At 36.2% G+C, this 70,918-nt stretch overlaps 4 protein-coding genes across 7 annotated transcripts in view; all 4 read right to left on the reverse strand.

Moving 5' to 3' along the window:
* The window catches only part of LOC110467451 (dimethylaniline monooxygenase [N-oxide-forming] 5-like), a 25,890-nt gene extending 24,309 nt beyond the window's left edge, over positions 1 to 1,581 (reverse strand). For 2 of the 3 annotated variants that reach the window (XM_021524629.1, XM_021524627.1), the window contains exon 1: positions 358 to 611. In XM_021524629.1, coding sequence (XP_021380304.1) covers positions 358 to 466 — 109 coding nt within the window. In that variant the 5' untranslated portion in view covers positions 467 to 611. Of the gene's footprint in view, positions 1 to 357; positions 612 to 1,560 lie in introns of those variants that run through there. The other variant, XM_021524628.1, reaches the window with a different exon arrangement.
* Positions 1,582 to 5,280: 3,699 nt separating this feature from the next.
* On the reverse strand, positions 5,281 to 8,951 carry LOC110467440 (glutaredoxin-C8-like). The gene is made up of 2 exons (XM_021524611.1): positions 8,603 to 8,951; positions 5,281 to 6,293 (listed from the first exon to the last, which is right to left on the reverse strand). Exons 1-2 carry the CDS (start codon positions 8,819 to 8,821, stop codon positions 6,186 to 6,188), a joined length of 327 nt encoding a protein of 108 aa, XP_021380286.1. The 5' UTR covers positions 8,822 to 8,951; the 3' UTR covers positions 5,281 to 6,185.
* Positions 8,952 to 13,411: 4,460 nt separating this feature from the next.
* LOC110467437 (epidermal growth factor-like protein 8) lies at positions 13,412 to 57,476 on the reverse strand. Its single transcript, XM_021524604.1, has 8 exons — positions 57,053 to 57,476; positions 23,762 to 23,881; positions 22,670 to 22,791; positions 22,472 to 22,567; positions 18,633 to 18,752; positions 17,717 to 17,805; positions 17,172 to 17,481; positions 13,412 to 15,957 (listed from the first exon to the last, which is right to left on the reverse strand). The coding sequence occupies exons 1-8, from the start codon at positions 57,130 to 57,132 to the stop codon at positions 15,860 to 15,862; spliced, it is 1,035 nt and encodes a 344-aa protein (XP_021380279.1). The 5' UTR covers positions 57,133 to 57,476; the 3' UTR covers positions 13,412 to 15,859.
* A 9,742-nt stretch (positions 57,477 to 67,218) lies between these two features.
* The window catches only part of LOC110467473 (plasminogen-like), a 6,964-nt gene continuing 3,264 nt past the window's right edge, over positions 67,219 to 70,918 (reverse strand). For both annotated transcript variants that reach the window (XM_021524665.1, XM_021524664.1), the window contains 2 exons: positions 69,217 to 69,447; positions 67,219 to 68,978 (listed from right to left, as the gene is read on the reverse strand). In XM_021524665.1, the coding sequence (XP_021380340.1) occupies positions 68,731 to 68,978; positions 69,217 to 69,447 (479 nt within the window). In that variant the 3' untranslated portion in view covers positions 67,219 to 68,730. The remainder of the gene's footprint in view (positions 68,979 to 69,216; positions 69,448 to 70,918) is intronic.

Raw genomic sequence — 70,918 nt, forward strand, 5'->3', positions numbered from 1 at the left:
TTTCCCTTTGGGGCCCCGCCCTGGCCCCAGGGGTTGGGGTAGGAATCCCAATTTTACAATTTTGAAGCCTCATCTACCAAGGATGATTCTGACCAAGTTTGAAAAAAATCCATCCACTGGTTCTTGAGAAGAAGTTGAAAATGTAAAAGTTTACGCACGACGCACGACGGACGACGGACGACGACGGACGAAAAGCGATTGGAATAGGTCACATGAGCAAAGCTCAGGTGACCTAAAAATAGTGAAACCGATCTGTTCCCCCACCCCCGAAATAATTATTTGAAGATTGGACAACCGGATGAAAGTTGTTGTTATTTAAGAGATTAATTTCTGCGATCTCGTAGTTTATAAACTTACCTATGTCATCGGTTCGTTCAAAACATGTCGGTTCGAGCCCTTCGTCCAGGCAACATTTGATGGCGGGGAGACCACTGGCCCCAGCCCCTATTACGGCTACTGTCTTCATAGCCCCTAAATGAAGGATTTCTAGCAGCAGTCAATCAGTTCAGCTTGTCCAATGTTACTTATTTCAATGAGGGATGACCTAGAAAGTGACCTCGATTTTAAATCACTAGCAACCTACGTGATAACAGGGTTCGCACATGTGTATCGTCATGTGTAGGTCTACGTGCTGTCTGCTATCACAAAATTTATTGTTTGTACTGAAGGACCGTGCTTTCTCTTACAGGAAGTCGACTACGAAAAGGACCATATTTGCACGTTTGTTTTTTATAGTATACAAATAACCGGATTTTGACACATAAGACCATCATTAGATGTATGACACTAGATAACTTTATTATAAAACGAAATGTCTAACATGTATTGAAAGCAAATGTGTTCATGCGTCACAGCGTAAATACAGTAACCCACAAGACTTATTACTACATTTACACAGTCGCCAAAGCTCACGTGCACCACTTTGAAGGTCACAGATGCTATGTTTTTTTTTTACAAACAGTATTGAATAACGGGTGATTGATACAGGCTCCATGGGCCTCTTGTCCTTTTTTAAGTGGGGACATTGGTTTCAGTTCGTCCGTCCGTCTGTCATATTGACATCTCATAATAACCTCCCCTTAATATTAATGGAAATCGGTAAAATATTTGATTTACTTGCGGTACTTGAAATATTCATGTTGACAACCGGTACTTCCACGATTCTGATTGGCCGACGCATTCTTTCCTGATATTTTTGTGTTGATTTAAGCCAGACTTGCGTACTTGGAATTCTCAAGTCATGTTCAAATTTTATCCGATTCTGTACATATTTATCAGGTTATTGGTTTTTCAGCGCTTAATGTCAGAAATTCTTATTTGGAGACTATAATCAGGAACTTGCAGACATACAAAAATATCCCATTTCCTCTTCATCACTTTAAGATTTTGTAGCTGTAACCTTGACCTTAAACGTATGAACTTAACTTCAACTTATCTCCAGAGAGATGTCAGAAATACTTGTGTGAAGTTTCATAAAGAACATGCAATTTGGATTTCCAACTTTTTGAACCTAAATTGAATTATTACGGTTACACAGTTTTATCCAAACTGAAAACTTACATTGTACTTAGCGACGTCAACATTTGTTCCTCCTTTAGTAAAGATGTTGTTAACCTTCCTTAAACACCCATAATCACAAACAATTTAGTGTTACAACAACATAATCAACAAAAACTGACAGAGCTTAATAAAACCAAAATATACGTCATCTCCAGTCAATTATACCAGAATGTACATGTATGACTAGTCCTACAAGGCATATTACTTATTAGTGTGAGGTAAGACAATTGCAAGACAGTTTACAATAATTTCGTTATCATGCATAAAATTCACTAATTAAATCAGGGGCTCAGAACCTGCTTGGGATATATCGACGTGTAGATACAAGTGTATAGAGGCCGATCTGCTCCCAGACACGTTTTTATTCATCAATGTACAAGTGTACGCATATTTCGTGTCATTATATAACTCGGCCTTTGTTTCAACTGTTAAACGTAACGTCACAGTACCCAAATCGGGACACTTTTTAGTGAAATAATGATGTATTTCATACCATAGTACCGATCCCAGTATTTTTTGTTCACTTTTCCTAAATAGATATCATTATCTTTTCATTTTGATAACAAGTCGATATATCCGGCGCGCGGTTCTACAAATAAAACCGGCAATATAGTCATGGTTACGTAATCGCGAAAAAGGTGTAGCAGTACCCAAATCGGGATACCCCTACCAGTTTTGGCTTATATTTGGAGATGAAAAAGGTATTTAGCCGAACATTGCATATCTTTGGAACATTTGAGAGTCAAGGTCGTTCTGAATGCGTTTCTTTTCCAGACATAGTAGGATTGTGAGAAGTCACATATAAAAATTGAAAATCATTAACGTCGCATGGCGCATAAATTTCGAACGTTACATTTTCGTCACTATTTACAAACTTAAACTGTGATTCATTGTAACCATATATAAGTGGCAGTAAATACAGTTCATGTAATGTCTCATTGGTATATTAGCATCATAAATCAATATTTTCAATTTAAAAATACTTCTTTGCACAGGATGCACATTTCTTGTGAGTTTTTCCTTCAGCTGTCCCGATTTGGGTACTGTTACGATATGGGTACTGTGACGCTACCTATGGTACTGGTAAAGCTGCTCCCTCGGGTCATCACCGTGCTGACATCGCCACTGACAACATTACCTGCAGGCTCGGTCACAACTTACTCGAACAGGATCTAAAAACGGATTTAGGCCGAATATTGTCCAACTTCCTTCTAAGCAGCCTGCTTAGACATTAAGTTTAATAAGTCAATGTCACTTATAAGGATAAATTATATGGCAGTCTATCCCATGTAAATCAATTGTACCTACCGGACAACTAACACAGTTCTTCGCATTTTGGTTTGCCAAAAATGGATTACAAATAATAATTAAAAAAAAACTGAGGATTGATTCCTTTGATTTCTTAAACATTATTTGAAAAGAAATGCAAAGTAGCGAAAGAAAGTTAATGATGATTTGGTCAAATAGGTATACACACTTATGATGACTTGATCAAGTAGATGTACACTTATGATGACTTGATCAGATATATGTACTTATGATGACTTGATCAAATATATGTCCTTATGATGACTTGATCAAATAGATGTACACTGATGATGAATTGATCTAATAGATGTACACTTGTGATGACTTGATCAAGTAGATGTACACTTATGATGACTTGATCAAATATATGTACTTATGATGACTTGATCAAATAGATGTACACTTGTGATGAATTGATCTAATTGATGTACACTGATGATGAATTGATCAAATAGATGTACACTTGTGATGACTTGATCAAATAGATGTACATTGATGATGAATTGATCTAATAGATGTATACTTGTGATGATTTGATCAAATAGATGTACACTTGTGATGACTTGATCAAGTAGATGTACACTGATGATGAATTGATCTAATAGATGTATACTTGTGATGACTTGATCAAGTAGATGTACACTGATGATGAATTGATCTAATAGATTTACATTGATGATGAATTGATCTAATAGATGTCCATTGATGATGAATTGATCTAATAGATGTACATTGATGATGAATTGATCTAATAGATGTATACTTGTGATGACTTGATCAAATAGATGTACTCTTGTGATGACTTGATCAAGTAGATGTACACTGATGATGAATTGATCTAATAGATTTACATTGATGATGAATTGATCTAATAGATGTCCATTGATGATGAATTGATCTAATAGATGTACACTTGGGATGACTTGATCAAGTAGATGTACACTTATGATGACTTGATCAAATAGATGTACACTTATGATGACTTGATCAAATAGATGTACACTTATGATGACTTGATCAAATAGATGTACACTTATGATGACTTGATCAAATAGATGTACACTTGTGATGCCTTGATCAAATAGATGTACACTGATGATGAATTGATCTAATAGATGTACACTGATGCTGAATTGATCTAATAGATGTACACTGATGATGAATTGATCAAAAAGATGTACATTGATGATGAATTGATCTAATAGATGTACATTGACGATGAATTGATCTAATAGATGTACATTGATGATGAATTGATCTAATAGATGTCCACTGATGATGAATTGATCTAATAGATGTACACTGATGCTGAATTGATCTAATAGATGTACACTGATGATGAATCGATCTAATAGATGTACACTGATGATGAATTGATCTAATAGATGTACACTGATGATGAATCGATCTAATAGATGTACACTGATGATGAATTGATCAAAAAGATGTACATTGATGATGAATTGATCTAATAGATGTATACTTGTGACGACTTGATCAAATAGATGTACACTTGTGATGCCTTGATCAAATAGATGTACACTGATGATGAATTGATCTAATAGATGTACATCGATGATGAATTGATCTAATAGATGTACACTTGTGATGACTTGATCAAGTAGATGTACACTTATGATGACTTGATCTAGTAGATGTACACTTATGATGACTTGATGAAATAGATGTTCACTTATGAAGACTTGATCAAATAGATATACACTTGTGATGACTTGATCAAATAGATGTACACTTATGATGACTTGATCAAATAGATGTACACTTATGATGACTTGATCAAATAGATGTACACTTGTGAGGATATGATCAAGTAGATGTACAAAAAGTCTAGATGCTTAATGTTACATTTCAGTATTTAAAATTATTTCGTAAACCAGTCTTTTTCTTTCAATAATGCATTAATTTAGTCTGTTTTTTATCAGGAAACAAGCCCTCTTTAAATCGTATATACTTTTGCCCAAAAAATCTAGCTTTTGAAGAGGTGTATATTCACATGGAGAGTATATATACTTCATTAAAAAGCTGCTTGAATTGTACAGAAAAGACAGCGTTTCTGTTAATGTCACACTTGTATCACCTGTTCCTTTGACACATGACATTAACAGGAACACACTGAACACAGAGATCACAATCATGAGCAGTGCCTTGTTGACGGAAGTTTTACCAGATTATAATTATGACCATTTACTAAAATGTTCAAAGTCAAAATTTGTAAACAATGCAGTCTGATGATTTTGTATCTCTGTAGAGATACAGATTTCCATTGGAATTTAAAGGTATTTGTCAACATATTCCACATTAAAGTCTAGCTTGGAGTTTCTGTAAAGCTAATAATGCTTTGAAGAACTGGTGGTAATTCTATGGAAAGAAATTTGAATAACACCTGTAAAGTACAGTAATCCATATATTTATTCAATATTGCTTTATAAAATGTCCACAAACAAGTTCAATTATTATGCAAGTAAAATACCGAAATTTAGTTTAACAAACAACTTTCCTTATTTCAAGCCATGGTGTTAAAATTTGTCAAAGTCGTATTCAAAATATTTGCCCACCAATGTGTGATGATAAAATATTGCCATTCTAGTTTCGGTCAAAGGGAAATAACTCAGGAGAAAACCATTGCAAAATTAAAATAAAATCCATTTAAGAGAAAAAACATAGCTTTAAAATGCTTTGATTGTTTAAAACACAGTTAATCAATTTTCTGTTATTCCCTTTTTTGAAGAATTAGACCAAGATGTAAATTCAAGTATTTTCACAATATTTACAATGAAAGTACATTATTGATAAATTCATCTGTATAGCCATTATCAAAATTACACAAAGATAATCAATATATTGATCTATATTTCATTAAAAACAGATGTAAGGTAATGTAAAAATCAAAAATTAAATGAAAATAATATCAAAATTATTATCACAGTTTTTTGTCAATAGATTATGCACAATCAGATATCACAGAATGTAAAAACAAAATAATTAGGAAATATAAGAGTATAAAAAAACATGGAAGTAAATAAGTTTCTCAATTAGGCCAAGTCAGTTTTAGTGTTTAACATGGTCCTCCATCTCGTGGTTGCTCTGCTGCATGATGTGGTAAACGAATCAGATTAACATTTTATGTTATTAGATCTGCAGAAGGCACTTCTGTGATACATTTTGCCTTGTCTTGTTGATAGCAAGGCTGGCGTTAGTGTTGGTTCAGTGTTTAATTCCAGAGGAAAGGAAACGCATTGCAAAAGAGTTTTGATCGACTATTCCATTGTTATTGTTCTATAATGATGAATAACATTCTACCGTTTTAATGAGATAAGAATTTTGCCGAGGTTTCCGGATTCATGAAGTCGTCTAATCTCCTGCTCGCCACCAATATACTTTCCCCTGACAAACAGTTGGGGTACCTGGAAAAAGATGTAGAGCAGTCAAGAACAATTGAAATAGTTTGAAAAATAAGTTCTGCCAATAAAAATATATTTTTATTCCATTTTGCTAAAAAGGTTGGTGCTGAATAATTACAGATGTATGCTCAGGAAGTTCAAGTGTTAAAACACATTGCCAGAAAATATTTCATACTTGATTTGAAAAATGAATTTTTGCATTTATTTCTTAAGGTAGAAGGTGAGAACATTAGCTATCTTATATTATTTTCACTGTCACTGTTGAGAAATATTAGTTTAAGTTCTTTTAAAAGAGGTATTCCATAAAAAAACACATGTTGGGATGCATTTCATAGAATCATAGAGGTTTGAAATTTGAATGTTTGAAAACAGAAATAAAACAAAACATCTACAGGGGTTGAAAGCAGGATGCTAACATTGCAAATCCTACACATAACCAGTGTTGCCATCCAGAAATTATAAAGGCATAGCACTGGGAGACCAACATATGGACAGCAAAGTCTATGAAAATGAAAATGAACGTTGAAAAGTACATAACTTGACAAGGGAAGTAACTATAAACTTTGTTCGGTTGTTTCATCTTCTATATATATATATATTAAGGGAGAATATTTAAGGATTTTTTTTAGTAAAACTCTTCTTCGCAGTTATCATAAACTGAATCAGTTGTACCATTAACCTTAAGGTAAAAGAATTTAGATGTCTTTCAATACTTCCACCAAAAAGACAAGATTTGTTTATTCAGTGGTTTTTTTTTATAATGAATTCCAATGAGGCATGTTGGGACCTTATAGGGGTATTTAAAGGCATGTTAAATTTATATAACCGTATAATGAATACGTTTTTATATATGACAACTGTACTTCAGTATGGAAAACATAAAAAATGATAAAAAAAAGATAAATAAGATAAAGCCTACAATTCATTCAACCTTTACTTTGAAAATGTCTGGCTTTTTTTACTCAAAATTCATTAAGCCACAGGAAACCAGAACATGCTTGTATAAAAATAATTGAAGCCAAAAAGCACCCGGATTTGTAAAAATAGCTGAAACTTTTCAGGTTTTTTTGTGTTTTGTTTTTGATGACTCAACCTCTGATAGACTGATTTTAATTACAACTTAATGTTCATAAAATTTGCTTTTTGACCAAAACCAAATGTGAAATGAAATTCCTGTCCAGGTAAAAGAGCTGCAAGTCATAGTTTGATAAATGAAAGTTTATGTATTGATAATGATATGGTAACACTGAAGAGTTCCATGTATATCATGTGTGCATTGCTACTTTAAGGTACAAGGTATAAAATGTAGCACTCAAAGCTTTTGTAAAAATGTGCATTGATTAGTTTGCCAAGTACAAGTGTCAGCTGTAGGGAATTTCCTTTAGCTCAGCGGTAGAGCATCGGACTGGAGAGCGAAGGGTCGCAGGTTCGAGCCCCAGCAACGGCACTATCTTTATCACTATTCCTCGTCCTACTACACTTTCACCATCCTCAATATCCAGGGGTTATGCTCACTTTCACTCTCTGCACCCCTGGAATATGTCATGACAAAATTGAGGGCTCAGTGTGCACCACCTTGTTGATATGACAAGAAGACTAGTTTGATCCTTTGATGTACATCAAAAGAATCTTGCGGTCGCGTAACAGTACTAACTGGCTTTAAAGTCAGGCATTGCTCGTCTGTTATCTTAAAATAACCCAGGTATCAGCCTAATGATTGGTCAGGTTTTTTTACTGGTCAGGTTTTTTTACCTGAGACCAATCGAATAGCCTAAAAACATGCCTTTGATTTGGCTATGGCCTATTCCAGGGGTGCAGAGAGCGAAAGTGTACATTACACTAATTCATACCTATATTACGTACATGATCTGTTGAGTTCTTAACTTAAGAGTTTGACCCGATACATTTCCTATCACCATTTGAAGACTGCATATATCAGGGATGACAATTAAATTTTTCATGTGTCTGAAAGTTGATATACGTCCTTTTCTAGCCTATTAACAACATACAATGTATGCACACATAAGAAATGGTCTTAATATAGTATATTTCTTAATGATCAGGTCCCTGTGTTAAGGCATAAATATCTAGCTGTGTAGAAGGTTGATATTATGTTTTATCAGGTTCTAGGACGAATATTTATACCCTCACTACTCTCCACTTGGGCAGGGTTCTGACGACGCAATATATCAAAAATGTCTCGTCGTCAGAAAGCTACATTATCGCAGCTAATCAGGTTCATGTGCAAAATACATTAAGTCTTAATTATCAGCCACATGTGATATATATTTGGAACAATAAACAACGCTCACCTCTCGCCTATCTGTGAGACAAATAATCTGGAAGTAGTCCTCGATTTGGTTACAATCTTGTCGGTTTTCAATTTCCACTACTTCGTAGGTTTTGTTTGTCAATTTGTATCCGTCCATGATCTCCTTTACCATTTTAGATTCCGGGGAATACTTCTTAGAAAACAATAAAACAGGTCGCTGCTTTATCTTACTGTCAACAAATGGTTTTGCACCTGCCATTTTCAATAAATCGAAATCAGTAAAAGATCCTCCCGCGAAATAAAGCGTCCTTGGCTACGTACATTCAACGTAGTTTCTCTTTTTGCATAGCTTTCCGTTTGCCACCCTGTCAAACAAACATTTCACTAACCGTGCTTGACAATGCAAAGAACCATAACTCAAGTTGTATTTAGGTATCATACGACTATTAATTTAATATATCAAGAAATATGGCCTACCCTCGAAAAAATGTATCTAGTTATGAAGTGAGCAGGAATTCAGTATCAAGTGTATCATATTGCCAATAATTCATGAAATCATGGCGTCACAAATTATTTCGTCATCTCTAAGTCTAGTTACGTCATGTTAATGACTGTCCTTATGATTTACATGATCGGGCATGCATAATCGGGGCAGGATCGGACTATTTGATGATCGATGAAACAATTAATTTGATGTAAAAATTGCATTAGTGAAATTGTGTAATGTTTAAAGCTCAACAGAGCAATAGTTTATGTATCAAACTAAAGGATCTGACCATTTTATGGTCGAATATACCGTTATTTTTTTTTATGTGAAAATGCATAATTAAAATTTTGTAATGTTTTATCTCAACAAAGCAGTAGTTCGTGTGTTAATTTACGGGATAAGACAATGTTATGGTCGATTATAGCGTGTGCCCGTGATTACTGTTTCTGTTCAATTCTAGCCAAGTCCTGTATTTCCTCAAACAAGAAGATTGCATTAACAGCATATATAGCTACATTCAAGTATCCATTAATATTAAAAATAAGCATTGGAAAAGTTGTACAAATATTTATCGTTATAATATCGTTATTCTTCAATTTAAATAGAATGTGTACGTTGTAATTGACATCGATACTCAAATATATAATCAAGTGATTTTCAGAACTTTTTTAACATTTGATACAACGTGTTATTACTTAAAGTCTGAAATATTAAATATTTTAAAAAGAAAGTTCATAATTTATTTCACTACTCAATTAAGTATTACTCAAATCTGATAAAGTATACATGTATAAATATACAAAAAATGCTAATGTCGCAAATCATTGGCTATCCTTTTCTCGGTGCATGTCCGGTAATATAATGTGAATGGTAAGATACAAGAAACGTGATTTGTTTTCATATATCTAACATCCTTATTAGATAGAACCATAATTTGTCTCTTACTTCAGTATTTTTGGTCACAATGTGAAATTCTTTCAGTTACAGTATCGTAATATAACTTTAAACAGTAATGACATAATGCCATGATGGTGTCACCGTGACAAATTATTCCTGCTAACTTTTGATGTACATGCATTCGAACCAATGAAAAGGTAAATAACTACAGGGATGCAAATTTGAACAAAAATTAGCCATCTTTGAAAAATAGCTCGACCAATCAGATGCCGTCTTTTAAAGTATGTTTGGCCGGCCAAGATGGCCTCCAATTTATCGTTTAATCTACCTCCAAATACAAGACCAACCTCTGTATAAGGCACACAACATCTGGGCCAGTACCGGAACGTCACCAAGAGACGTCAAGGCAGCTGAAATTAAAGCTCGACTTGCCACCAGCACATACAACCTCCAATGCAGAGCGGCAAAATTCAACAAAAACAGTGTTGATACGACTTGCTTGTTGTGTATGCAAGAGGAAGAGGACAATAGCAATTTCCTACTCCGATGTCAAATGCTGGAGTCTACAAGAATCGGACACATGCAAAAAATTGAGGACCTACTAGAGAGAATTGGTTGAAGGGGCACTACTGAAACCATCAAGGCAAACAACCTACTTTTACAGCTTCTTCTGGACCCAACATCAAAAACACTGCAAGGGCACGTAACCCTCAACCGTAGGAACACAACAGAGTTGGAGAGACTTTCGCGCAACCTCTGCTACTCCATCCACCTCAAACGGGCTGAAATACTATCAGCTCGCGGCTGTGTGTAGGCACCACGAACTGTGAGTCCCTATAAAGTGGAAAGTTAAATCATCCGGTCTGTAATCCAAATTACAGGGGGAGGGGAAGGAACAACAAGCTATGAGTTATATTTGTTTTTAAAGTGTACAGTGTTACGTCAAACTGTCTTTTTAACTTATAACATTCTTAACCGCACGCTTCTAGTGGACTTGCTTCAGGGCTTTTACCATACCGCTTGCTGTGTTTTAATACCCGCTTGTAGTGCTCTTTAGTGCTCTCTAAATGCTTTTAGTGACTATATCTAGCTTTTAGCTTTTAACTGTCTAAGCATTTTTAAGACATTATGCCACTGCAAGTAGTGTAGCAATTCAAGCAGCCCACGATCCAGTTTTAAGAAATCTTATACTAATGTAAATAACTTTTAAAATCTCCAGACTCCGGAGTACCGTGTACCTGTGCATGTGGTGAGGGACATTGTTCCTGTTTTATTGGATACATATCGTGAATTTTAATGGACCAACCCAAATAGTGATTTTTATGACTTTTTAATCCATATATGATATACCAATCACTCTCCAGGATCCCTGGACAGCTCCTATACGAAAGGAGGACAAGACACAACAACAAGATGGCTAATTTTTGTTCAAATGTGAGCCCGCTTAATTTTTCTGGCGTGATTATACGGAAACAATGGGATGTACATTCATATCGATGTCGTAGATAATCTCAGGTAAGTTCCTTCGCTGTATGTCATTTTTATGTGCACAGGAGATCGACGGAAGGCGATAGACAAATGATTTTTTGTGGTGTTTACCGGTATCAGGGAAGTGTCCTACCTACAAATATCCGGTGAAATTCGGAGTGTGGAAGCACGCCGTGATCTTAATAATTGGACTATATCCTTCAACTATATATCAATGGAAAGCTGGGAATGTTTCCTGTAAGTTGGACGTTCGTTATCGAAAATTGCTTGCGTATTTTTTTAGATATGCTGATTTTAACGGACTTGGTCAATTTCTGTCAAAATTTGCATCCCTGTAGTTATTTACCTTTTCATTGGTTCGAATGCATGTACATTACAAAAAAAATAAAAAAAAATTGTCATTTCTTTTTTTTATTCAAATAATTCTCAGATAATAATTTTGAAAAAAAAAAGTACACTTTATATAAAAAAAATATATTCTGACATAACAAAGCGCCAAGTGCCTATGAGCGGACGTTGCTATTCAGTCTTTGCGTATTGCAGAGTTATCTGCTCTTGGGAGCAGGTATTGATTGTTACGTCATTTGTTTGTGATTGTAATATCATCGATTTTTGAGCAAACGACGTAATTTTCTCACACAAACCAATGACGTAACAAGCAATACCTGCTCACAAGAGAAGATAACTCTGCAATACGTAAAGACGGAATAGCAAATTATTATGTGACGTCATAGTTTATGACGTCATAATATCTACTTCAAATAAACAGACTTGACGAGGTGAAAGTATTAAAGACTCGTTGTTGAGAATTTTGCTTTATGTATATATATATAACCTCAATCTAACTTGCGATAGAGTGAGCGAGACTACAAAAGATTGAAATGGATTTTTTTTAAGTGATCTTTATCTTAATTATCTCCTGTTCATCTCAAATATTCACGCCGATGCTATATCACCATTTATACATGATAACCTATATGTCATGGGTACATAGTGCGAATGAGATGTGTGAGTTTGTACACGGGCCATACACTATACCTAGTACTGTATAGGTTAGCCTTCTCACTGATTGTTTAGGTGATCAGACATTGAAGAAATAAGGCACACATATTTCTTAAAATATTGAAAAATACATTTATTCTCCAAACAAATAACATGTAATCGTCTCCCATATAATGTGACATTTACATACACAAAACACACTTGTTCTTTTAAAGCCTTTGTTGGCGGTATGCTATACATTAATACCTCAGGACTTTGACGAGTCGGACGTCATTACCTTACTGGTACGTTAAAGAAAACAAAAGTTTTTTTTTGTGTAGATTATTTGCAGAAGTATTAATGAAAATTTCAGGGATGCCCCCTTTTACTTGAGCCTACGTATATCAGTTAGCTTTAATTACAAAATTGAGATTTACGACAATGCGAAGCGAAAGCAGAAGAGGTCTCTCCCTCTCTTAACTGCAAAATCTTAGGTTAAAAAGTCAAAATTTAAAAGATATATATTCATTATAGAAGATATCTCACAAACCAAATGACAATCGTCCAATTCATTTGCATCTACAATATATCTACAATACAATACGTTTTAGTTGAGATAGTTGGCACGCCCTCTAGGAGAGCTAAACGCCTTCGGCACTCGCACATGGTCTTCGGATTGTTTATCAGGTGTATACACAGGCATAACTTCACAAGAATGAGGACCTCCTCTATTCTGAACTCTCAGATCTGCCATTGTGGAGTGTAGACTTTCTCAATGGACAATGGTTTATGTACATGTATACGCTTATTGGTCAATACACTTCTAAGCTTATTTCAACCGACGTAAATATTTCATTTGTTTGAGAATAACTGAAATATCCGTTTTCAGCTTTGTATTCTATGATGAAATCCCAGCAGCTGTCTCCTATTCTGAGATGGGTGCAAAGTAATGGTTTTTGAAAGGAGGAAGCTCAATGAATAATGGCAGAAGGTAAAAAAAGGTCTTACAGTTGTCCTTTTAAATAAAAAAATAAAAAATAGGGACTAGATACACTGGTCCCTATCTAAATCCACCACTGGTGCCGATAAATCACGCGGAATACTCAGATATTGTAGGAACATTAATTGGTACATGTACATTATGTAGATCTAGACTTAAGCAAAATATTGTCACACTTATAGAAAGACTAACACGAAAATCAATATAGAGGATAAGATACATGCAATCTTTTGCGTGTACGAGTAGCCTCCCCTTCTCCATATGCTAAAGACACCAAACTATTTAATTTTTGTTCTTAATATTAAAAGTCAGATGATGTAGGACACCATTCTAACTTTTTGTTTATTGCCTTGTCGTGACAACATAGTGCCCCCATCAAATGGTAAGTGATTCTAATATACAAAAGTGGTTATCTACCCTCACACTCCCAGTCTACACTCTCATAATAAAATTAATTTCGTTCGAACGACAATTCTCATTCACCACTTATAAAAACAAGACGTGAAATGATGAGACTCATCATATACATGAATTATACGTATCATGTGAGAGTCATAATACTATATTTGGTAGCATGAGAAACAAGTGTATTCACAGGCAAATTATACGCATAATAACTATCGTAAAGTTATAGACATACTGTAGACGGTAGTATTTGTCGCTCCCTAATATTTTCCTCAAACATTTCTAAACCAACAAATTCAAAACGTTGAAGGTTGAACATTATAGCATAATCTTCGAAACAACTTTTAAAATGTTTGACTCCGTTTTGAAGACACTTTCTTGTTTTGGCTACAAATGGCGAAATAGAAAGGGAGCAACATTTTACCGTTTTGCAGTATACACACACTGTTTTTAGGAGAATCTCTATATAAAGCCATTTGTTTAATCCATAACTTCGTTAAACTTCGACATATTCAATTTCTGTGAGAGCATTTATAAATATTTCCTTTACACATCTCCCTCACTTTAAAAACAAACAGTGGCAATATATCGGGGTTTCACTGTATAACACTTAAAAAAATTCACAGTAATATAATAAATAAGATATCTGTATATAGAAGACATTCGAATATGAAGCAATCTTATTATAAAAATGGCATAAAGAGATCGAACAATAACATATCATTACTATTGTTGCTTATCGCAGTCTGGTGTCAAATTTACTTACGTCACTGACCCACTGTAAATATTACAGACTGAAGGCCACGTTTTTAAAAAAGTGGATTAGTGAGGAATAATTAATTGATTGCATAGAGTACTCTCGAAAAGCAGGATTATATATATTTTCTGTCATAATGGAGTCTCTGTAAAATTCTTACTTACTAACTAGTATAGTTATGACTGTGCTTTGAAAATGAACGAATGACATTGAGGTGCAATTGTTTTAGCATAAATGATGCTTCAGAACAAAAATCATATCGTTTGCTGATTTGTACAAAAGACATAAAATGTTAACACAATAATCCAGGGCCGCTCTCGTTTATCGCGGTCCAAACGGTTGAATCGGTTCGACCAGAGTTGTTTGTTTATGAAATAAGATCGGTCATAGTAATCTGAAGCTACATGTACTTTCAGGCGGACCAAGCCTACATAAACATTTGCAGCTTCGCCATGATATATACCCGAAAATGTCACATTTAAAGACAGACAAACCGGTTGTTCCGCATAAACGAACAGGCCCCTGTTGAGACGATGTCGAACAGTACTGCCACAAGACTAGCCGAAGATCACACACGGGTCGATTCGAGAGACTCAAATTAGTATCGACCTAACAGTTTGTGTGGGGCAGCTTATTTCTTTTTACAGAAGATAAAGTTCCGCTTTCTTTAAAATCTAAGGGTTCCGCTTCCGTTATCACATATCTTTTTGTACCTTTGGGATTTTTGACAAAGAATGTCGTAAAAATAGCGCTACAGAGCTAATGTTTCCATTACAACATATACGACTCTAAATATAAATTCTTAAAGAAAAAGAAAAGAATAAAAATCTCTGTACGCGTCACCTTGTGGATGATACGATGTGACTATCTTGAAACTGTTACAGAATCATCTTGCATACCCGTGGTTTTCAAGAGCAATACTTTAAGTAAGGATTATATCAGGGTAAGTATAAGTTACCGGTTTTGATCGCGGAGTATACGTAGCTCTTCTGGTTATCTTCAAAGTACAAGCACTGTTGTTTCCAGAATACCTAGAGCATGACCAATGGATTCCACGTAGTAATAAGGATGCAAGTAGTTAACGTAATATTGCGTCATTAAACTGGTGGAGATTTTACATCAGGAGTTTAATATGTGACATAGGAATGGAATCACGTGACGGTTCTCAACGCAAATAAGTCCCTTCTTCATTTGAAAATTCGAATCATCCCCTCTTCGAAGTTTTACTTCTTGACATTTCTTTGTTTTGAGTTCCCAGCAGGTCTTGATAGTGAAGGTATAACTACTTTTCAATGGTCCCTCTGTGTCTGCCCCCGCGAGGTCTGTTGTAACCGTATCTACTGTCATAACCTCGTCCTCGTCCACCTTGTGTACATTCACCTGTCAACAGAAAATAACCACGTTAAGCATAGGGGACTGTCTGTTCTGATAGAGAATGTAACGCAAAAGGAAGTAAGTTCATCCCTAATGTTACCTGAGGTAGGCTGACAGTGAAAGTAGTTCGCGGAGGGATATATCACACGCACTCTGTACTGTGGCTATCTCAGGTTATATTTCCCCTCTATTACTATGATTTATTACATGTTTGTCAGTGAAATAACGGATTCTATCAACTTGATAAAACTAACATCTTTCACACTGTGAAAATATCACTTCTTGGTATTGACCAATCATAACGGTAGCTTCTATTCGCTGCATTCAAAGGCAACTTTTTTTTGTTCAGATTCAAAGGAAGCGACGGTAGAATACGTGGTTGTTATGGTAAAAGTTTGGTGCACACACTTAAGTATTTACATAAATATATTAGCCACACTCGTGAAATATATTTGGTAATAATTTAATTTCCTATCTCCCCAATAATATTTTTTTTGGTATATATCGTATATACCTAAAAGAAAAACAACCGATGACGGAACTACTTTTTACACTTCAGAATGCAAAATTACAACGCAGCTTTTTTTTAGCGCAATTGTTTAGTTTACGCTTCGCGTATTTATGCAAAGTGCACAAATTCTTTTCGGTATATACCGTATATACCAAAACAAAATCTTGGTCATTCCTTAATTACCACGGAATTAGATTGAGTCCGTGGTATTACTGAAGACACCATTAAATATCCTCTATTCCCACGACCCCCAAAGTACTTTGACTACCTACATTCAAATATACTTTTAAGACAGTTTACGGACTTTCTGAATGCTTTCGTTTTTTGTTGGTGATATATTTGAAATACAAAGTTTACCAAAATAATATTTTTGCGGGAATAAGGTTGTGTCTTTTTATGGTTAACAATAAACGTCAACTGGAAACCGTTCGGGAATTTCCGCCAGTGTCTGTTGGACGAAAAAACCCGAACAGATTATAAATGGAAAAATCTGCGTGTTATAGTTCTTAAGTGTTATGCTTTGATTACAGCATTTAGAGTGGGTAGGTATATTCAGAAGCTGTAAACCGGAAAGCTAATTAACTGTTTGTTTATGGGGCAGTATTGTTTGAGAAAGAATAAGCTGTCGCCCTATTCATTTGCATATTTCTGCAACACATTTTAATTTCTCAAATTTCACCGCATGACAAAACTATGTAAAATTTCTTACAGTCCGCCATTCGCTCTTCTAGTAGAGATATCTGTTCGCTGAGAGAATTTATTAGATAGCCGACGTCATTATATGGCTGGTCAAATGGGTCAATTGTGGTAGTGGGCGTGGTTGTGGGAGCGGTGGTGGTCGTGGTTGTGGGAGCGGTAGTGGTTGTGGAGGTGGGCGTGGTTGTTGGTGCGGGAGTGGTTGTGGTGGATGTAGGTGGCGCTGTGCGCGTTCCTATGGTTGCCTGCTTCACTTCCGCCACGATGTTGATAGTCTGCTCGTATCGACCTTCCAGCAGAGTTAAATTACCCCGCAAGTCATCCTGTTGACAGAAGATTGTAAATTAATGAACCGGATTTTGATATGTTAGTAAATACCAAACTCAACTTAACATGCGATTGAGGTAGCAAAAAGCGAATGAGACAAAAAAACAACAAAAACTGGATCGTTTTAAATATTTGAAACGTAAACAAAACTTTACATCAAATGTTCACAATCTATTTGAAATGAACGAAAGACATTATTTATCAATAAACTCAGTAGATGAAGTTTATTACCTTCTCCTTTTCCACGAATATGACCCTAGTCTGGAGGTCATTGACTTTGTTCATCATTTCCTCAAAGGCTGGATTACAAAGCGGACAAACTAGAACGACAACACCATGAGTTGTAGTCATCGAAATGCTAATAAACATGCTACAAGGCCAATTTAAACCCCACAGAGTCTAAGATAAAGGCTATGCAACAACACAAGTCAACAAACATCGACGGGAAAGCTACTGCCACTTCTTGGACCCGATATACTTTTGCTTTCGTTGTACATTCACTTTGCATAAATTTTGCGTTCACACATATATGGCACTCGAGAACAGGAACACCAGGTCACGAATGCTCTCTATTCAAAATCTAAAAAATGGAAAATCTATAAAAGAACATTTGATCAAGGATCTATAAGTCTTATAGTTTATAGTATATTTGGGTTTTGGGGAGGGTTTCGGCCACGTTGTGGAATAGTGTACCATCTGGTATCAGAAAGTCAAAACCCCTGACTAAATTCAAGAAGGATATAAAGACCCAACACGATACGTCTGCATTTAGACTCTTCACACAGATGTCATTTACACATCGCCCTTTATATATTCATTTATATGCATATTGAGACAATTGTCTTGTAACTTAATCTATGTATACTACTGATTTATATGCCCCTTTTTTTATCTATTACATAACTACATTATGTAGAAATATTTGTATTCATTTGTTGTAAAGCGCCTTAGAGTAAGTTTACAAACTATATAGGGCGCTATATAAATGTTGTATATTATTATTATTATAAGTAAGTTTTTGAACCGACACGGTAAGGTTTACAATTATTCATTTGAAAACATATTTTAAAAAAAATCTTCATTATTTCAGACTTCTAATATATCTGATGATAATTGAGAAGTTATGCAACGACATCCAATCACTCACACACGCAGTTCCTTCCCTCTGTCAGCCGGAAGCCGTCGTAGCAGGCACACTCGTAGTTCCCGTAGGTATTATTACACAGGTGTTGGCAGGTGTGTGTTTTCATCAAACACTCGTCCACATCTACAACAGGAAACACCGACAAGTTTACTACATGTAACGACTGGAAGTGATATCAAAATTGTACTAAAACCAATAGTCTTCTGAGAGATTATATATAGGAAACGTTGTTAAATTTTCTTTGAAATGATATGATAATTGGAATATTTCTTTTATTTCTTTACTTCAAATAATGTGTATTCACATTTCATTTAGTCATCTCATACAGTTCTTAAAAACGATGTCGTGACATTTTTATCATCGAGTTAAGGGAGAAAAACTATTGAGGAAGGAAGCACTATAAACAATCCGTCCTGTGTAATTTTACTAATTTCCTCGTGACGTATCATACAATGTTAGGCAGGATGTGCACTTAAATATTACCCTTATTTCCGTGTAATGATACCGCCTGCGGTGGGAAGAAGACCAGACATTTAATCTGTACAACGTACATTATATCTGTCGAGAAACTAGTTTGAGATTTGTGTAATTGATAGCTAGGCCCAATACAAAATCAGTGACCAATGTACTCTGATGTAACGTACTGAGTTGTAGGTGTTGTAATACTGACCTCAATTTCATCGATTGTTTGAGTCTGATAACTTTATAATCCCATCGCCATCAACTATCCTTGCATCAATAATAATAACCGAGCTCACCTGAGCCGACATGATTTGCTATCACGAGACTTCAGTGTGTCCTGTTATTGTACTATGTTAATAACAATGTATCCGTGTGTAACTTGTTTAGGATTTGAAGACATAATCTCGGGTACCCCACGTGGCCGTGGGAGTAATTATACCTCTATATACATGTAACTTGGCTAAGTTTTTGTTTTAGGAGTCCATGATGTTCCTGAGGTCTTTTTGTAGATGAATATTTTTATGAAACCTCTGTGTGTAACATCAGTGTAGTCTGTTAGTTCTGGTGTCGTACTCATTACACATTCAGCAGTGAAATATAGGAAAAAGAGAAACAGATTTGCTATTTTTCACAACAACTTGGGATATTATACATTTTCGCTGATACATATAACACTTTTATGATTGAGCCAAGAAAGGCACAAATAAAAAAGAAGACAGAACAGAATGCAAAAAGGATACGGTCGTTGTTTGTTAAGATTCAGCTGAGATGAGTTAAGGAATCAGGCTATTACTTGCCATGTACAACTCAACACGAAATATGAGCTCAACTCGATACGAAAAACCCCTCAAGAAGTAAGAAGGGAGAAAGGGAAACAAAATGAAAGACATCATGGATCACCGTAAATATAAATGCTAGAGAAAGGTGTACGTTTCCTGACCGTATGTGGTACTCCATACGTCTAATCAACGGACTGTGTGGCCTTACATCCAGAAAATGCAAGTTAGAGGAATGACATTGTCTAGATCAACAAATAAGGCGCTGCCATTAACGTGTGACATAGCGAAATCTATTATGACATCAGACCTTGTGTATATTTAAATGAATAGATTATTTTTAAGTCACAAAAATACGAAAACAATTGATATTTAGTATTTTCCATTGCAAGCAATATCAGGTTCAATAGCATCAAGGAATTCCTCAATATGTTTTTACAAGTAATTCGCATATTGATATTCTGTAGAAATTATGAATTAACAATATCGATTATTGTCAATTGGCATCCGTTCCATATCCTCTGTGTATTGCATAACGAATAAAGACATTGGGGACATCAAACGACGTAATACATTTTGGCAAACGAGCTCTAGGACTGAGGAGAGATTCAATAACAATAATCAACTTAGAAGTACTTCCCTCTGAGAATAAACACGGACGACGCAGATTAGAACAACGAGTGCCAGCTGGTATATAATGAATACGTACTTAGCAAAGTAAAGTAGCCTAATGTTTACCGGAACTGCTTGTTACAAGTTGCTTGTTTACAAGTCCAATTGTGTAATACCCGACCGCGACACAGACGGCGTCAAGCATATCCTTGGATGAATTGCCACTTCGAGGCTGACAAAGACAGTGTTTGTGATACAATTACACAAACAAATGGCGCTAGAGTACATGAGCAAAGTTATAAGAATGACGTCCATATGTAGCCATGTTTTTATTTTATCTCATTCTAAGCCTCCGGAAGAATGTTTTTCAAATCATTCTGGTTTATGTTATCGGAGGACTTGCTTGAAAGGCTGATGACATTTCTTCACTATTTCAGCAGCTTGGCTGTTCTTAAATAATCAGTTACATTATCAGACATAGTACTGTATACTTTTTGGTCGTTAAACCTTATTATAAACGGCGTTGTTTGCTTTTCAAAATTAGAAATATGACATCATTTCCGCAATCTAGGCTTATCTCCTTTTCTGAATTTAGAAAACCTCATTATAGAAAGCCGAAAACCCCACTTTACATCTGCATTTCAGAACCAAAAAAAGATTAATACATTAAGAGAACTGGAACAGATTTTTTTGTGTTGGAATTGTAAAGAATGATTCTACCCACTGGGACCTCGCTATAAGGATCAACTTCTCGGATATAAAACCTCTTAGCACGACTCTTACCGGCTTAAGTGGTCATTGTACCAGGAGTGCTTCAACTCTTCACCAACTTAATGTATTCGAATTAATTTCTTTCATCAGCCCACGCTTCACTTGTGAAGCTGTAATCGGCAGTTTTATTATCAATTATTCATCGGAAAATATTTATAGACGCCATTATATAAGCACCATGTTGATATGTTGTCCTCAAAGGAAAAGGCGTTTTTTCAATAACAAGAACCCACACTTTCCTTTATAAGTTAAGCGTTAATTGAGCCGGAAATATATTCTGGTTAAATGAAAGGGATCGAATTCTATTTATATATATATATATGTGTGTATACATATGTTTATAAAATATGTATTTGGTGCATTTTGTTACATGTTCCTGAATTACGTAACATTTACATTTCAGTTATATACAAGAATTACAACCGTTTAATCGTATTCATATTTCATTATTATTTTGTTATATAATTTTTTAACCGCTTTAGTAAGAGATGAACGTATTATAAAATATTAAACAAGAAAGTGGTCAATGATATACACATCACCACAATCGACCCATGTAACCCGTGTACCGCTAAATTAGTTGTCTCGATAACTAGCCAGTGTTTTAGGGAATATATTGATAGTTTCTTCCCCCCCCCCCCCCCCCCCCACGAATATTGAAGTGAAAATGTTTCTGATTTTTTTGAGAATCATTTTATAGGAGCATCAACCACTGTAGTTGGTGAAGATTCCTGCTCTGCCTCCATTGTGTTGGCAAACAGTTAACAAAATTGCCGTTAACACTTTTAATTTAATGAGGATTTCAGTAAGAATTACATATTACCGACTTCTATATTACAATTAACAATTTGGAAAATAAGTGAAGGATTAAAAATGAACAAATAAATTTATTTATTAATAAAAAGAGGCCCATCATCAATCCATTGTTTAAGGATCATATTTCTCTTGTGATTTATACAAATGCAAGACCACACACTTGTGTTTTTCTAACGAATCAGAAAGCACGAGTTTATTGCGCGGACGAATTTATTCACGAGTGCAACAGAACGTTGTATTTCATGGTCTGAAAATTGCTTGTATTACTATAACAAGAGTCAACAGGTAGGTGATAAAAAAATGTATCTCACAATTCAGCTACGTGATCACTATATTATTACTTCACATGCTAACTCTACGTTGTTGCTAGTAAATAACAAGCCCAAGTTTTGGGCGATGTGTTACCTCGTTCACAAGAGGATCCTGTAAATTGCTTCAGACATGCGCACTGCTCCGGGCCAACACACGTTCCGCCATTTTGACAACCCCCTGAGCAAATTGCTACAATTAAAAAAAGCAAAACAGTTGTCAGAAATGTAATAAGCATTAGTTTTATTGTCTTAAATAACAAACATTCAATAAAATGTCACAAATTGTACTTACGTTCCATACAGCCAAGATGGCGACGGCTGTTTTGCCGCTTCCACCCAGGACAGCATATCCGGACGGTGTCGTGAATCATCCGACGATAAAACACAGTCCTCGTGGCCGTCTTATAGAGTAACCTGGACAGGAACATGTTTTGGTCACGTAATCAAGGATATACTCAAATAAGTAGAGGGTAACTACATAAGTTCATAGTTTGTTTTATTGAACGCTAGTTTACACTGCCGTAGAGTTTGAAAAGTTTATCATTTAGGGCTGACAAGAGAAATCTTCTTACACATACTAGAAGATAATTAACAATAATATAGCACGCCAATTTAAACATTCCGAATTGGCAAAACCACACCGCATATAATACCTACGACCTTGACCTAATTCCTTGTAAACGCTAGTACAGTATGTATGAGATATAGGTCTCGTGTTTGACCAGTTCGATTAGAAGAATAAGGTACTTAGATTTGACAAGAAATGCGCAAGCTCGCAAAATAAATGGACCATTTACATGTTAGGTCTAGTGCTATAGCGCAGAACAACCATGACGTAATCATGTAAGCGTCAATGGAAATATCCAATTTAGCATCACAAGTAGGTATCATTGTATATATGATAGCTCTCTTGACCTAGTAACAAACTTATCATGCTCGGTGAGGAGTGAAAAGGTCTTCCTGTATCCTTCCGGTGTCACTTATAAAACTTAAAAGGCACTGTTCACTTTGACACAGTGACACGCCGGGGTAAACCAGAAACTACACCAGACACGTGATCAGGGCTGATAACAGTCGGCGTGCATCGGATGAAACGTGCGACATTGTCTGTGTTCGAATCTATCCTATGCAGGGAATGCTTTGTTGAGGAATGATTTTAAATGAAACTGATATATTCGCAAAATTGCACTACACATGGACTAGTTTATTTAAGACAATTTACACAAAATTATACAAAATGAAAGGTAAAGTACAAGTAGAATAAGCTTTAAAAGATATTTTTCGTCCATTTATATTTATTACAGTTTGGGGATCTTTTAAGTGATTGATTGGTTGGTCAATATAAATAGTTTCTGGCTAATACTAGTAGCTGGAATTTACTTACTTTTTGCCCTTACACGGTATGCCGAGACTTCGACAGTTGGAATGATATACTGGTTTCTTGTATGTCTGCTTCATAGGAACGATTTGATTGAACAGCTTCGTCACAGGACATACACGGCGTCTGAAAGATCCAGATTAATAACAAACGTCATCGTCATTTACAATCGGATTAACATGTTTTGATCGTTTTATGATACCAGGACCCAGTTGTTCAAAAGGGGATTAGCTTAATCAGTGATGAGCACAATTTGTTTTTCGTGTAACTTTAAAACACTACAACCGAATTGGTTACAACTTTCCAGATATCAAATATTTAGTAGAGTGAATTTACATGCAGAATTGTGACATTTTATCTTGTTTATTGACGGAAATATTTAAGTTTGAAAAATGTCGTTAAACAGTGATTAAGCTAACCACCCTTTGAACAACTGGGCCCGGATGAACATGCGAACAGTGAACCGTAGGGGGTCAAACGTGTATGACCTCTGGAGAAAATTAGTGCATGCAATAGCGGTTTATACCAAAAGCATGAAGTGAAAATTGATCTTGCAATATCTTGTATAGAGTTTTACATGAAGTATATTATCTATTTGCCACTACGCTAAAAGAAACCTTTGGATAGCCCTATTAGCTTACTGTCGACCATTACTGGTACATCATACATTTTTATATTGATCAAACGAAGGATGAGAACAACAATTATTATACTTTTACTGACTGAGGACGGTGATTGTGTGTTTTAAAATATAATTTTGCAACCTTTTTGAAAGATTTCAATTTATACCTTTATACAGTGTAGAAGATATCGAACCTATTTTCACGATTTCTCAAGTTATTTAGCTCATAGATTCAGCCTAGGTAAACATGCACGAATCTGACACATATCCCAACGAAAAAGAACATTCTTCACGACAAGTGAATTCAATGAAAACCATCCATTATGTATTTTCCTGAAACAAGGTTGTGTTCATAATTGTAAATAGATGATCAACTTCTAAGAATCGGCGAGTTCAGATCATTGTTAATTAAGGAATAACATGTGAATACTCGGTGAGTTGATTTCATTGTAAAGTAGGGGATCACATTTGGAGACTCGGCGAGTTTAGTGAAGTGAAAATAGAGAATCACATCTGAAGCAACGTCGAGTTGAGTAAATTGAAGTAAGAATTGTAGATATTTATTTCTTAGTGAGTTCGGTCCTGTAGGTTGTGGTAACCAGGCGAACGTCACTATGAGATTTCCTATTACTGAAATGATATGTAAATACACTGTTAGTGAGTTGGGTCCTGTAGGTTGTGGTAACCTGGCGAACGTCATTATATGATTCTTTAATACTGAAATGATATATAGGACACACTGTTGGTGAGTTGGGTCCTGTAGGTTGTGGTTACCTGGCGAACGTCACTATGTGATTCTCTAATACTGAAATGAAATATAGGATACACTGTTGGTGAGTTGGGTCCTGTAGGTTGTGGTAACCTGGCGAGCGTCACTATGTGATTCCCTATTACTGAAATGATATATAGGACACACTGTTGGTGAGTTGGGTCCTGTAGGTTGTGGTAACCTGGCGAGCGTCACTATGTGATTCCCTATTACTGAAATGATATATAGGATCCACTGTTGGTGAGTTGGGTGCTGTAGGATGTGGTAACCTGGCGAACGTCACTATGCGATTTTCTATTACTGAAATGATATATAGGATAAACTGTTGGTGAGTTGGGTCCTGTAGCTTGTGGTAACCTGGCGAACGTCACTGTGTGATTCCCTATTACTGAAATGATATATAGGACACGCTGTTGGTGAGTTGGGTCCTGTAGGTTGTAGTCAACAGGCGAACGTCACTATGTGATTCTCTAATACTGACATAATATGTAAATACACTGTTGGTGAGTTGGGTCCTGTAGGTTGTGGTTACCTGGCGAACGTCACTATGCGATTCTCTAATACTGAAATGATATATAGGATACACTGTTGGTGAGTTGGGTCCTGTAGGTTGTGGTAACCAGGCGAACTTCACTATGAGATTCCCTATTACTGAAATGATATATAGGATACACTGTTGGTGAGTTGGGTCCTGGAGGTTGTGGTAACCAGGCGAACGTCACTTTGAGATTCCCTATTACTGAAATGATATATAGGACACGCTGTTGGTGAGTTGGGTCCTGTAGGTTGTGGTAGCCAGGCGAACGTCACTATGTGATTCTCTAATACTGAAATGATATATAGGATACACTGTTGGTGAGTTGTGTGCTGTAGGTTGTGGTAACCTGGCGAACGTCACTATGGGATTCCCTATTACTGAAATGATATATAGGACACGCTGTTGGTGAGTTGGGTCCTGTAGGTTGTGGTAGCCAGGCGAACGTCACTATGTGATTCTCTAATACTGACATAATATGTAAATACACTGTTGGTGAGTTCGGTCCTGTAGGTTGTGGTTACCTGGTGAACGTCACTATGTGATTCTCTACTACTGACATAATATGTAAATACACTGTTGGTGAGTTGGGTCCTGTAGATTGTGGTCAACAGGCGAACGTCACTATGGGATTCTCTACTACTGACATGTAATACGTTATCATCAGAATGCATTTAAAACAAGACGATATGTCGACTTGATAACAACGTCTTATCAATTTGAAACATAACATGCACAGGTTTTTACATTTTCCATAATGTCTGAGAGAAGATGCTATGCAAGGAGATGATATAAGTGTACGGTATCGGATGATAGCAGGCTAAACAGACCTGTTCTGTGTCTATTTTATAATTTAAACAACAACAAACACTTGTATACAAATCAAAACCCACATCGGATGTAAAATAAAGGATTTTTTTCTTATATATGTCTCAACAAAATATGCATAAAATGTCAGTTTTAGACGATACCGGGACGTTATTTGTATGTGGAAAATGTGTTTTCCACGCGTCCTTATTTTGGGGAAAGGGATTACATGTTTTACTTATATCTCGCGATAAAAAATGTGTAAAATCAAATCTTGTGATCAAAGAAGGATCCAATGTAAGAGATATGTAAAATGTTTATGGTTGGGAGTTTTTATCTGGTGAAACTTTAAACTCGAGATAACCAATACCCGCGGGAATGATAGCTGGATAGTTGCAGCCAACACGAGACGTATTCCTTGGTGTGTAACGGAGAGTTTTAGACATTACAACCTGTCAAGATAAGATGAGATAAGACAGTATCGAGACAATGAACACAAACAATAAGTAAATAAAAAAAACATGTCAACAACTTTCTACAATTATATCTTTCTTGATACACCAAGGACCCTATAGTCCGAATACTGCTATTACCTACGTCCAGACAATCATTCAGCTCTACGAGTTCATTTAACTAAGCAAAAGATTATTTGTACAACAGTATAACGTTAGTCAGCGGCACAGTTCTAGCCCCATTACTCTGACCGATGATTGAGATGTCACGGTTTCAAAAGTTAAGTTTGTTGTTATTACGTGTTGTACATGTATCTCCGTTTGGAATCGAACACGGGACTACATATTTCTAGACCAGTTCTCTACCAAACATTCCCTATTGACGAGTTAGTAACAAGCGACTTGATGGTTCATCACGTACATGTACATATTGCAAATAAGACGCTTTCAATTTTGCTTTGTCTGGATGCTATTTTTGCTGAAAGCAGTGAATCTTTGACACAACATTTCTGATTGATGGTTCATATTTCTGTCGCAACAAATCAGAATGTTGCCTTTCAATCCATGTTTTTTTTTTATCAAACCTATAAGAGGCTGTTCTGGTTTAGCAATTAGACTTTGCAAATTGAATACTCAGAATCTTCGAAACTCGATTCTTCAGCATGCAGTTTACGGGGGGAAATCAAACTGCATGTATATATTGAGAATGCACTTATATTGATACATCTATGAGAGGATACAAGAAATTCGGTTTTGGATTTTCATTTAACTGTGCTTTTTCAATTCAACAATTCATCCACCATGAAATGTCGTCTATTTGCATTTATATAATGTACAGCGAAATAGTGAGGACGTTTCGAAATAGATGTCTGGTATTGAGTAACATGCGTATCTATAAACCTGTAAACATGTTCACTTTGTATTAAAGTACTGGTCCGATTTCATATTTTTTGGACATGAAAAAAGATTGCAGGAGATCAGTTTTTGCAAATGATCTCTAAAATTAGACATCTCCCGCATAGCAAACTGAAGTATTCATGTATTAGATATCACGAGAATGTATGTAATGTATGTTTTTAATGATGGCTACAGTTGCTGACATGTAGTGTCCATAGATAACACAAAATATCACTTTCTCCATGACCCATTAAACTCATGTTCTACCGTGTCGTTACGTCATCAGACACTGAAGGTTTCATAGGAGTACCGTCATTTTATATATATCTCTAATTAAGAGTATTTTAAAGATCTTTTGTGTTGCTGAAAGCAGCTTGATTTTCACCATTAATGTGTTTTGAAGAACCTAATTATTTGGATTTTGGTTATCCAAAACGTAAGTTTATTAAATGAATGTGCTGAAATATGTTTCAAATGAAATCTGATATGTAAGGATAGGCTGACCGATGTCGTTGGTTATTTAGGGATGCACACAAATATGTCACGCCTTCATTCCGTACAATCTGTTCTCTCCATATCTGTTCTGCTAACATTACAACTGCTCACAGAACAGGTCCACATCAACTTTATTACACGTCCATATCACTAAACGCTGTCAAAAATTATAAAAGCTTAGCTAAAATTTAAAATTATGTAAACGAAAATGACAGTGCAATTCCACACACCTACCAATGGAATGTGTTAAGCTAAATACAGAATAAAAGTAAGCAGAATGGAATTGCCTAAACCAGTGAATGGGACCTTTGGTAGCAAAAAGGAGGCATGCACTCATCACGGAAACCTACACGTTGTTGGAATAACAGATTGGTTATAAACGTCACGTCAGGTTTGTAGGGAAGTGTGCTGTTTTGAAATAGTCACCTACCAGTATCAGACAGCCTCTATACCATTGCTAGTCTAACAGAATAAAGGCGAGCTGAATAATTCTTAAAATCACAATGAGAACAACCCTGTTTACATATTAAACAATCAAGAGACGATGAATATGACGTTGCGAAGAGGAAAAGGAAATAATATTAGTAGAAAAAACTCATTTTTCTATATGTGTTTTAGAAATATTTGTTTTTAGAATATTGAACATAAATACCACTGGTGGTAAAAGACTAGTTAAACTGTCTCCGCCTGGGTCTTAAAAAACCCAGTAACGTAACGAGATTATACAGGCTTAAACGGCACGAGAATGAAAAAATGGTAGGCGTACCAAGAGTGGAGGTAATGGAAGTGAAAAAGATGTAGAATAAACCTCCCAAGTATTGTAAAGGCGTCATTTTCATTTCGTCAATGTTCTCATACGTATAAGGCCATACTTCTTGTCTCTGTCTGCTGTGGTCCTAGCTCTCCAAACATACATATCTATTTAATCGTTAAAATCAGCCATTAGGTAAGAAGACCATTATCAAGTAGTCGAAACTACTTTGTTGGATGTTCTGTTGATTGAATACTTTACACATTTATTCCGTCAAGTATAGTCAAGTGTCGAAGGGTTTATTTCAATAATGAATTCATACGTTTATGTCTGATTTTATAGACACACTCGGCCCAGTGTTTCTGTGACTGGCTTCACGCTAGAGGTCAACCAAGTAATCAAATTCACCGTGGGCGCTTGTCTTATCGGGATAGCTTTGACATTAATTCCGTGAAATTTATATCTTAAACGCTTTCTTATAATGGAATACACACCCTGTTTAACTTATTTAAAATGCCACACATACCGTGAAGGCGAACTGTTACGGTTACACCAGAGTAGTGGGTATACCGTTAACTTTGTTACAAGTGAAACAATGTTATACCAGACTCCATGCAATCATCCGGATTCATTTTCTTAAGATCCCGTAGAAGTTCATTATTGAGTAATTTTCTTTCGAACACCCACAACTCTCGCTAAAGCCTTCAACCTTGCTATAAGCTGACCCTTTTTGCAAGTCTTCAAATTCCAGGAGGAATCAATTGTGTCTTTCTTTATATATGTCCGAAGCTAGTGGAAGCCTACTAATGCCCTTAAGTCTAGTCCACGTTTTACTATAATAATCAACTGTGATCACTAATAATTGGGTAGGGGAACACTGTTTTCCCCCTAACTTGAGGGTGTGAGGGTTGAGTTTAACGGTTATCTAACCCAAGGCTATGTTTAATCACCCCGAGGGTTGGCGATTTCTCTATTCACCCTCAAGGTAAGGGATGAAATTTTTTCTCTCAACAGACATATAGCAGTGAATCGATACAAACTGTTCTTGATTTCTTTGTATTCATATTGTAAAACGTTCACTAACCCCAGGTTAACCATAACCAACCTTTGTGTAACCGGGACCAGAACATTAATGTTAGGACATTTGAAGGTTAATGTTAGAACATTTGAAGGTCAATGTAGGATGTCTGAAGGTTAATAATAATGGAAGAGCTCGTACGCTGCTCAGTTTTATTATTATATTTTCCCTTTACAACGGTCAAATTATTTTTTTGTGCTCGATATGGCGTATAAATAGTGATAAAACCAGTTCTGCCTGGTACAGCATAATGGATTAGTTTTTTAACTGGCCGAAATAATTATCCCTGAAAACACTTGGATGTATAACGTTACCACCAACAGAGAAATAGCACATAGGCGTTCCATGACCTGATGATAAAAAATAATATATGTGATAAAAATAAATGATTTACTTTCATAAATCTGACATATATCAAAACATGCCATGTCAAGGTTATGTTGCATTAAAGTCTGTACAGGGGAATTAATTTTCTTCGATAAATCAGTTGTATATCGCAAAATTTATAGGAGTTGCATCACCCCCTTAGAAGGCGTGACGGCGCATTCAACTATAAAGGCGCATTTAAACAATGGGATCATTATAAGATGTACCCATTGTTGTTTATGTTATTAAATCCTGCCCATTTGGTCTTTAAATGACAGTTTACCAGTATACCAAATTACCAGTATACAAATTTACCAAAGTACCAGTAAACAGTGATCTTAAGCTACAATGATATCAACGATACATTCCATGAAGGTTGAATTTTCAAATCACATGTTTTGAAAATAAAGGCGAAAACATAGACAGTTATCATTTTGAGTGCTAGGACCCGCATATTTTACTTTTAAATTTTATAATCATGTAATATGAGTGAATAAAGTTTGCAGTAAGTGTCATTACGCTTATGAACCCTGAAGTCGAATCTTGGAGTATAGGCCATGTAGACTATAAACAAAGAAAGCTGTAAACAAGTATTACCGAGTAGGCTTATGTCCTATTAGAGACACGTGTTACGGAACGCGCCAGAAATAAAAACAAATTCAACGTGATATTCGAGGGCTATACTTCTTATTTTCCTGTTTTTGTTTTTATATATATAATTGATCATTTCCACCACGTCCAGAGGTCGTTAAGGCACTTTCCTAATACCAAAGGAGCGTATGACTACATTAACTTGTACTTGAGGAGTGCGATTCTAACGAGGCGATAACACTGGCATTACAGAAAATACACACGTTCATATAATAAGGATACATTAGATATCACACTTCTTGTGGGTTTTTTTATGTCCGTAAAGTTAAACTTAATCACAGCTGAACAGTTATTTCATCCTTCAAATTAACTTAAAATTACCCTGTGCATGCTTTTGACACAACGAGCCATGATACGACCTCATGTATACTGCAATGATATATTATCAATTTTGATCTTCCTCCAGAATAATTCTACCAATAGCACCCCTCATCTTGAACTGGCAATGTTGCCTGAATCAACTCAACCTATCAATATAACGTCCCTCGTGTCCGTTCGTCCTTCTGTCCAACTTCGGCGTCACCGCTCTAAGGCATTCAAATGTCATTTTAATTATTTATGAAACTTTCTACGAATGTGGAATTCAGTACACAAATACCTCGATCAGGGAGACATTACGTGGTCTTAGTTTCAACGTCAAAGTCGATGTTCATTGGAAGTGATTTTCATAACTTTACTGACGTCGTTTTCTTTTGTCATGAATGAACCGTAATACAAGATTACAGTACCCAGGCACCAGTTTGCGTTTCTGGATTCTGGAACTTATGATGACAAGTAGATAGAGCGTGGGCAACTATTTTAGCTATTTCTTAAAGAAATTGTCTAGTTTATTTATAACTACGACTGACAATTTGTACATATATAGGTATACTAATGAATATTGTCTTCATGTGTTGTAGATAGACGTACTACTGGACAATAAAGGAGCAAGTATACGTTAATTAGCACTTTAACAAAAACCATGGAAATGTAATGGAAAAACATAGACGTGAGAAAAACATGTTTAAATTTCTCATTTCAAAACTTGTAAAATGATACTTTGCTCAATGTCAGTAAGTTTGTGTAAGTTAACATGGCGTTAACAATGCGATAATAATTTATGAGATAACATCAGCATTACTGAATATGTTAGAGATATTTTTCAATTAGTGTTAAAACAGCTTCTTTATCTTTCAAATAGGTTGACGATTTCGACATGAGATTTTAAGTGAGACCTCAACATAAACATTACGACGGAAGACCGGAGAGATTGTTTATCAGATGGGCGCTAAATCGGGAAATCTCTTCCAATCATTATATCTGCACCTTACTATTACGGTACGTTTAGACAACATGCATCTGGTCTAAGTTTCTAAAAGTTGCTTCCATCAAGACACTTAAGTTGCAAGATTCACAAATTCTGGTACGTGTCACTTCCAGACTTTATCTTGGGTATTCTGTATATAAAAACTGACATGTGTCACCTCTAGACTTTACATTGGGCATCTTTATATAAATACCGGTACGTGTCACCTCTGGACTTTCCATTTGGTGTTCTGTACATAAATACTGGTACGTGTCACCTCTAGACTTTTCATTGGGTATTCTGTATATAAATACTGGTACATGTCACCTCTAGACTTTACATTGGGTATTCTGTACATAAATACTCGTACGTGTCACTTCTAGACTTTACATTAGGTATTCTGTATATAAATACCGGTACGTGTCACCTCTCGACTTTACATTGGGTATTCTGTATATAAATACCGGTACGTGTCACCTCTAGACTTTACATGGGGCATCTATATATAAATACCGGTACGTGTCACCTCTGGACTTTACATTGAGTATTCTGTATATAAATACCGGTACGTGTCACCTCTAGACTTTACATTTGGTGTTCTGTATATAAATACTGGTACGTGTCACCTCTAGACTTTTCATTGGATATTCTGTATATAAATACTGGTACGTGTCACCTCTAGACTTTACATTGGACATCTATATATAAATACCGGTACGTGTCACCTCTGGACTTTACATTGGGTATTCTGTATATAAATACCGGTACGTGTCACATCTAGATTTTACATTTGGTGTTCTGTATATAAATACTGGTACGTGTCACCTCTCGACTTTACATTGGGTATTCCGTATATAAATACCGGTACGTGTCACCTCTAGACTTTACGTTGGGTATTCTGTATATAAATACCGGTACGTGTCACTTCCAGACTTTACATTTGGTATTCTGTATCTAAATACTGGTACGTGTCACCTCTAGACTGTATATTAGGTATTCTGTATATAAATACTGGTACGTGTCACCTCTAGACTTTACGTTGGGTATTCTGTATACACCTTTAAACCTCACGTTTGGTATTATATAAATACAAACTGGTACGTGTCACCTCTCGACTTTACATTGGGTATTCTGTATATAAATACCGGTACGTGTCACCTCTAGACTTTACGTTCGGTATTATGTATATAAATACCGGTACGTGTCACCTCTCGACTTTACATTGGGTATTCTGTATGTAAATACTGGTAGGTGTCACCTCTAGACTTTACACTGGGTATTCTGTATATAAATACCGGTACGTGTCACCTCTAGACTTTACATTGTGTATTCTGTATATAAATACCGGTACGTGTCACCTCTCGACTTTACATTTGGTGTTCTGTATATTAATACTGGTACGTGTCACCTCTCGACTTTACATTGGGTATTCTGTATATAAATTCCGGTACGTGTCACCTCCAGACTTTACATTGTGTCTTCTGTATATAAATTCCGGTACGTGTCACCTCTCGACTTTCCATTTGGTGTTCTGTATATGAATACTGGTACGTGTCGCCTCTCGACTTTACATTGCGTATTCTGTATATAAATACTGGTACGTGTCACCTCTAGACTTTACATTAGGTATTCTGTATATAAATACTGGTATGTGTCACTTCCAGACCTTACATTGGGTAGTCTGTAATAAAAACTTGTATGTGTCACTTCCAGACTTTACATTGGGGTTCCTGTAGATACATATTGGTACGTGACCGCTCCTGACTTTACATTGATTATTCAGTAAATAATAACTGATATGTGTCACTTCCAGACCTTACATTGGGTATTCTGTAATAAAAACTGGTATGTGTCACTTCCAGACCTAACATTGGGTAGTCTGTAATAATAACTGGCATGTGTCACTTCCCGACCTTACATTGGGTAGTCTGTAATAATAACCGGTATGTGTCACTTCCATACTTTACATTGGGTAGTCTGTTATAAAAACTGGTATGTGTCACTTCCATACTTTACATTGGGTAGTCTGTTATAAAAACTGGTATGTGTTACTTCCAGACCTTACATTGGGTAGTCTGTAATAAAAACTGGTATGTGTCCCTTCCAGACCTTACATTGGGTATTCTGTAATAAAAACTGGTATGTTTCACTTCCATACTTTACATTGGGTAGTCTGTTATAAAAACTGGTATGTGTCACTTCCATACTTTACAATGGGTAGTCTGTAATAAAAACTGGTATGTGTCACTTCCAGACCTTACATTGGGTAGTCTGTAATAATAACTGGTATGTGTCACTTCCCGACCTTACATTGGGTAGTCTGTAATAAAAACTGGTATGTGTCACTTCCAGACCTTACATTAGGTATTCTGTAATAATAACCGGTATGTGTCACTTCCCGACCTTACATTAGATATTCTGTAATACTAACTGGTATGTGTCACTTCCAGACCTTACATTAGGTATTCTGTTATAAAAACTGGTATGTGTCACGTCTGGACCTTACATTGGGTATATGATATAAATACTTGTACGTAACACCTCCATACTTTACATTGGGTAGTCTGTAATAAAAACTGGTATGTGCCACTTCCAGACCTTACATTGGGTAGTCTGTAAATATCTACTGGTACGTAACACCTCAATACTTTACATTGGGTAGTCTGTAATAAAAAAAGTTACCAATGTTAGAGATCCTCACGAAACACCAATCCCATTTTTAGAATTCACTTGCCCTACACACTTAAATTTATGTTTAAAGCACGCATTGAGTTCACATCTGGTCTCGCGATAAGAAATGTATAACTAGATGTTGCATCATGTTTATTGGAAGACATTAAATATAACCAAAAGGTCTTAAACCTAACATGTTTTGGTTTTTTTTATAAATTGACAACACAATTTGACGACATCGTTATACATGTTGGTAAGATTGAGACAGGTTATTGCCTTGGTACAGACTTAACTATTGTCGCTATGTATGAAAAGTCTTTTAAAAAAACCACCCATACATTAAGGGGAGGACGAAGCAGTTGGATTTTGCATTGCAATTCATTTTTGGCATAATGTATCTATTACCAAAAGGCTCAATCACTTATGTGTGTCTGACGTTCATTTGTTACTTGAATATTTGTCATCATCAGCTAAAGATTCAGGGTGACCATACCAGCTTAATGAGAGGTGTTGAACTTTAAAAGTAAACATTTGCGAGATATTGCATTACTCTGCAATGCATGTTGTGTCTTGACTTTATATAACATAGAATCTCCTGATCATTGGCATGTCCTCGACTTAATTTAAGCTGAAAATATATCCTTCATATACGTTTACATCACAACTCTTATATACAAAATTGTTCCCCTTTAAACAAGCAACAAACTTACTCATTGGGACAATGTTGAATAGAAAAGGGGAAACTTTTCCCTTTTAGCTGTGGCTCAATTATATGGTAACTGGATTAATGGTGGCTGGATAGTGTGACAACTTGATTTGTGGTAGCTAGATAGTGGGGCAACTAGATAAGTGGCGGCTAGAGAGTGGGGCAACCAGATTAGTGGTGGCTGGATAGTAGGACAACTGAATTAGTGGTGGCTGGATAGTGGGACAACTGGATAAGTGGTGGCTGGATAGTGGGGAAACCAGATAAGTGGTGGCTGGATAAAGGTGCAACCAGATTAGTGAAGGTTGGAAAGAGGTGCAACCAGATTAGTGGTGGCTGGATAGTGGGACAACTGGATTAGTGGTGGCTGGATAGTGGGGAAACCAGATAAGTGGTGTCTAGAGAGTTGGGCAACCAGATAAGTGGTGTTTAGAGAGTTGGGCAACCAGATTAGTGGTGGCTGGATAGTGGGACAACTGGATAAGTGGTGGCTGGATAGTGGGGCAACCAGATAAGTGGTGGCTGGATAAAGGTGCAACCAGATTAGTGAAGGTTGGAAAGAGGTGCAACCAGATTAGTGGTGGCTGGATAGTGGGACAACTGGATTAGTGGTGGCTAGATAGTGGGGAAACCAGATAAGTGGTGTCTAGAGAGTTGGGCAACCAGATAAGTGGTGTTTAGAGAGTTGGGAAACCAGATTAGTGGTGGCTGGATAGCGGGGCAACCATTTAAGTGGTGGCTAGATAAAGGTGCAACCAGATTAGTGAAGGTTCGAAAGAGGTGCAACCAGATTAGTGGTGGCTGGATAGTGGGACAACTGGATTAGTGGTGGCTGGATAGTGGGGAAACCAGATAAGTGGTGTCTAGAGAGTTGGGCAACCAGATAAGTGGTGTTTAGAGAGTTGGGAAACCAGATTAGTGGTGGCTGGATAGCGGGGCAACCATTTAAGTGGTGGCTAGATAAAGGTGCAACCAGATTAGTGAAGGTTCGAAAGAGGTGCAACCAGATTAGTGGTGGCTGGATAGTGGGACAACTGGATTAGTGGTGGCTGGATAGTGGGGAAACCAGATAAGTGGTGTCTAGAGAGTTGGGCAACCAGATAAGTGGTGTTTAGAGAGTTGGGCAACCAGATTAGTGGTGGCTGGATAGCGGGGCAACCATTTAAGTGGTGGCTAGATAAAGGTGCAACCAGATTAGTGAAGGTTCGAAAGAAGTGCAACCAGATTAGTGGTGGCTGGATAGTGGGACAACTGGATTAGTGGTGGCTGGATAGTGGGGAAACCAGATAAATTGTGTCTAGAGAGTTGGGCAACCAGATTAGTGTTTTTTTTAGAGAGTTGGGCAACCAGATTAATGGTGGCTGGATAGTGTGACAACTTAATTTGTGGTAGCTAGATAGTGGGGCAACCAGATAAGTGGCGGCTAGAGAGTGGGGCAACCAGATTAGTGGTGGCTGGATAGTAGGACAACTGAATTAGTGGTGGCTGGATAGTGGGACAACTGGATTAGTGGTGGCTGGATAAAGGTACAACCAGATTAGTGAAGGTTGGAAAGAGGTGCAACCAGATTAGTGGTGGCTGGATAGTGGGGAAACCAGATAAGTGGTGTCTAGAGAGTTGGGCAACCAGATAAGTGGTGTTTAGAGTGTTGGGCAACCAGATTAGTGGTGGCTGAATAGCGGGGGCAACCATTTAAGTGGTGGCTAGATAAAGGTGCAACCAGATTAGTGAAGGTTCGAAAGAGGTGCAACCAGATTAGTGGTGGCTGGATAGTGGGGAAACCAGATAAGTGGTGTCTAGAGAGTTGGGCAACCAGATTAGTGGTTTTTAGAGAGTTGGGCAACCAGATTAGTGGTGGCTGGATAGTGGGACAACTGGATTAGTGGTGGCTGGATAGTGGGGAAACCAGATAAATGGTATCTAGAGAGTAGGACAAACAGATTAGTGGTGGCTGAACAATTGGACAAACAGAGTAGTGTTGGCAGGATAGTGTAGCAACTAGATAAGTGGAGGCTAGATAAAGGGACAACTAAATTAATGTTGGCGGGATAGTGGGATACCCAAATTGGTGGTGCTTGGATTTTACCTGTGAAATGTAAACGGAAATAAAAGAAAATATAGAAACAGAACTTTTGCAAAAATAATAACCGATTTACATGTTCACACAAAAATGACGAAAACAAACAATTTTGGTCACTCAATGTTAAGTTGCCGGAAAACAGGATTGGTAGTAGTGCTGACGGAATTGTAGGAAAACCGAACTGATGGTGGTGTCGTTATAGAGGCTTGGATACATACATGTAAGGATACATACATTGTAAGGATACATACATGTAAGGATCTGAAGCCTTATTTGCTAAACGATTGACTTATCACTGTCGGTGTAAAACACCTTTGTTTGAGATACACGTCTTGTTACAACTGCACAATTATTCATTAATCATCATTACAATGTATGTTACTACAACGATTTTTAGATCTTAAACAGGTGAACACTTGTACCGCCAGAATCAACTCTTTTAGCAGCAAACCCACCATGTCTACATTCGGTTTTTGCAGTGGCATGTTTTCAGCTACCAAAATTGATGAAGCCAATTTGCAATCAATGAATCTTCGATTGTGCTTTATTTATTTTTATTGTTTTTCATTTATTACCTTAATTTTGTTTTTCATTTCTTTTCTCGATTATTGTTTATTCAAGGGGATTTACATTTGATATATACACTATGATACAGAGTGCCTTCTGGAGCTGTGCCTGTATCAAGATATACAGCATGTTATTTATTCTGTACATCTATCTTTCCATGAACATTGCAATTAAACTAATGTACATTGATAATCAGCTGTCAGCAAAAAGTTCCCACATTGCAAAGATAGAAAGACATTGATAGTTGTTAACGGTGTTGTATATCATTTGATCTGATAACAACAGAAATGAACGTCTAGCTTAATGACCTCGATAGTAAAGTGCAATGTGGTAAAAAAAGTCTCAAATAATTATAAAAATACATTTTTCAATTCACCAAATTTTAAACTACAACAAAAAGCTGAACTTGTTAATAAAAGCATGTATATATGGTGCACCCAATTAGGGAAAAAATGTTTAATCACTTTCTATTTGCATTCTCCACTGTAATAAATGGGATTTTCCTTAAACGATATGATGTGCATTTATATACTGGTGATTTGTCACGTGTAGAACCAATAAAAAACATTTATCCTGCGTCTTTGAATTTCACGTATTTTTTGTGACAAAAGTATTTCCACGAGAAAAAATTGACTAAGGAGTTCTTCAAAGTCATTAGATACAGTTTAAGTTCGGCGTAAGTATGTCGCTCACAGTATGTACTTCAGACCTAATTATACGTGTAAATTAACTTGGAGAACACCCGTAATGATTCGACTATTAATATGTCAAATTCATGAGAAATGCGTGGCGTGGATGTCCATATGTTGTGGTTTAGGATTTGATGCCCAATTAGTTAACTGCATTTCAATTTCGGTCCTAATATGTGGTAAAATATCAAATAGGTCTTCACGCCTGGAATTTGTATGTGGTAATCTCTGAAAGGTCGTTACTGCGAACTTGTCGTGGGTTCACCACGTACATATGCTTTTGAAGGGTTTAGAAATGGCACTCTTGATTGTGGATTTGGGTTATAAAAAAAAAACAATTATATTTTGCTTACATATTTAAAAAAAAAAATATACCCTGTTTATGTATATTGTGTTTCAATGAATCCGATAAGAGCTGTACCGAGACTAAAACAGGACTGAATAAGTCGGTGAGGGGGTGTTAGGGTTGGGCAGGTTATTGGTTGGGAGGTGCATGATAAGAAGAATAAATGTTCATTGACGAAACTAAATTTATTCTTATCATGGTCTGTGTGAGGTGCTGCGATTTAAAAACAAATACATCTATTCGATGCGACATGATGCATGCTCATTGGAAATGGAGACCACGTATTTTTAACGCTTCTATGAGAAGAAAATATTAATAGGAGTGCATTTATAAAATATAAGGCTTTTTAAGACTGTAATAGATTATATTTTGTTATCTCAGGTCACATTGAAAGGCTTTTCAAACAAGTGTCGAATGACTATTTTAACATCTTACTTTAGATAAAAGACATAAATTGTAAAAATAAATCCTGTTTTTTCTCTCTCAAAAGAACATATTTTTCTTTCCATCTGTGAAATAGATTCATAATTTTTGTTTTCGTAATGTGTACTATCATTTGCATCTACGTAAAAATTTAAAATTTCAAGATGATAATAATAAAATATATAAATAAACAGCATGAATAATGCATTGGTGATATTTGAGTGTTTGAGCGTGTGGCACTCAGCACAGCATGGCCGTTTAAATGCACGTGTAGCACATGACATTCACTTTACCGCCATTTCCCCGTTTCTTAGCAGAGAAAATGTGTATTGCACCGCCATACCACCTTGTGATAGCAGAGGACGTGCACGATACTGCCACAACAGCGCCTACTAGTAGAAGTCGTGCACGGTACCACTGTACCAACGTCTAATAGCAGGGGTCGTTTATAGTGCCAACATACGTGCAAGGTACAAACCTACCATCATCAATCAGAAGAGGAAGATTACGGTACCGCTCTGTCACTGTGTATGTGAAAGGGTCGTACACGGTACCACCATACTACCGTCTATTTGCAGAGATTGTCCATGGTATCGTCACACCACTGTCTATTAACAAATCTATTAACAAATTTCGTTTAAAGTACCGTCATACCACTGTCTATTAGCAAATTGTGTTCAAGGTACCGCCATATCACTGTCAATTAGCAGTTGTCGTGTACTGTAACGCAATACCACCGTCTAATAGCAGAAGTCGTGCATTGTATCGCAATAACGCCGTCTGTTAGCAGAGGACGTTCTCGGTACCGACGTATCATTGTCAATTAACGAACAAGCAGAGGGCGTGCATGCTACCTCCATACCACCGTTTGTTAGGCCGTGCACAGTACCGCTATACCACCGTCTTTTGGGAAAAGCCGTGAATGATTCCATCTATTATTGTCTTATAGCAGAGGGCGTGCATGGTACCGAGATACATATGTAATATCACTCTACAAGTGTATTACATTATGTCACCTTAATGTCGTCATTTTGGTGGCTATAATTGTGTAGTCTACTGTCGCCATGGTTTTGTTTACCAAAGCATTGATCTAAAAGCAGGAAAATGTTCTCATAGATTAAAAATCATTACACTGATAAGGAATTTGTGGTAGCTTGGAGTTGTTTCATTTTTAAAGATGACAAGGCCTAATTTGTATTGGGTTTTATCAACTTAAAGAAGCTTAAAGGTAAAATATAAGAAGAAATATTTTCATAATTGTGAAAGTTAAGGGCAGCATTATATTTACGAGGATTCAAAGTTATTATTACCAGACAGATATTATGAAAAGAAATATCCTAGTTTAAAAAAAAAAAATTGGTGAAGATTCGACTTGATATATAAAATATAAATTACCCAATGAAGCCCGAAACAGATGGAATCTGTTAAAGATCATGTAAATAATTTGAGAAAATCTAGCCATTTGGAATTAATGGGTTATATAAAGGACAAGTTAGCGTCGTGAATCCCGTGCAATACACGAGCATGAGAAGTAACGAATGAGCCGTTCATAGCGGAAATGGTCGACATTCCTTGCGCGATCAGAGGTATCACTGTTTTGTGGACCACAGAGTTTATATGAGAATTTAAGTGAAGATCGTTAGGCCTACAGTGTATATATAAATGTGCCCTACTTGCATGTCTGCACGGGTTGACATGCCTTACCCAGACACAGTAACCGATAAATCGGGCTTTTCTGAAAATAAATACATTTATGGGAGAAATGGAACGTTGTCTATTATTTTTGAATTGTTGCCGATACTTACATACAATCAAATAAAACCTGATAAATACACATTCACATTCTTTTACATAACGACTGAAATAATATAAACTGATATCATATTGACATGACGCTTTTAATCTAAAATAACTTTCTTTGATGCAGCTAATTTCCATTTGTACCATACGGTAAACAATTATCTTCTTCCAGAGTTTCCCTTCCTCCTAGTGTCCACAGAAAGTATTTCAATTGGAAAGGACAAACATAAACTTCACTTGGCTTGACAAGCGTATATTGGCTCTATATTTTCAAATTTTGTCTTCAGATAGAATTAGAAAATATGGGCATGACATCATCCAGTGCGTGCCCCGTACACTATAGAGTCGGATATATATGCGGTCGGCTAGCATTAAGCATAACTCCGAACCTAGTTAACTTGTTAGTTGTTATGCTGTGCAACAGAGTGTATTGTACTCAATTTGCAAATGGTTTCCATAATATACTGGCTGGGTTAACGTATCAGATAATTAAAACATAGCAAAACAATCAGAACTACTGCAATATAAAATCATACCATTTACAGCGCAAATAGAACTACTTACCGTATACTTATCATAATGAACGTACATAGCGTACAGTGACCTTTGTCTTTTGTTATGTAGTTAGCTTAGGGGTTAATATTTAGTGCAACAGACGCCTCGTCTTCAACATTATTATGACGATAGCAATTTAAGAACCATTCATGAGGTACTGATTACAGGAATTCCTATTTATTAATTACGTGTTCTATTTCCATTAAGCAGGGGCATAGAAGAAATCCTAGTGTTCTGCAGAGAGTAAAATTACGATTGTACACTTCTAATCATTCAGGAAGTTGGGAGGTAGGGTCAGCCAGACCTGGTAACCATATCATTTGGGAACCCATTCTTTTATTGCAAATTTATTTGACCTGATAATTTAGTAAAGCTGTGACTAAATTGATCAAAAATCATTATTATATTTGGAGATTTGACACACCATGTGATAGGTCGTTCAGAGACAGATAGAAAATATGACTCCGGCATTTAAAATCCCTTCTTGTCTTTTACCATACATCACATAAACGTTAGAAGAAATGATCTGTTTTTAACTACAAAATACATATTTTTGAATATAAACACGACGTTTTTAATATCTTCTCACAAGATGTGTATTATGAACATGTGATCTCCTTTGAACTATATTTTCAAAGCTAATATTGGTGGAATAAAATTAGAAGCAACAATTGTTATTGTTAAAAACAAAACAAATACATCTCGTTCTTAAAAATGGTAATACGCATACAAGTCGTTACCCTGTAACGCTCTGGGAACCCTCCTACAACTTATATCCAAGTTAACTTTAACAGTTGGTAATGCCCTTTAGAAATATTCAGTGGGAGACGTTATGAGGATAGGACAGGAAGTATTTCCCAGCAATGGGTTCACCTTCTTAGATATGTGTGGGTGATTTATGTTTCGTTGGTGCCTTTTGTTCGACTCCGAGTCAACTATTTCCAATTTTTGACACTGTGGTGTATTTGCCTTCAAGTTCACTGAACTTTTACCGCTTTCTGTAAAATGTACTTTGGTAGGATTGGGCAGTTAATTTATGAAAATTCTTAGCTTTATTATGAAAAACAGCATCATCAGATATTTGATATGACCTGTGTTGAACGTACTCGTCCACGTCACCAGTGCTAAAAGCAATGCTAAAAACAAGTGACTCCTTTGTGAAGTAATTTATCTACGTTTTGTAAAAATTAATTGCGGTACATGTCAGCAATGCTAAGCAGTACATACGCGATTAATAAGTTTAAAAAATTCGTCACGTCTGCAACGGGGTGTTTTTTATTTTCCCAAAGGGAAAACAAAGTTTTCCTGACAACTTTACTTGATGTAATCAGACACGTGCAACTTGAATCAGAATACATTTTTCATTTTTATTTTTTGCTATGAAAAAAATGTGAAAGCTCACTGTTAAAAAAAAGGTTTAATGTCCGCTCACATCTGCATCGTGACAAATCACACTTGTTATCGCCGGTATATGGTCTGTCAAAAACATTGTTGCCAAGATTTACCGATAAGGTTTGATACAGTGTAAGACAACAAGGTCTGTACGCGTGTTGGTTATCCTATATTATATTTCCGAAACGTCGGCAAATTTATATTGATTATAATGAATACACTGTATACAGATACAGATAATCACATTCCTATCAAATTTTATTGCATTTAGTATCAAGAATTTAGAAATACCAAACTGTATTTTTTTGTATAATATGTTATCATAATCTTGTTTTCATAATTTGCTTTTTGAGTGTAATGAAACAGGTTGAGTTTAAAGCGTTGACTTGTCATTTGTACCCACAACCTCAGGTCGACATCTAGTCAATATTACTATTATACAAATTATAAGCTAGAAAATTTGTCTCGGGAATAGTTACTTACTATTGCGTAATAATTTTCGTAATAAATTAATGATTTTTGTTCATGTAGTTAACCATTGTGGTAATTTTGTTATCATTCTGTAAACAAGGACGCCAGACAGTAAGTTTACTGCACTTGTTTGACTCGTACTTGTGGTATTGAATTCGTCATTTGTACTCGGAGAAAGGACCGCGTATATTACTTGGAGGTAAACGAGTACATTCCTTATATATCGCCGTATACAGTGAGACACTGCTTCATTCGGACGCTCGATGTCTATGGAACTTATAAGCTATAAAATCTCTCGTTTTAAAAGCAGTTTTTACAGTTTTCTTTCTCATTTTATACGTATTGTATTGAAAGAAAGTCAACTACAAGTTTTTTTATCTTAAATATCTAATCTTAATATTTGAACGTCTATCCTCGTAAAACATCAAAGATAACAAAGACGCTGCCTTCGGAATGTTAAAAAAATATAACAATTCTCTCTACGTAGATAGCACAATGCATTTTAACAAAGATGTGACGCTTTATATTTTAGTACACTATGCGAAACTTTCGCTGACTTTAATCCTGCCAGGATTTTGAAAAGGATAGTTATTATTGTCACACAAGATGGATTCAATGATAAGCAATTGCCATTTAAAATCATTTTAATATTTCTCTAACTGAGGATTTTTTATTCTGAACTTCGTTTTATGCACCCAAATTGCAATACTGTGGTAGGACCTGATACCACAGTATTGTGGTAGTGACTGCTGCTGATGCATTGCGCGGTGATGCTCGACAGGTTTACCAAACGCATACGTGCACACGCACATATACATAAGGTTGTCTGTCCTACCCTTAAAACAAATAAGGCTGTCACTCCAGTATCCAATCCACTGGATATTGAGGAAACCCTATACCGAGTTTCCGTGGGTTACAATGTTTTTTTATATAGTCATCTAGGTAGATGTGATTCACAACAATTGTAAAACATAAATAACAAATTGATCAGTACGTATGGGAAGCATATAACAACACTTGTACAGAACCAACATTTATTAAGTGTAAGATCCTTCCTCGCCGGTTGAAATCCGCGTGCATGTTAATTCTGACGCGAAATAATAATACCCGTCCTACTTTTTTTGTAAGAGTTTCATAATTTAAGATAAAAGAAAGAAGTTTATCAAATAGTTGGTGACAAATATACGAAGAACAATGTTTTATTATATGAGTACTTATTTATTTTGTTTGGGGGTTCGGGTTGTGGATTGGCGAATGGCGATTTGGGGTTGGAGTGGGATAGGTTGGAGCTGGTGGGGGGNTTTCTAATACTTCAACAAACGCCTTGTGCACATCTCTCCATATGCGTTGTTTAAACTCAAATTGGTTTATCAAAGTTTTACTTTCTCGACAAAGAGACCAATCGATCTTGAAACGTTTAATACGTACAGTGTTTGTATAGAAAGTAGAACTTTGATATCACATATTTTCAAACTGATGAATAGTATATAGTATTGAAGGTATCAGAATGGTTTGCACTCTAAAATGATAATTTATGAGATATAAATACATAGACATTATGAGAGAGTTTTTCTTAATACAGAGCAATCTTCTGCCATGGGAATATCTGAATATGAAGACGCGAAACACTTAGTCAAATCAAAGCACTTTTAGTTGACGCTAGAATAAGTAAAACGAATTATTAATAATAATGAAGAGATTTAAATTTGTAGTGGTGGATCATTATTTAAATTACATGTCTTTCCATCCACTAGGAATTTAGAATAATGACACATCACGTAGCATTGGACCAATAGCAAGATAAATAGGGACTTTATACACGCAAGCGTAAACTGAGCCCATACCTAAAGCATTTTAACACGACATTCTCGAACTGAATATGTTCATCTGTGAGTCCCTTATCTAGAGTCGCCATCATGGAAACGTAATCATGCCAAGTCACTAGAAGACAAGACATTTAGCCTATTGCATAATAAACAAATTGGATACATAGAAAAGGCAGTGGGTTTCACGCACGGTTAAACCTCCACGTATACGATTTTAATTAATTTATGCATCAAATTAAATTCTTTTACAAAATAAGTAAAATAACCTGACATGGTTTAGAGCCGATGTTACAAATGGCTTTTGATAATGTTTCCGTGTAAAAACATTGACGGCGACTCACAGCTGAACATCGAAAGTGATTATAGCTGACGCATTTGAAGTGCTATTTGCCAGTCGAACCGTCGCCGACACTAGTTATGCGTGTTTAAGACCGGCCGAGTAGACAATCTTTGTCGTAATGTTCTTGTAATTACACCGTAAACAAGGATATAAACCCCTGAAGGTTTGAGGAACTGACCTGCTGTATCCCAATACCAGATGATCTGAATACACTTCTTATGCGAAAACCACTGCAAAATTGCAGATTTCTTTTACGTCCTTTGCTGGTGTAAGAAAGGAGGGCACATTTTTTCCCAACTACATTGCTATCCGACCATGGTGCCTCTCTTTGATCCGTCGCCAAATGTCCTCCATATTAGTTCGGTGCAGAACAACAAATAAACAAACAACATGCAAAATCAGCAATATAAATATCCTGCAAACAAGTCAACTAGCAACACACTACCAACCAGCAACACACTACCAGCCAGCAACACACTATCAACCAGCAACACACTCCCAACTAGCAACACACTACCAACAAGCAACATACTACCAACCAGCAACACACTACCAACCAGCACCACACTCCCAGCCAGCAACACATTGCCAACCAGCAACACACTATCAACCAGCAACCCACTCCCAACTAGCAACACACTCCCAACAAGCGACACACTACCAACCAGAAACACACTGCCAACCAGCAACAAATTACCAACCAGCAACATACTTCCAGCCAGCAACACAATACCAGCCAGCAACACACAATCAACCAGCAACACACTTCCATCCAGCAACACACTTCCACCCACAAACACACACTACCAACCAGCGACACACTACCAACCAGCGACACACTACCAACCAGCGACACACTACCAACCAGCGACACACTACCAACCAGAAACACACTACCACCCAGCAACACATTTCCAACAAGCAACACACTGCCAAACAGAAACACACTACCAACCAGAAACACATTACCAACCATCAACACACTTCCAACCAGAAACACACAACCACCCAGAAACACACACTACAAACCAGCAACCCACTCCCAACTAGCAACACACTACAAACAAGCAACAAAGTACCAGCAAGCAACACACTACCAGCCAACAACACATTACAAACCAGCAACACACAACCAGCCAGCAACACATGACCAACCAGCAACACACTGCCAACAAGCAACATACTGCCAACCAGCAACACACTAACAACCAGCAACACACTCCCCACTAGCAACACACTACCAGCAAGCAACACACTACCACCAAGCAACAAATTACCAACCAGCAACATCCTCCCACCCAGCAACACACAACCAACCGGCAACACACTCCCAACCGGCAACACATTACCAACCAACAACACACTACCAGCCAGCAACACACTACCAACCAGAAACACACACTACCAACCAGCAACGTAAAAGAGTTTTACCTTCCGATTCGAATAAAAAGTTTTGCTTGTATTTTAGAGTCACACAAGAAAGCTTCGTCCGTTTCCATTCGATAAGTGGCCCATCGACATCTATGGTCATTAAGGGCCGAAAGGATTTTGTTACATTAGACGACCACTTGGCAAAACAAAAAGAGCATCAGATAAGAAAATCACTCCAATAAATTAACACTATTACCAAAATAGGTATCGGACATTTAAACATGAGGGGGATAAAACAACAAATTTTTGGTAAAATGTACTGCATACGTGCAATGCAAAGAGGTGAAAAGCCTCACTAGAATAGACCAATGTCTGTATGAAGTTTAACAATGCCTCAGAGTCTACTGACGTGTGATAAAAACTGCCCACCTGGGTTGAATGTAGGTTGATCTCCATAAGTACGGACCCGATAGAGGACAACCTCTTCGATTACGCTTTAAAATATTTATTATTGGTCTCGTTGGACCATTGTTAAAGCCACGCATTTTGAGAGAAAGATTGAATAACAGGCTTCAACCATATATGTCAGTTTTACATATATTATTAGAGTCACGAATTTAAGTGATCTACCAGCATTTTCACTACCTTTAGTCATGACGCGGCTCAGAATCCAAAGGAAAGTTGTTTTGCATTTCTTTGAGATTCTACACATGCGAGTAATGAATTATATTGTAAGAGTGTTCCAAATTTTGTATGACAGATATTCTAACAAGATTGCATGGATTGATAACGATTTGCGGTTACAAACTGAGCTGATCACATCTTTGTTGGAATATGCAATATACCATGGAACATTAGGAATACAGAAAGATGATATACCAGAACAACTACTTATCATACCGTCACTTCGAAAATGATCTGCGGCCTGGAATGAAGTGAATAGAAAGTACCGTTCTTATTGGTTAATACACAAAGTAATATTTTCACACTGGAATATCAACCTTCGGCATCTGTCACAGTATGAAGGATGTCAGTTTTATTAAGTTGACATATCTCGATATCTCACTGGCAACAAAAAGGGTATATCAAGGTTTAGAAAAAGCTGTAAAATAAACGTGTCGGGTGGAAAGATCAGACGTTTCCCTTAAATACAAACACATTATGTTAGCAAGCACAACGTTGAAGGAAACACCGCCATACGACATGGCAATGAAAAAGACTTCAAATCCACATTAAGTCGGAACATGTGTTATCCCACGTACAGTTTTTACATGCTACTTTAAGATTAAAGCACGCCATATAGCTGTTCTTAGTCTGAAGTCTCAGGCCTGTAAAGGATAACAAAAAAGGATACTGTTTGTCTGTTACAGCTAGTATGTTAGCAAGCAAAAATTGCATAATATAATAAACATACGCCAAGGTCATGGAACTGACGATTGAAGGACAGCCAACATCCAATTATTACCGTTTGACATTGATTTGAATGCAGTTGTGCATATAACAAAACGGAAACTTATATATACATTTTTTCAATGTTTTATGGAAACCTATCAAAGACTTATTTTTAAAGATGCAACATATTTGGTTTCTTCTTCACTAAGATGTCGTTCTCTGTCAATGATGACTAAATTGCCGTTAGATGTAGGTTGATTTACAGTCTGTTTATACTCACCAGGGAACTATATTGATATCAAAAAATCTTTTTTTTGATGTATACAGTGATTTGCACAATATAAATATGAAAGGAAGAATCAGAATACATTTTTATTGATACAATGTAGGTCCGTTGTATTCTGAAAAATATACAATTAAAAATAAAAGGCTCAAAACAAAGGGAAAATTGTGTGCAGTCGTTTTTAGCATTTATCTTTGTTTATTTCAAAAGTGACAGTTTTATTTCAATGAAATACACATGTACATCAGATGTTTTTTTCTATCACAAATTGTCATTCTGAGAGAATCGTTAATCGTGACCAGGTCCTGGCATCGTAGTGAGTTTACCTGTATTGCCACCTCTAAACCTTTTACGTATTCAAACTTCGTTATCACATCTCAAACGGTGACTGCCGACGTTCATTGTAATTGTTGCGACTCAGAGTCATATTCATTTGTTAAAGACAATATTCTAACCCAAGGCGAAAAAAATGGGCTGAAGTGATACACAAAAGTAAAGCTGACGTGAATTTGGAGGTGTACGTTTACAGAGGGTTTAGCGTCCGAGGTGCGTAGCGTCAGAGGAGGGGAGAGTATTGCTGAAAAATTTCTCGTATTCTTGAAACTCATTTTAGTCTGATTATTAACAAGAAAACCTGACTTTTGATATGAATAATATTGAATTTTTTACTTCAATAGGTATTTTTTTTTTATTTAAGTATAGACGTAATATAGCAACACTATTTTATTGGAAGATTTTAGTTATTACTTTCCTTTTTATGATTGATTCGGACGGTCTATGCTAATCATTAAAAAGAAAATAATAAAAATATCAGATTGAAAAAAAAGCTTAGTGCATGCTTGAGCATACAAGCATGCACGTATGCTACGCCACTCTTGCTATAATTGCAAAGTAGTTATAATTCATGTCGTGTCGACAATGGTGACACTATCAGTCTGACATACAGGGGTACAGAAGGACATATTGTATAGTTTGGCCTGGCACCGTTATATGTCAGACGTAACGCAGCAAACTGCTGACATCAGCAGTGTCTATATCAGTCTGACCCGGCCTACTTATCTGTCGCTTGTCAATTTCACAGTTAACTGTTGTTATGTATGATAAACACAAAGTGAGGGTAGATCTTTAAAGGTTTGTGCTAGACGTGTGTTTTATGTGTAACTGAGTGTGTATAGCGTGTGGAAATGGGTATGTATAGTTTATAGGTATAGTAGAATTAGGTTGAATGGTATAAATTAGAATAAATGCGTAATGCTTGTGTAAGTGTGTATAGTATTTGTAAAAGTATTTAGTTTATCAGTTTGTAAAAACGTACATTGAATATGTAAATGAATGTTTACATTATGTGTAGTTTATGTGCTAATTAATGTGTATACTAAAGTAGTATTTGTAAATTTGTATATCATTTATAAATGTGTATAGCATTTATAAAAGTATTTTTAAATGTGTACAGTCTCTGTAAAATGTGTATAGTTTTTGTAAATGTGTATAGCATTTATAAATGTGCATAGTTTGTGTGAATGTGTATAGTTTGTGTAAAGGTATATAGTGTGTGAAAAGGTGTGATGAAAAAACGTGTGTGTCAATTGGTATAGAAAGTAAATATGTGTTAAGTACGTATAAATAAATGTTTACATGCGTAATTGTCTATACACAAATGTATGCAGTACTCCGGAATACGCTCTGTTGTGAAAAAAAACCCGGTTTGGATAAGGTATGTACATTTTGCAAACGATCATTGTTGGAAGTTTTATCGGCGCATTGGAAGGTATGGAAATAATGCGGATATGCACCAGTATCAAAATCATTAACTGAGACATCAAGTGAAGCGCGCATCAGACTGGCTGTGTAGTGTTTTCACGGAAACTCTATGCTAGCCTACAGTGTAGAACGTTCTGACTATGCCCGTCCCAATATTTTCGCTTTAAGAGGGCTTCATATGTGCATGCACAACTGCAGTTATGGATAGATGAGAGTAAACTTGTTTATCACATGGCGAGGATATCTGCAACCATAATTTCTCTTATTTCTAAACATTTTCTTCAAGCTGGTAAGTATGGATTATGAAAAGTTTCTTGTTACACAACCAATAAGTGTTTCATTGTGACGTTTAGATGACAAGTATGGCGTGTACTCTGTCACCTTCATCAGACAAATGACTGATAAATTATCATCTCTATAAAAATCATGTTTCAGACACAGATCTTTGTTGATGTGGGCAGGTGGAAACTCCTTCCCATTATTTGATGCAGTGTAGGCTGAACGGTTAATTAATGGTGACCCAAATCTGTCTCAAGATGATGTCATACTTATATTTGATAAGGTACAAAAGTACCTTTTAGAGTCGGTTTGATTCTAGGTGCTGGCTGGGATCTTTTCATGCCCTGTTCATTATGAATTCCTTTCTTTTATCATACCTACATATGATCTTTGGTTCATCACATAAAATGGTCAGTATTCTTACAAACTGTTAATTTAAACAATGTATATGTATTAACTAACTGTATGTTGAAGTACTAATGTAATTACATTTCAAGGGAGATGGCTGTACACAAGAGTTAACATCTTGTTGTCAGATCATATTCCTATTTACCTGTTAACTTCTTATTATATATGAGGAATGAAATAAAATAGTGTTTAAACTGGTCATTTGTCTGATTTGTCTTATTGGTTGTGTAACAAGAAACTTTTCATAATCCATAATTTATCTCTATGTTTTGAGGAATAAATATCCTTAACGCAGGAATAATCAAAATCTTCAATTTTAATGCTGGCATTCATATAAATGTACTTTTGAAGTCTAACTTGAGAATTATTTCCGCCGTAATTTCGAACTGTTTATATAGCTAACATATATATCTACCTCGGATAACTATCAAGCAAAATATTCAAAAATGCGATGTCATCATTTTGCGAGACACAGTTGACAGATTATTGCTTTATGGGCAAACTTTAAGATGCTATAGAATGGGAAAAGGGGGGGGGGGGGGGGGGGGAACTTTGAATGATGTAAACCCCGTGTATTGTATGCTTACAACACCACTTATACAGATCACGAGGATTATCCAGGGGCACTTACAACAGCGGATGTTTTTAAGAAACCTAGAGACAGTTCTAATAGCTGGCCATTACGGTAAAGATTTGACACGCGAATAAGTACGATTATGACATGCTCCCCGTTGTTTTCCATCGTGTAAATGTACGAATGCTGAACGTAGATCAAGCCATGGTGGGAACAGTCCCGGCTATAATTGAAAACGCCGCGTCCATTTATTGAATACATGCACACTACTTCATTAAAGAATTACTGTTTATTTGCATGCAGATGACCTTAAAACTTGCACAAGATGGCCACGAGTTATTTTCATTTACAAAGAAACCAAGCGACACATTAAAGGATCTCATCAATGTGAGAGGAACCACGCGGTGGTTTCTAAAAAAAAAAACATGTTAAATACACAAGACATTTTATTTAAAATGGTTTTATCGTGTCTACAAAATGTTGAGAATATTTAAACAACTTGAGTAATATTTCTTCCATTCTAATTCTTTTGAGTATTTATATAAATAAAAAAGCGATTTACACAAAATGAGGTCAGCTCTAGTTAGATATATTTATTTGGTATAAAATTGCATCAATACATAAAAGTACGTTACGTAATAATGTTTTACCAGGAAATCCACAGCGAAGGCAAACTCTCACAAAAAATTACCAAAAAACGAAAGCAACTACAAAACTGTCGATCCTTATCTTTTAGTTGAAAGATATATCCTATCTGATTTAATCAGCTAACCGATCCCCGATATCGTTTCCTGTATGTATACTATAGGAGAGACAAAGATCATGGTACAGGCTATTACAGACTACTGTGGTAACTACATATGCTAAAGGGGAGGCAGGAATCATGCTATCATCCCCTGTGATAGAGGCACATATCGTGGTACAGGCTACAGTCAACTGTGATTGCTACATATACTACAGGGGAGGCAGGGATCAGGCTGCACTCCCCTGTGATAGGTTGCTTAAGGAGAGGCAAAGCTCATGGGACAGTCTACTGTGTTAACTACATATACTAAAGGGGAGGCAGTGATCAGGCTACAATCCCCTGAGATAGCTTACTAGAGGGGAAGCAAAGATCGTGGTACAGGCTACAGTCAACTGTGGTAACTACATATGCTAAAGGGGAGGCAGGGATCAGGCTACAATCCCCCGAGATAGCTTACTAGAGGGGACGCAAAGATCGTGGTACAGGCTACAGTCAACTGTGGTAACTACACATGCTAAAGGGGAGGCAGGGATCATGTTGCAATCCCCTGTGATAGGTTGCTTTAGGAGAGGCAAAGCTCACGGTACAGTCTACTGTGTTAACTACATATGCTAAAGGGGAGGCAGGAATCATGCTATCATCCCCTGTGATAGAGGCACATATCGTGGTACAGGCTACAGTCAACTGTGATTGCTACATATACTACAGGGGAGGCAGGGACCAGGCTACACTCCCCTGTGATAGGTTGCTTAAGGAGAGGCAAAGCTCATGGGACAGTCTACTGTGTTAACTACATATACTAAAGGGGAGGCAGTGATCAGGCTACAATCCCCTGAGATAGCTTACTAGAGGGGAAGCAAAGATCGTGGTACAGGCTACAGTCAAGGATCAGGCTACACTCCCCTGTGATAGGTTGCTTAAGGAGAGACAAAGCTCATGGGACAGTCTACTGTGTTAACTAAATATACTAAAGGGGAGGCAGTGATCAGGGTACAATCCCCTGAGATAGCTTACTAGAGGGGAAGCAAAGATCGGGGTACAGGGTACAATCAACTGTGGTAACTACATATGTTAAAGGGGAGGCAGGGATCGTGTTGCAATCCCCTGTGATAGCTTGCTTTAGGAGAGGCAAAGCGCACGGTACAGTCTACTGTGTTAACTAAATATACTAAAGGGGAGGCAGTGATCAGGGTACAATCCCCTGAGATAGCTTACGAGAGGGGAAGCAAAGATCGTAGTACAGGGTGCAGCCAAGGACCAGGCTACACTCCCCTGTGATAGGTTTCTTAAGGAGAGACAAAGCTCATTGGACAGTCTACTGTGTTAACTACATATACTAAAGGGGGGGCAGTGATCAGGGTACAATCCCCTGAGATAGCTTACTATAGGGTAAGCAAAGATCGTGTTACAGGCTACAGTCAAGGATCAGGCTACCCTCCCCTGTGATAGGTTGCTTGAGGAGAGGCAAAGCTCACGGTACAGTCTACTGTGTTAACTACATAGGTTAAGGAGGATCGTGCTATTTTCCCATGTGGGAGTTCGAAGGTTTATAATAGTGGTTGCAACTGTACCCACTGGTGTAACCGTTTGATTCTCACCACTACATGAGAACGTCTTTAATTCTTCAGGTTCCATTTCTTTTTCACAGCGTAATTTTTCTGTGATAGGCTGATTGCAGAATCCGTCAACCTCTTTCTAGATAAGAAGAGTTTTAGTGTAATTTGTTTTGAAGATTTAGAATTGACAGATACCAAGGGTTATCATAACAAAAACTGACTTACATAAAGTATAATCAACATGGAACGAACTCGACAGTGTCCCTGTCACTACCTTATTAAGACGGCGAAAACAGATATGCTCCGTAATGAAGGACACATTCATCAACATTCTTATCAGTCGCTAAAAGAGCGGCCATATCTATTTCAATTCTCGCCGGGACAGATTGCTCTCATGCCAAATGTTTATCAAATCATTCCCCGACATCAAAGACACGAGTAATATATCTATATATGATGCTCGTTCATGTACATGTCTCACGAAGTAAGTTACACGGGACAAAATAGGACATTGAACCTGTATTGGATACGGACATATTGAAAATCATTCCCATATTGATTTTCCCATACAGTTCATAACCAAATGTGATTTTACATTGGTGTTTTTGTTTCTTGTAAATATGAATACCGCTTCCCCGAGTTTTAACACATTTTGAAGAGAAATGTATATATATATTTTTTTTATCTTTTGTCCACATTTTAAATTTTGGTTTCACGATCTTTCAACATTTATTGTTGAATGATAAAGACAAGACTGTGTCTGAGCTGACTTTGTGACTCAGGATTAAGAACAAAATGGTAGGACCAACGCCTACAGAGATTTAACATTAGCGTCGGCTCCCGCTTTGAACTTCAATACAAGATAAATACAAAAAGGTATGGGTATAGAAAGCTTAAATCAGGAACAGTTAGTTTCAGAATTCATTTATGACAAATGGGACAATTATGACGTTATAATAATGATGACGTCAACAATCTGTCCATGGCTCATAGCCTATATGAATGCCAACTGAATTTGATAGAGCTATTTAGTGGCGATGCCATAGTAGAATAATTGTAATTGTATGAACAAGATTGCCATGCAGAGTTGAGGAAACAGATGTCCTACGGTTGTTTTAAAATCTAAAGTATTTCCTTTCAAACGACAAACGAGCTCGTTACATTCCACTTTAAGGATAATCACAATCACTCATAGAGTGCTATCCATACCATCTGGTCTAGAATTAGACGTAATTACTAATTAACCATGTGATCACTGTTAGATGTATTGTATGCTTACATCCAATTCATGGCATGCTGCAATACGTAGGCTCCGTGTAGTACTCTCACAATGATTCCTCTCTAACTTAAGGATGTTTCATTTTAGCGTGTGTATTATAGGGTATCGTGTATCTATCAGAATGAATGATGATGATGATGATGACGATGATGATGATGACGATGATGTTAAAACGCCGGTGACCCATTTCATTGATTGGAAGCGAGCTATTATGAGCAATGTCAGATGTAGTATAGGAAATGCTCATCCCTAGAACACTTGGGCTGAAAGTTTCCATGAAGCCTTCCTTTTGTTTTTCGTATTTTATGAGTTCCTGGTGTTATTGACTGCTGACATGTTGAAGCTTTGGTTTGTTTTGTGCCATTTTATTTTCTCAAATTTCGACGGAATTAATTTAGACAATCACCATGAAAATAAAGATTATACATGACAAAGATGATGCTGTTGAGTGCTTAAATTCAGTGGGGATGAACACTCTCGGTTTTGCTTTGCTCCGGGAACAAAGTCGCGAGATGCAAATCTTATTTAACACCGCTAATATTCAACAGTCTTAATAAAATTTCTATCAGAAGAGCAACACACACGTGATGTTTCTAGTTAGTACATTTAGCATAATTCTTCATACCTCAAATAACAAAAAAAATATCCTAAACATTAACTTCAAAGACAATACCATCAGTTGAATCAAAATTGATCATTACGTCATTGAATTTTCTTTTACACGCCACTTCTACATATAATTATAAATACAGCGTCAGAATATACCAGGAGCTGAGGAAGACGATTCGAAAAACATGTACTAGACTAATGGAACATTGTTACCATAGAAATAACACACACGTACAGTGTCAATTATTGAGAAATAATTAGTACTGCAGTATAACACAGAACAGTGATGAATATTACACAGCGAAAGCATGTGCCCCGCGTAGTAGAATATGTAGTCTATATACCTAATGTGCTGACCCTGTGATATTATGCCTATAGTTATATAATTCGCTAATTGATACAAAACATATATTTTATATTATTATGTACCTGTATTATATTGTCTATGGTAAAGTGGTACTTACCCAGGCTTCAGAGTGACTGCCTCCGACACATAGACGATCACAGCCAGGAAACAACACACCGTCCATTGTACGTTTACCATCGTCACTTCGAAATATCCCTCAGACAAACTTTGAGGACCAAATTGATATTGACATTAAATATTACAGATGTATTGTTCATATATATATATAAAAAAAATACACATAAGAAATTCTCCGCTGATGTCCAGTTAGTGCCGCGGATATATATATTATAGTCACAACGAGAAGAAAACTTTAAGTGACTTGTAATTACTGTGTTTTCTATAACTATATTTTGTCATCATGTTTTGCCGTGATTAGACCGACTCGCTTGCAGTAGTTCCGAATGTGTAAGAAGTGTTAAGTGCTTGTAGTGGGTAGCCTAGTGATACTGGCTAGCTACTTGTCAGGCAGGTCCGAGGCTCGTGTGTATAGCCGGCTTATATATACACTGTGTCTGCTACCAGCAGCAGCATCTCAGTCTATAAATTATGTGTACACTTATCTAGGATTAAATGTTGATATTTTGTATATTTGTTTAATAAACAAAATATATTTATATACAAAAGCACATGTTTTATTTATTACATTTCTCTATTTTCTATTTTAAAGACAACCAATATACATTATGATATTCAATGGACGAATTTGAAGGTTATATAATTCTTGGTTTACTTTTATACCTTAAATATCACAGAACGTTACATGTAGATGCTGTTCTTTGTTTGTGTTGACGTTTCGCAACCCAACAAGTGAGAATCGATGAAAAAGAAGATAACCTGTATCTAGTGTCCTCCGGGGACAGGACAACACCTGTGAGATAATGTATGTCATAGCAAAATTGGTGTGCGCCACCTTGTTGATGAGACAAGAAGACTAGTTCGATCCTTTATAATAATAATAATAATAATAATAATAATATACAACATTTATATATAGCGCCCTATATAATTTGTAAAATTACTCTAAAGCGCTTTACAACATATGGATAAAAGTAATGGTTAAAATTGTGAAAACGAAAAAAAAAAAAAAAANTATAGTTATATAATTCGCTAATTGATACAAAACATATATTTTATATTATTATGTACCTGTATTATATTGTCTATGGTAAAGTGGTACTTACCCAGGCTTCAGAGTGACTGCCTCCGACACATAGACGATCACAGCCAGGAAACAACACACCGTCCATTGTACGTTTACCATCGTCACTTCGAAATATCCCTCAGACAAACTTTGAGGACCAAATTGATATTGACATTAAATATTACAGATGTATTGTTCATATATATATATAAAAAAAATACACATAAGAAATTCTCCGCTGATGTCCAGTTAGTGCCGCGGATATATATATTATAGTCACAACGAGAAGAAAACTTTAAGTGACTTGTAATTACTGTGTTTTCTATAACTATATTTTGTCATCATGTTTTGCCGTGATTAGACCGACTCGCTTGCAGTAGTTCCGAATGTGTAAGAAGTGTTAAGTGCTTGTAGTGGGTAGCCTAGTGATACTGGCTAGCTACTTGTCAGGCAGGTCCGAGGCTCGTGTGTATAGCCGGCTTATATATACACTGTGTCTGCTACCAGCAGCAGCATCTCAGTCTATAAATTATGTGTACACTTATCTAGGATTAAATGTTGATATTTTGTATATTTGTTTAATAAACAAAATATATTTATATACAAAAGCACATGTTTTATTTATTACATTTCTCTATTTTCTATTTTAAAGACAACCAATATACATTATGATATTCAATGGACGAATTTGAAGGTTATATAATTCTTGGTTTACTTTTATACCTTAAATATCACAGAACGTTACATGTAGATGCTGTTCTTTGTTTGTGTTGACGTTTCGCAACCCAACAAGTGAGAATCGATGAAAAAGAAGATAACCTGTATCTAGTGTCCTCCGGGGACAGGACAACACCTGTGAGATAATGTATGTCATAGCAAAATTGGTGTGCGCCACCTTGTTGATGAGACAAGAAGACTAGTTCGATCCTTTATAATAATAATAATAATAATAATAATAATATACAACATTTATATATAGCGCCCTATATAATTTGTAAAATTACTCTAAAGCGCTTTACAACATATGGATAAAAGTAATGGTTAAAATTGTGAAAACGAAAAAAAAAAAAAAAAAGGCTTGCAATCACTTTGATACCGTTAAGCAAGCAATATGCACATAATTGAACAAATAAAAGGGTGGTATTTACATAAAGTCTTTGCAAAGATTCTAAAATATATTCATCAAAAGAATCTCGCGGTCACGTAACGGTAAAACTGACAAGCTTTGAAGTCGGGCGTCTCTCCTTTGTTATCTTCAAAGGACAGGTATCAGCCTAGCGATTGGTCATTTCTTTTACATGAGACCAATCAAACAGCTATCTTCGTGCCTTCAATTTTGCTATGACATATTCCAGGGGTGTAGAGAGCGAAAGTAAGCGTAACCCATGGATATCGAGGATGTGAGAAGGTATAGAACATAATAGCATTAATGTTACTAAATTTACATTAGGTACGTAAACTCCCTTGTTTTGATATGTATTACTAGCTAACAACAATGGTGACATATTTTCATATTGACAGAATCGTAAATACTGTAAATACGTTCGAGTTTCTGTGACATAGACACAGCTTTTGCATGATGTCACAAATCGTATGACGTCATAAAGGTAAACTGGAACACTTTAGATGATAATATTAAATCTCTGCCTCTCCTATCTTTTAAATCAGCTATATCCAAACATATTCCCACAAGTCAGCCCAGTTACTATAGGTATGGCGATTTTTTTTTTATATATTATACTAACACTGGACTCAGACAAACATGATCTCTTCCGTGTTAATTTAGTTCAGGATTCTAATTGTGTAAATTGTGGGCACCATTGTGAAAATGCTTATCTTTTCTTTTTTGAATGCCAATGCTATTTACACGCTCGTGTGGTATTGCTTTAAGCTTTTAATAACAAAAATATGAAAATTAGCGTAAACGTGTTACTGTTTGGCAATGAAAACCTGGTTTTGGATGTAAATTGTAATGTGTTCGAACTTCATAACTTCCAGTGGAAGATTTTGAACATAAACTATATGTCTATATTAATAACATTTTACATGTAATTTACTACTTTCAATAGTTGAATTTGAAATTAATTGTCTATGTCATCACTTGTATGTATATGAAATATGATGTTGATAGAATATTCATAAGTTGCTATAACTCGTGTCAAATCCTTTGTACCTATTTTGGACAATAAAATATGCTTAAAGCCAAAAAAGACCGATGAACACCAGGACGATCAGGATCAATGTCTTTTTCCCTGTTTCTGTATTAGATATACAATCATAGGAAAGAGTGTTTGCTGAGTGCGGAATGGAAAGCGACAACAATGGAATACCAAACTGTTAGCAAAACTGTAGTTTAAACTCAAAATCGACAAAACTGTGGTAAAATAGTAACAGAGGAAAAATATACATGGATACTCCTGAAGGTACAAAGATAATAGGAACAAGTGTTCCGGGAGGGTAAGCGTCTCCTGCGACACCCGGCCAATGAATGCTATTCGAATCCACGTAAATTCACGTCCTCACATCGAGAGCTCGGCACACTCTAATAAGGATAATCAATCTAACCGAGCTGTATATCAAACGAATTTCCCTGTCAGATTCTTGAATTATGAACAAAGGAGAGATTAAAATGGACAAACATATAAAAATGCAAAGAACATATCTCAAGTCTTTGTAATGATAATACAATTAAATATACATTGGTACATCAACTATTGTACACTCTGGTTTAGTTTTTTTTTAGTTTTTATGCTATACTCTGGATGATAAATCTTCAATAAAGTAAATGTTTGATATCAATGTCGACTGATACGTGACGACACACAGTGGCTGACAGCTGGAGACATATCATAAAAAGGTCAGTACAGTATAAATAATCTGACTTGTAATGACGAGATTTGAGGTGTGAGTTATCTGCCCCTACTTCTCTGTAACCAGACACCGGGGTAACACTGGCCACTTAAAGTCAACGAGGTGAGTGACTGCTCCTCTTGAAGACATTTAGAAATAGGTACTTTTATTAATAATAATGATCAAATACAGTGTATGTATTATTTTACTACTTAATTAACAGTGATCACGAGCGGAGTGTAATTGGTTGTGCTCGGAGGCCTTAACCTGGATTTAATGAGAGATTACAAGTGATGCCGAGCGTTCTATAACTGGGTCTTCACCACATTGTATAGTGTTGTAGATACATTTCTATAATGAGGGCTCGCCTATTAGTTATCTACCCCACGTTTACCTAGTATCATACTATTAATGACAATTTAAAGGTTGGAATATTACTGTTTTATTGGTCGCTGGTTTTACGCTAGATTCTTTTTACACATAAAGCAGGTTCCCACTTACTCTGATACACACGAATGTTCATTCATATCGGACACCAAGTTTAGAGTTTTCGGTTTAATTACATAATAAAAACATACAATTTCAATTATTTAATCAATGATTCTCCCCCAAGTTCCCCCAAAGAAATTGCCCCGATAGTTTGAAGTAAAGATGCGTACTCTTTCCCAAGTACCTGGTCTGAACTCTGGATTCATAGCATAATTTGCTGTTATCCCGAATGCTGCCATTTTTATTTGAATATAAGTCAAACTAGTGACGTTATACGTTTATTGTATGGGAAGGTATCATACGACTAAGGGATCTCTTAGGGGAGGTGAATTTGTTTTAGGACAGTAGCTTACGACAGGACAGTATCATACAACTAAAGAATCACCTATGGGCAGCTGACGTTTGTTTCTATTTCGTTTAATTTTGCTGCTTCTTAATTTTGAATTTTTTGACGTACTAACTTTGAAATCTTTTTCTCAAAAAGGATAGACTATCACAGTCTTTTTACTGGTGTTCATTTGTTTAAACACATAGGAACAATTTAACAGTTTGCTTATACATTAATTTAGACAATTTCATCCAACTCAGAAACAAATAAGATTAAAACATATCCCAAAATGACGCATCATTAGCACAGGTTTGTGTATTTTTGCGAATGTCATAAATACGTATATTTCAAACTATGACGTTATAATAGAAAAAAAGTCAGATGAACGGGCAACAACATAAATAACTCTCTTTCGAATTCGTTTATTTACATAAATATTATTATACCGATAACTCTGACACCCTTCACGCACACAACAAAAAACCCATCCACAAACGCACGCTAGCACCCACACATGATATTTGTATGCATATGATATACAGTGCAATTAACATTTCTACTGTATGGTTTATTTTTTATTTTTTCGGGTTTAACGTTTTGCTTTCCAAAAAGAACAACCATGTCCCAATGAGCACAAATACGTAAATTGTTAATCTTTCATGATATTCTCAAAATCACAATAACCGATACCGAAGTTATCGTTTTGCTTATTATTTGAAGCAGGGTTATATACCGATGTATATGAGTAATAGAAATAAGGTCCACCTGTGACCACTTGCCTTCTACTAATGGTTAAGTGTTACACTTCCGTCATATTTAACTGTGTTTCATTAGTGAAAAAAAACCTACTTATTCTACAGCTATGTATTACAAAATGTGTGGCAATGCAAAAAAAAAAAATACATCGGAAAAGTTGATAAAAGAAATTGTTTCCCCTTAAAGGAGCACGAGCGAAAATGCACACTTCTTATGGGCCTTTATAAACACATACGTAGTTCAGGTTAAAAAATCATACAACTATATACTAATATATCTATACTATATACTGATATATCTATACTATATACTGATATATCTATACTATATACTTATATATCTATACTATATACTGATATATCTATACTATATACTAATATATCTATACTATATACTGATATATCTATACTATATACTGATATATCTATACTATATACTTATATATCTATACTATATACTGATATATCTATACTATATACTAATATATCTATACTATATACTGATATATCTATACTATATACTGATATATCTATACTATATACTTATATATCTATACTATATACTGATATATCTATACTATATACTAATATATCTATACTATATACTGATATATCTATACTATATACTGATATATCTATACTATATACTTATATATCTATACTATATACTGATATATCTATACTATATACTTATATATCTATACTATATACTGATATATATATTTCTCTCATTTCCGTGTGTGTAATATAGAGCTTTCTCGCACCTCATACAGAGATATCCCACGTCATACCCCATCCTAGATATTTCCCATCTCGTCCGATCTATCGATAGTATCTTTACGTGACATTCGGGGACTTTTTTACACTGAGATGCACTCATCCGCGCGTTAACGGCTTGAAATTGACAATCTGCATTATATACAATGTAAGTATTCTGTTTTGTCGTTATATGTATTTTTTTTATGTTGTTAGATATCCAATGTTATAGATAAAATATGATCTACACTGTGAACAATCTAATTAAAATTATATCTTCACATCGCTCCCGTTTACTGATATGTTGCGTTGAAGATCTAACAACATCCCGTAGAGGGTCATGTTCAGGCGACCTTTGCATTAACCAATCAGAGGAGAGCTTACGCATTTCTATAAGTGATGATGTAATGATTTTGAAACACACTTGCTATGATAAAAGACCGAGAGGTGTCAAATGAGCATCGAAAATGGCGGCGCCCATGACACCACGCCGTGTCTATCTACAAGACAACGTTTGTACAATTTGTGGATTTTGCTTTGAAATAAGAGAGACTTCCTCTTCTGGTGATGTTGTCGTTTAAAAGTTTAACAACCTGAAACTACCTGGATTTTGGGCTACGAGGTGCTACAGGTCCTGCTTTCTGATTGGTTTAAAGAAAGAGTTATGTCGCGTTTTGATTGGCTTGTTATAAATACGATAATGCATTCATGTTGACCTCTGACGTGACCCTCTACGGGATGTTGTTAGATCTTCAACGCGACATATCAGTAAACGGGAGCGATGTGAAGATATAATTCTAATTAGATTGCATTGTGAAAAATGTTGTCTTCCTTGAAAGGACGGACTACATTTTTACGGGGAAGCATTCAAATGTAGCTTTAGCAGTGTAGAGGCTATTTTTAGAGATTTTGTTCGAACTAAAGGTGCGAGATTATTTTTTACCTGTAACTGAGCAAGATCGGGTTATCTCAGCCTCGGGCTAAGATTCTGTAACATCCAAACCTCGGTTTACGCCTCAGTTGCGATTATGTTACAGAATTTTAGCCCCAGGCTGGGCTAACCCGATCTCACTCAGTAACAGGTAATAGATTTTATAAGTCAATGGTAAGGAAGGGGTGTAAGATTTTCCCTCCCATCCTTCACATGTGTGTCTCCGTTTTAAGCTTGAAAACATCTTGTCACTCCCTCAGGGGATATAGCCTGGTTTATGATGGCGCGATCTAGGTCATATCAATAGTATGACGTCACGTCCTTAATGCATTGACGTCACGTCAACAGTAGCAGACCACGGAAGACAACTATGGATTTGCTTGAAAAACATGTAATCAACGCTTGTCGGCAGAATTGTGAGTGAATTAGGATGGAAGAAAAACAATTATCCCTCTGGTTGGAGATTTCTTTGTCACAACCTCAAGGTAGGGGAAGAATCTATTAATCTCACACCCCATTTTACGTAACGTGACGTCACAATGCACAATATCGCTCAACAATGACGTGACGACACGAATTTGGAAAAATCCGATGCCCTAATGCAGAAAAGGCGATGTTATGAAATTAAAACCTTTAACGATATATTTACCGTACACGGTAGAAATATGAGAATATGTTTTTGCGCAAACTTGGTTTAAAATATTATATGTTCACATGTGATGATTAAAAGGTCCTGCATCGATTTTTGTACTAAGCAATCGGAAAATTTATTTTTTATTTTCTGCATTTGATGCCGCACATTTCCGGTACCAGATGCAGATGAAGCGACTATACAGTGAGTGTTAGATTTTGTACCTCTTTGGTACATACACTTCTTTATTGAAATGATCTCGGAATTTTTGTTGGCAAATAATAGCTGAAAACGACAGAATTGCTAATGATTAGCTCATCTAAATTGACGAACTGCTTTGTTTCAACTTCTTAAGAGTTACATGCTGGGGTTCCACAGGGGTCAATACTGGGACCACTTCTTTTAATTATCTTTATAAATGATATAGTAACTGATGTTAATGCCCATATTCGACTGTTTGCAGATGATACCTCACCTTCTTTTATTGCTGAAAGTCCGAAGAGTGCAGCATATTATCCTAAACTCTGACCTGAACAAAATCAGTACTTGGGCCAGGCAGTGGTTAGTTAATTTCAACCCCCATAAAACTGAAAGTATGGTCCTTACAAGAAAGAGAACGGCAACAGCTCATCATCCCCTTTTTATGAATAAAAAATTCAGCAAGTTCGACAACATACACATCTGGGTGCAACTGTATGTGAAATCTGTTCTTGGCATGTTCACATCGCTAATATCCTTGCCAAAGCATGGAAAAGGCTAGTCGGCTTTCTTAGAGGTTTTAGATTTAAGCTGGATCGAAAATCTTTAGAAATTATGTATTTTTCATATGTACGTCCCATCTTGGAATATGCCGAGATAATTTGGGGTAATTGTACCCAACAAGATTGTTAAGAACTTGAAAAATATTGAGGCAGGCAGAATTGTGACTGGAGCAATAAAATCTGCATCGTCTAACTCAATTATATTAGAAACAGGATTGGAAACATTTTCACATAGTTGATACAAGCATAAGAATGAAAACTTGGTACAAAATATACCATGGTGCTGCACCATTTATTTGGAGAATTTGCTTCCTCCTGTGAGAGGAGCTGTCCAAGGTCACAACTTAAGAACCAATTTGAATAAACATCCACCAGCAAGTAGAACAAATGTTAATATGACTTCTTTCTTACCCACTGCCATTAGGGAATGGAATGTCATACCTAATGATATAAGAAATTCTCCATCTCTGTACAAGTTCACAAATCACCTCAACAGACAGCGTATTAGTAAAACCACCATATTAGTATGCTGGCCATCGCTGGGCCCAGGTACTTCATACACGACTTCCTCTTTGGATGTAGTTCCCTAAATTATCATCTCTATAATAATCAGGTTTTAGACACAGATCTGTGTAGATGTGGGCAGGTGGAACCTCCTTCCCATTATTTGATGCAGTGCAGGCTCTTTAACCAAGCTAGAGTGGAGTCCATAGGAACTCTAAACATGAATTTGAACCCTGAACGGTTAATTCATGGTGACCTAAATCTGTCTTAAGATGATAACATACTTATATGTGATAAGGTACAAATGTACATTTTAGAGTCGGGTAGATTATAGGTGCTTGTTGGGATCTTTTCATGCTCTCTTCTACATTACTGTTTCCTTTATTCTATAAACCTATAGCTACTTAAGTATTTTTTTTAAATTTATGGTTCCTCACATAAAATGGTCGATATTATCTCAAACTGTTAATCTAAACAATTTCTGTGTATTAATTAAATGTATGTTGTAGCACTTCTTTAATGTAATTACATTTTAAGGGAGCTGGCTTTATATCAGATTTAAAATCTTGTTCCCAGAGCCTATTACAATTCCTATTAACCTGTGTTCTTATTATATATGATATATGAAATAAATATTGTTTAAACCAACTGCTTTGTTGTCAAGCATGACGTCATTCGAATAAAGCGTCACTAAAGCTCTGCTTATGCAGTTAATTTTCGTCGTAATATTTTCGTCATTGTACTTAACAATTTGATCAAGAGAAACGTTAATAAATTTCCTGTGAAAAGCCATATATATTTCACTCAAATTCTGCCACATGATTTAAAAACATTGGTATTCAAAATGAATTTGTTAAATGTCATGTATATAATTTTCTTATTGCAAGAATTGGCAGTTATTGGGGAATATGTGATAACTGAAGGTGACGTAATAGTACGGAGATATTTTAGCATTCGCATCTAAAATATATGTCTGGTTAAGTAAGGGGGAGTAACTCTTACATACTAATGGAATCATTATGGGTGATGCTTTCAAGTTGATAAAAATAATAAACAAGGCCGATGTCATTTTTTTGTATTTTATTTTTATGAATACATTGTACAGTGTACAATACACAAGTACAAACAATATAGTCTGATCACATACTCACTTACACACACTTTCATTCTTAAAATGTTTACATAAATTTAAGTAGCGTACATGTATTTTATATAATATAACAGAAAGAGAGGAAAGGAGAACGGAAATATAGGATAGAAGAACAGAAAGAGAAGAGTTTGAGAAATAAAAGGGAATTATACGCATATCTGTGTTTTTATTTGCACTGCAGTAACTTAATCAAACATGCAAAAAAATACTGAAACATTCTAGTGTGTAACTGTTAAGATAATTTCGGCTGAGCACTGTCAGATAATACATCAAAATAGACACCCGGTATATATTTAATAAAATGTAAAGAGATTGCTGAAATCAAGAAGGCTATTCCTTTTTCCTCAATTCAATTTGAGATTTCCGAACACAGGAAGCTCCTTTCCTATACGCAATACATTTTTGTACTGAATAATGTTCCTTTACAGTATTGACAAGGCCGATATCTGTGTAGGTAAACACATGGTGATTTGTACAGTAGTTAGCACTTTATACAACGTTAACCACCTCTCCATGTGTACTTTACACAAGGTAAACCTACGGAACGCCAAATTAACATATATTCAAATAATTGAAGATATGTTCATTTCAGTTGAAGACAGGTGTAATTCGTCGTATTTGAACCTATCTTTAATTAAATTGTACTTATCTTCAATTAAATTGAACGTATCTTCAATTGAATTGCCTCTATCTTCAATTGAATTGTACATTTCTACAATTATTTGAATATAGGTTCAATTATTTGATTATATGTTAATTTGGCGTTCCACATAAACCACATAGCCCATTTTTAGCCAAAAACTAGTGTTTCTAGTAGACAAAGGGCTATAAAACTTGCTAATAGATGTATTTGTCGCTAAAATTGGTCCATTGGTACATGACTGAAATATCCAGTTTACTGGTTCACTATTGATAGTTGTCATAAGTTATAACGAGAGTCCAATGTGGGCACAGGATCCGAACTAACACATGATTGGCGGGTGATAATTACTTTAAAAAAATATACACGCAAAATAGTAAAAGCAATTTTGTCAAGTTTTCGAGGCAATCTGCTTCTTTATCAAGACACAAGCATGAATAATAATTACAAATCAAATGATATGAATTAGAAAAAATCAGTTACCATGAAACCATTCTATATCACAGAATATTAAGAATATTAAACAGAAAACCAGAGAGGACAATGTGTGAAGAAAAAACTATAAAAATAAAGGTTTTCATAGAGCGACAAAATGACGGAAGGTGTCCAATTTTGTACATAAAAAATGCATGATTGCTTTTAAAAAGTTTCAGTCTAATGTATCTAATTAAACACAGGTCTGATGATTGATAACACAAAATGTCCACAGTCCAATCAACATATTATATATCTGTTGTAGCAGATTTACACCTCCACCCGTAAACGATTCACAAACAGCTTCCATCATCAAAGGGCGTTCATTGACAGTCATCCACGGGGCAGACGTCCCACCTGATGTTAGGGTCAGTGGTATAGCACCAGGGACGATGGTATCTAATCGGCATACACCAGTTATTACTGGTAGTCATGCTCGCGATACTAGCAGCAACAACAGCACCTATGGTGTGAGGGGTGTTGGTGTCCCAGCGCTGGCATACTGTACCTCCAACTGTGCATGATACCCGACCCATGTACCTGACGTTGGCAGTGTCGAAGCAGTCATATTCTGTCAGAATAATTTCAATGCTATTTTAGGCTAATCATGAGTAATTTCTGTTAACCACTACTTCTTCTGCTATTAAAATCACAATACGAGATTAAAAGTAGCTATTTCTATTTACTTTCATTAGAGAAACTGTACTTAAATTCATTTTAACAATACATTTCAATGGTAACAAAAGTTACTTTTTAGCAGATATACGGATAAATTACCGACGCTATCAACCAGAAATAAGATTAAATACCTGAACACGACAAAGTAGCGACAGTCCAGTTGGATTGACAGTCAAACCTTGATACAGGACAGTAGCTCATAGGATTGAATCCCGCCAGGTTTCTGCATTTGTGTTGAGCATGACATCTCTCTCCTTTGTATGAGCGTACTGTAGACTCAATTCCATCATAAGGACGTTCCACGAAGGTTTCGACCCCCGTGACAGGTACAGGAGACGGATCTTCCCGATTTGTCTGAAGCCCTAGGAAAAAAGTGGTGAATGAACTCGTGCTAATTAACGATGTTTTGCTGGATTTGCGTATTTTGGTCTCTAAACCAGTGGTACCGGGTTGGCTCTAAACCTATATCATACATCACCCATACTGATTTGGCTTTATAATGTTTTAAAGTAAAAGTACAATTGTTTTTCTTTTGTGAAAAACAAAGTTCATGTAAAATAAAGAAAATGTTAGAATGTCTCATCATAATCAATGCTTGAGAACGCGTTTAAAAATTGTACAAGCAAAGTGACATAAGCTAAATTCATATTTTTGTTTTACCTCGTATAAAATGACCTGCACGGTAATGGCAATCTCGAAGATAACAACAATGGCGTCATGGATGTTGTTACGCGGGTTGGCTTTTACGTAACAAGGTTTTGTTAAACAGCGTTAATTGTGCATTGTTTTTCACTTGCTAAAGGAGAGTTCGATGAGTGCGATTATATAAATAGTGACGTTATTTTCACTGTCAACACAATCGTACACGGATTTATTCTCATTCAGTGTATATCTGGCATTTGATCAACCCGGGGAGGCGTTACCTACACCGATTACAAATATTAAACCTATATATATCTTTGCCATTCTTATTAAAATCTCATCTAAAATGAAAAAAAAGAAAAAACGTAAAAGGGAACTTGCATTTCTTTTCATAAACAACATCATATTTTTTACTAGTAAGAAGCGGTCCACTATATACAGAGGTACCCTACATGTTATCCTGGTGGTGATTAATGTGGGGCCCCCTGCTTTCTTCAGTGTCGTCTGCCAATGGGATAATGACGAAACCACAATGGATCTGCTTCCCCAACGGTATTATGGATCTTTATATTTTCTCTCTACTTCCTGAGAACCTGTTTGTGTCATAGTCCCTTGCTTTGCAATACCTCACTTGTAGCCTTAGTGTTAAACGTTCGCCGAAGAAGTGTCGGCATTGGGTTCTGTCCCCAGGCCTGGACATACCGAAGTCCTTCGAACCGGAAGTTGTTATTCCCTGCTTAACGTTCAGCATTTAGGGTTATCACAAGTGGTTTACCCGTTGTCAGTATAATGTGACCCGATGGAATAATGTGCTTTGTGCCTTCGACATGGTATTTCGGTGAGATAGCACTCTAAAGTCGGCATAAGTATACCAACATACCCCGCTTCCGGCACACATACACACAATTATGCTGACACTATACAAAAAAGGCACGTCCTTAAATGACCTTAGCTATTAATAGGACTGTAGGTAAAATTAAACAAATCAAACCGATGGTGAGTTCACTGACTATAGAAGTGATTCTTATGGCAGGTGGATTTACATGAAGATCATGTTGATAACGAGATATTATCTATTGTGGTGATATGCTATTTCGTTGTTACTGTATTAAACTGGCTATCAGTTTCAATGAAGAATTTCCCAGCTACATTTTACTTCTATTCCCCCCCCCCCCCCCCCCCCCCCACCCA

The sequence above is a fragment of the Mizuhopecten yessoensis genome, unplaced genomic scaffold, assembly GCF_002113885.1.
Source record: "Mizuhopecten yessoensis strain PY_sf001 unplaced genomic scaffold, ASM211388v2 scaffold11173, whole genome shotgun sequence".
Lineage (NCBI taxonomy): Eukaryota > Metazoa > Mollusca > Bivalvia > Pectinida > Pectinidae > Mizuhopecten > Mizuhopecten yessoensis.

Excerpts from the sequence above, each read along its gene's own strand:
- LOC110467440 (XM_021524611.1), bottom strand. The coding sequence starts at position 8,821 with ATGGCAGGTGCAAAACCATTTGTTGACAGTAAGATAAAGCAGCGACCT. Across the intron at positions 6,294-8,602 it reads GTCTCACAGATAGGCGAGAG|GTACCCCAACTGTTTGTCAG; the intron begins GTGAGCGTTGTT and ends ATCTTTTTCCAG.
- LOC110467437 (XM_021524604.1), bottom strand. The coding sequence starts at position 57,132 with ATGGTAAACGTACAATGGACGGTGTGTTGTTTCCTGGCTGTGATCGTC. Across the intron at positions 17,806-18,632 it reads AGAGGGAAGGAACTGCGTGT|TTTGTCCGCTTTGTAATCCA; the intron begins GTGAGTGATTGG and ends TTGTCGTTCTAG. Across the intron at positions 17,482-17,716 it reads TATTCGTGGAAAAGGAGAAG|GATGACTTGCGGGGTAATTT; the intron begins GTAATAAACTTC and ends TTCTGTCAACAG.